We start from the raw sequence: 72,089 nt of genomic DNA on the forward strand, positions 1-72,089 counted from the left end.
AGGGGCTCTCCTCTTAAAGGGGCCAGTGTGGGAAAACCAAGGACAGCTCCAGGATGACGTCAGACGCTGCAGGGTATATTACCCTGCAGCTGGGACAGATCCTTGCCTTGCAATGAGGTTCTCAGGAGTTCCTGACTTGCTAGTTGCTGTCTGCTTTTGGTCTGCTTCTGTCTTCGACCCAGCTTGTTCCTGGACTGTTTGTAATGTGTGCTGGGTGTGGGCTTGGCCCTCAGAAAGCCAGGAACAAATAGAATTACCTTACAATATAGTAAACCTCCCACACCAAAACAATCCTAACAACCTTATCTATGAAAAGGCAACACTGCACTCCGTCTCCTGCCTCCGCCCCTTGGTTCTGGTTTCGACGTCCGACTTCTGGCTTCTGACCTGGCTCCGTCCCCGACTTCGTCTTCGGCTGCTGTTCCTGGCTTGGTACTGTCTCTGACCTCTGGCTCTGACCCGGCTCCGTCCACGGCTCCGTCTTCTGCCTCATCCTTGGCTTGGTTTCTTCTCCGACTCCCGGCTTCCGACTCAGCTGTCTTCCTGGTCTTCGCTGGCCCAGAAGATTCACCTAAGTCCCAGCGGCCGGGCCCCTACAAGCACCTCCTGGGGGGGCTCCGGCTTCCAGGGCGAATCTCCAAAGGTCCTAGCGGCTGGACTCCTACGGGCTCCTCCTGGGGGAGTACCGGCTTCCAGGGTGAAGACTCGTCAGTCACCGGGGCCCAACGTCGTCCGCAGCCTTCACCGAGTCCTTGGTCGCATAGGACTCCACCGTGTCTCTGTGTCGAAGCTTTCTCTGAGCCCTCCGAGCCGCCTTCCAGTTGGGACGCCTGCCGTGGTTCTCCACAGCGCGCCATCTTCTGTTCCAACCGGCCCAAGGGTCCACAACCCTAACAATTACGGAGGTACAACCTTTTGCTGCCCTGCGTTGGCAGACCTCCACCTTGATGTGCTGCTGCTAATGAAGATTGGTTGTGCAGTAATGATCCTGATACACTGCATCACCATGTCTAGGCAGCTTGAGTGCTGTCCTTTACAGATGGAGATGGACCTGGAGTCCAGCATCCTGCGTCTTCTCCACCTATACCCAGGCCCGGTGTGACCGGGTGTGCATACCGTGCAGTTGCATGGGGTGGCACACCCAGGGGGGCGGAGAGGCTGCTGGCTGCCGGTGCTAAACTGCTGGCGGCTGAAAGTGAGAGGCCCGGGCCTTCTGTTGTGTGCTCGTCCATGCACAGCTTCTCCCCCCCACCGCAAAGCAGGAAGGTCAGTGGGCCGTGGTGGAGCTCATCCCACCATGGCTCGAAGACAATAAGAGGCCCGGGGGGGGGGGGGCATGGTGGAGCTCATCCTGCCACGGCCTGAAGACAGCAAGAGGCCCATGGGGCTGTGATTGAGCTCATTCTGCCACGGCCCAATGACAACAGGAGGCCATGTGTGTATGTGTGTCAGCTGTTTGTGTGTGTGAGTAAGAGCCAGTGTGTGTCTGAGAGCCTGTGTTTGTGTGTATGTTTGTGTGACTATGTGAGAGCCTATGTGTGTGTGTGTGTGTGTGAGGGCCTGTGTGCTTCTGTGTTTGTGTATATTTGTGTGCTTGTGAGAACCCATGTGTCACACAGAGGGGTAGGTTTTCAATGAAGCGCGTGGGCGTACATGTGCGTGTGCTACCCGGCAGGTACACCCGTGTTATAAAATCGGGGGTCAGCGTGCGCAAAGGGGCGCACAATTGTGCACCCTGCATGCTGACGCCCGCGGCCTTCACCCATTCTCTCCCCCCTACTCTATCCTGCCCAACCCTTCCCCTAACCTTCCCACCCCCTAAGTCCTATTCTAACCCCCCCAACCTCTATCTTACCCTTTGCGCTTGTCTCTGGGCAGGCGCATGTTGCGTGTGCTGGAAGCCTGTTAGCACGCAATCCTCCAACACAGCGGCAAATGGCCGCTGTGCCAGAGGCCTCTGGCCCCACCCTGCCCTGCCCCGTCCCTGGATCGCCCCTTTTTTAAAGCCCCGGGACTTAGACGCGTCCTGGGGCTTTACGCACGTCACTGGGCCTTTATAAAATAGGCCCGGCACGCGTAACCCGATTTACGCACAGAGCTTTGAAAATCCGACCAATAGGCTCTCACAGGCTCTCTCTCTCACACACACTCACACACACACACACACACAGACATATATAATATATCTGTGAGTGAGAGGGAGCCGGTCTATGTGAGAGAAGATAACATTTGTGCAGCCCCACCTACCCCAATCCACATCAATCTCAGGGTGACTGGAAATCAGAAGATCCCAGGTATGGCAAGCAGAAGATTTTTTTAATCCTTATTCTAATTATTGGGTATAATTTGATGATTCTGCTCTTTCAAAAAACATTTTTTTTGGGAGGGGGGAATAGAACATTTTTTTTTAGTTATTGGACTTTTATCCATCAGATATTTTGTAATATTTTATTGGTGTTTGAGACATTTTGGATATTCTATTCATTAACTCTTTGAAATATTTATACTTTTTATGAATATGAATTTATTATGATTGTTTTATATTTCTTGATTTTATCATTTAATGTTTTTATGAAGATTGGTACTGTTTCTGTTTGTCCATTGTTGCTCTGCATGTAGAGGCTGGCTTGTTGTGGGTTCCAGTTCAGTTCTCAGCACGTTTCTGTTTATACTTTCTGATTTCTTTATTCTGTATTTGGTGAGGGGCTGCCTGCATTCTGCATATGTGTCCGAGGTGAGATATTTTGCTGGCATGTAATTTCTGTGTAGGGATCTATAGCTGAAAAAGCTGAAAAAGAAACAAAACCGTGCCGAGACACGCCGAGTCCCGCCCACCTAGCCAGCTGCAGCCTATCAGAATAGGCCCTACAGAACTTTAAATTCCAGATCCTCTCGGCGTCGCGCGCCGAGCGTCGCGCGCCGAAGGAGCGCGACAAAGGGGCCTGCCCCTTTGTGCGCCCCTTCGTGCAGCCCTGCAGAGCAGCCCCTTACAGTTCAAACTGACCCGGAATTTATTGAAACAAGCCTAAATGCACCTGTATCTCATTTCGCAGCACAGTTCAGAAACACATCCCAACACATTCTTATTCCTGGTCTTTCACCTATGCTGTTACCATTCATTCAGCATGTAAATTAGCAAGCAACCTCCACCTATCACTCAAACAGCAACTGACATCATTGTCCAAGCACTCTGCAGTTACCAGCATCCCAGCCTTTCAACATTCAATCCACTCTCAACCAACACCCAACACACAACATTCATCTCAGAACCTCAAAACATCTCTTCAAGAATCCTTCCCTCATCTCATGCATACATACAAGTCGCATCCAACTCACATCATACACTCCAAGCTGCATCCAACACGCATCATCTGGTTCAACACAGCAACTAAGACTTCATCCAGCACTCCTCAGCCCGACCTTCAATCAACCTCAATCAGCACCTAACACTCCTCATCCAGACCTCAGTCATCTTCAATCAGCATCCAGCACTCCTCAGCCTGAACGTCAATCAACCTCAATCAGCACCCAACACTCCTCATCCAGACCTCAGTCATCATCAATCAGCTTCCAGCACTCCTCATCCAGACCTCAGTCATCTTCAAACAGCACCCAACACTCCTCATCCAGATCTCAGTCATCTTCAATCTGCATCCAGTACTCCTCATCCAGACCTCAGTCATCCTCAACCAGCACCCAGCACTCCCCAGCCGGACTTCAGTCAACCTTATTCAACTTCCAACATTCAACACAGAGCCCACTAAACATTTAGCACAAGCAATCATAAGATGGAGAAACCACTTAACCCTCATCTCCACAATAGTCACAATAGTCACAAACACCTTATAAACATCCCACTTATGAAAAATAACAAAAACTTACTGTGCCTCACCTTTCTTCTCATTAATGCTCAATCATTAACCAAAAAATGCATGTTAATATCAGACATATTACAAGAAAAAAACCCTGACTTCATTGCCATTACAGAATCCTGGTTCAAAAACACCGATCAAGTCATTCTGAACCAACTTGACAACAATGCCTATGACACTTTCTCAATCCCTCGTAATTACCGAAGAGGAGGCGGTCTTCTCCTACTTATCAAAAAACATTTTTCATTGAAAATGATCCCACATAATCTCCCAAAACAATTCGAAGTTGCACTCTTCGACTCACCAAATTTACAAATCTGCCTTGTCTACTGCCCACCTAAGCTTCTTGATAGCAACATCTCTCCACTGCTCGAGTTCCTTTCTACCTATATTAATTTGAAAAAACCTACAATCATTCTTGGTGACTTCAACCTTCATATAGATGTCAACCCAAGATCTCTAAATTGCCAAACCCTTATTGACATGCTTTCAAGCTTAAACTGCTCCCTTCAAGTGCATAACCCCACTCACAAAGCAGGTCATACTTTAGACCTAATTTTTACTAATAACTTCTTCTCCAATACCACCATTTCCCATAGCCCAGTTCCATGGTCTGACCACCATCTTCTACTATGCAAGACTCAAATAAACTCCAACAATCCAACCTACTCAAAGGATACACAAAATTTCTTCAAATACCGACCTCCTTTTCAATCTGATCTTCTCCTGCAAGAACTGGGTTCTCAGCTTTCTAATCTCGACCTCTCTAACATAAATAACGCCATCCAATCCTGGTTTCAAATTACTGAAGAAACCGCTAACAACATTAACCCAGAGAAAATCAAACGTCTAAGGAACAAAAGAGAACAACAAAACCCCTGGTTTAACACCACTCTTAAAAATATGAAAACGGCTCTCAGGAAAATCGAAAAAGAGTGGCAAAAAAACAAACAGCCACTATTTCAGCAGAAATACCGCACACACCTAGCTGCCTACAAAAAAGCCATCCTGAACACGAAACGTGATTACTACAGTAAAAAAATAAATAACTCAGCCAACAAATCTAAATCATTGTTCAACATAGTAAACAACCTCATCGCCGAAAACAACAATCACAATACCACCACAACAAAAAATTTAAGCCAAGACTTAGCTATCTTCTTCAAGAACAAAATCTCAAAAATTACTGACACCTTCAACACCCCATCAATCATAGAAAAGCATCCTTCATTAAACTTAAGTCCTTGGCTTGAATTCAATCCCATCTCCAACTTGGAAACTGAGAAAATGCTGAAAAAAATAAACCCTGCACGTCATGATATGGACACCATCCCAACCCGAGCTCTAAAGGAAATCGCTCATCCCATAGCCCCAACTATAGCAGCAATCATCAACAAATCTCTTATTGAGGGTGAGCTTCCTACCAAACTAAAAATCGCTACTATCACACCACTACTTAAGAAAAAAAACCTCAACCCAGAAGATTTAAACAACTACCGCCCAATTTCAAACCTTCCCCTCTTTGCCAAATTGACAGAAAAGGCGGTTCTGAAACAACTAAACGAACACCTTGATGACCATAATATTCTATTTCCCACACAACACGGCTTTAGAAAAAACCTCAGTACAGAAACCCTTCTACTCAATCTTTCTGACACATTATTAAGAGGCCTCGATAACAAACTAGATCACCTTCTGATCCTCCTCGATTTGTCAGCAGCCTTTGACACAGTGGACCACAAAAGGCTTATTTTTAGTCTGGAATCCATTGGTCTCGCTGGAAAAACCCTTAACTGGTTTTCCTCTTTCCTTAAAAACAGATTTTTCAAAGTTTCCTACAACAGCTTTTCATCTGAGGCCATCCCTCTGGATACGGGAGTTCCTCAAGGGTCAGCTTTATCACCCATTCTCTTTAATATCTACCTTCTTCCTTTATGCCATCTCTTAACTAGCCTTAACATCATTTTCTACATGTATGCTGATGACATACAACTTCTCATTCCCATTACTTCGTCTTTAGAAGATTCAATGTCAAAAGCAGCCTCACACCTTGAAGCAATACGAAAACTACTAAACAACCTAAAATTATGCTTAAATATGAGCAAAACAGAATGTATACTAATCACAAGGAAAAACTCTGGTATAACATACACTCCTCCCTTCCAATTTGACAACATTCAAATTCAACTCAAAGACAACGTTAAAGATCTGGGTTTCTGGCTAGATAATGAGCTAAATCTTAAAAAACACATCGCAGCAAAAACAAAAGAAGGCTTCTTCAAAATTCAAATACTCAAACACCTTAAACCGCTGCTTCATCCCCGGGATTTCAGAACCGTTCTTCAAACCCTCATCTTCTCCAGTATTGACTTCTGCAACTCCCTTCTAATTGGCCTTCCCAATGCAACCTTAAGACCACTACAGTTACTCCAAAATGCAGCTGCCAGAGTCCTGACTGGTAAAAGAAAATCCGACCATATATCCCCAGTACTCCACAACCTACAGTGGCTCCCTGTTAAAAAAAGAATAGAGTACAAAGTCATCACAATTCTACATAAGACAATTCACAAAGCAGACTTCACTGCCCTGGACAATATTATACATCTGCATAAACCATCACGTACAACAAGATCTACATATAAAATTCAGCTGGATGTCCCTTCATTACCACAAGCCAAACTTTCCTCCACCAGAAATAGAGCCATTTCTATAGTCGGCCCAAAATTATGGAACTCTTTACCTCTACACCTCAATTCACAAGAAAATCTTAAATCCTTTAAAAAGGAACTTAAAGAATGGCTACCCTCACAGTCTTACAATGACTGTTCACCCAATGATAACAGAGCATAAATCCTTTTTCATATCCACCTCTCGCCCCCTTTTTATTCCAACAATCCTTCTGACTCTCGCCCGACTTGCAGAAACCTTCTTTCTCTTTAACGGCTTCAACCGTCAACTTCAAGAACTGCATACATTCTTATCTATTGTTCAATGTACTTATTAACTTTTACTAAGTTAATACTCTGTTTCTATCTGTTTTAATGTTATGAATTTAAATGTAACTGGTTCGTTGTAATGTAAACCGGAGTGAAGGCATTGTCAGCTGTACCTCGGTATATAAACAAATGCTAAATAAATAAATAAATATAGCAGTCTGGTTTCCTAATAAGAGTTTTATTGGTGTTCTAGGGCCTGGTGTAATATGGGCAGTGTTGCCTTTTCATAGATAAGGTTGTTAGGGTTGTTTTGGTGTGGGAGGTTTACTATATTGTAAGGTAATTCTATTTGTTCCTGGCTTTCTGAGGGCCAAGCCCACACCCAGCACACATTACAATAAGTCCAATTCCATAGGAGCTCCAAGTATCTTTTTTGCAGAGTTTTCTGGTTGGCACCACAGCAGTGCATGTAAATATAATCTGCATGTTAGAAGTGTTGTTATTGCCTCAGCAGACTGCACTTTTGAATGTTCTTTTTATGTTAAATTTGTTATAAATGCATAATTTAATTGTGTGCGTCTGTAAAGGATATGGGTGTGTGTGTGTAAGGCTGTAAAGTTTGCCTCATACCCTTCACTATCCATGGGTGTCAGTTTTTTAAAATACAGATTGCAGGACGGAGCTGCGCTTTATTTGATGGGCCCGGGACAGACACGGAGTGAATCGGGGGAGGGGTGTAGCACAGGGCAGCAGACGGCCCGGGAAGTAACTTCCAAAGGAGGGAATCCAGGACCAGCTTCCTGGAGCCCTTTAGCTGTTGCATAACTGCTCTGAGAAAAGAATACTTTTCCGCTAATTTATAAACTGTTACTGTGGAACCCCATGGCTCATTACGGACAGTTTTTTTGGGTTTTTTTAAGGCAGCTAACCACTGGAGTAAATTCTGCCTATATTTATTTATTTGGCACTTTTATATACCGATATTCTTGTAAACAAGTTACAATGTGTGTGTATGTGCGTATATGTATGTGTGTATGTGTATATGTGTCCGTGTATATATGTGTGTGTGGGTGTATTTGTGTATGTGTATATGTGTGTGTGTATATGTATATGTGTGTGTATTTGTGTATATGTGTGTGTGTGTGTATATATGGGGGGGACAAGAAAGAAGGAGGCCAGACGTCCTTCCTGCAAACACTGGGGATGATGCAATACAGAGCACTATTTAGGCCATGGTTGCACGGGCGTCTTAGAAGCTCGTCCACAACCATTTAATCTATAAAAGGATTAGGGCCTCTAAAATGCGTGTCCAACCCCACACAAAGCTAAAGCACTCCTCACATGCAAATTCATTATAATTCCCCTCTCAGTCTACAACAATGTCAAGTCCTATAGCCCACGGCTAGTCAAGGGTTCAGCTGGTGAATGAATGCCTTGCAGGGAAGGGAGAGATGGGGGGGATCAGGAGGTGATCGGCACGGAGACTTTATGTGATTACAGGACGGGGGGGGGGTGATGGAAACCTCCGTCACTGTGAGGGTAGGCGGATTCTCGTACAAGTCTTCGATTACTCTGCACTCAGTGGCGGCCCTAGAGAAGAGAGAGACACCGTCAGTGAAGAATGCACACTTCGCAAGGAGCGACTGCATGCAAAGATGACACAATCCACCCAGAGGCCTCCGTGCAATAAGATCATCTTTCACCCTGAAATGCTTAACAACTGCTGAACTGTTCCTGGAGGCCCAACTGCGTTTTCTGTGCACTGGAATAAACCCCAATGCCAGCCAGGCAAAAACCTTCAAATTCATCCTAATTCAAGTGGGTTCTGTGAACAGAAAAGGGAAGGCCAGGGGTGGGGAGATTTATCAAATCTTTTCCTCCTCCTTCCACTTCATGCCAGCCCCGGCAATCATGTCATCCGGCAAACAATATGCTGGAAGAAGGGAAAAGAAAAGGAAGGGAGTCCAGAAGGAGCACTTAAGCCCCGTTCCCTCGCGGCAGCGCCGTCTTCTTCTCCTGGGCAATTTGCGCAGCGGCGCCGGCGTGCTCTGCACTGGACTGTAATTATCATCGCAGAGACGTGGGAGCAGGCCCGCAAGACGGGGAGAGCTGTGAATAGAGAGTGGCGGGCGGAAGGCAGAGGGACGGATTGACTCAGCAGTGGGGAAATAGCAGGAAAGCGTTGATAATGGGACCAATTTATACACATTGTGTCCTAAAAAGAGAGAGAAAAACCTGTGCCTGCGGAAGACGCACGGGGATGTGTGGTTTTTTTTTTTTTCTCGCTTTAAATTGATTTCTTCTCTTTTCAGTTAAAGAAAAAAAAACAACAAACAAATCGAAAGGTGTTTTACGGTCTATAGCTGGGAAACTAAACTCCCCTAGTTTCATCTTCTAAGCTCATTTCTTGTTTTTACCTTAAATCAACAGCACAAAAAAATGGAGACACTTCTTTCACTTCTAATGAAAAATTATTTCCGTTTATAGACACAGGGCCGGATTTCAAAAACGTTACGCGCGCGTAAAACCCCGGGACGCGTGTAAGTCCTGGGGCTTTACTAAAGGGGCGAAGCAGGGGCGGGGCCAGAGGCCTCCGACAGAGCAGCCATTGCCGCTCTGTCGGAGGATTGTGTGCCAGCAGGCTGCCGGCAGGCGCAAAAGGTAAGATAAAAGTTTTGGTGGTTAGAGTAGGGCTAGGGGGGGAAAGGTTAGGGGAAGGGAAGTTCCCTTCCAGGCTGCTCCGATTTCAGAGCGGCCTAGGAGGGAACGGGGGAAGGCAGCGCGGCTCGGCGTGCGCAAGGTGCACAATTGTGCACCCCCTTGTGCGCGCTGGCCCCTGATTTTATAACTTGCACGTGCCTGCGCGCGCAAGTTATAAAATCGGGCGTACATGTGCGTTCGCCGGGTAGCGCGCGCACATGTATGCCGCGCACGCTCCTTTTAAAATCTACCCCATAATGTTTCATTTCCTCTTGATTTTAAGAGCATATTAACATACTTTAGGTTGCTTGCATTGTATTTTCTTGAAAACTGTTGGCAATATGTCCTGACTTATTTTATTTTTAACCTCCTTGTTTTCTTTCCTCTTGTTTCCTCTTCTTTCCCAGGTTGTCACGGGCTAGAGGGTACACCCTGAGGACGCTGGTTGACAGGCCAAAGGGCCGGACCAAATTGAGAGTAGGTCAGACTGGCAAGTAAAGTCAGGCGGAGTTCTTGCAGGGGCAGAGGTCAGGCAAGAGACAGAGAGCAGGTGGCAAGCAGAAGCAGAGTCGAGGTCAGGCAGGGTCAAAACCAGGAAACAGCAACTGCAGCAACTACTAGCACAGGAATAGGGGAAGGGAACTTGTTGCACAGGTGCCGGTCCAGAGGACTGGGCCTCCCTTTAGGTTGCAGCAGTGGTGACATCATCAGTCCATGGCACTGAGAGGTGGGACTGCTGAGTCTATAAAACCGCTGCGTTACCGCGGGGGCCTGTTCGGAGCAGCTGGATACGGGGGAGGGGCAGGACTCCGGGAGCCATGCCCGGCGACTCCGGCAGATCGTAGGACACCTTGCAGGGCCTGGGACCAAGAGGTACAGGATGCCGACCGCTGACCAGTGGCCAGTGGCATGATACACGGGGTAATTGCTCAGGTGTCTCAGCCCCCATGGTGGCCGTAGACCAGCAACAAACACCCTCCAATGGCCTGATGTGACAACAGCGTTGCCTCTTCAGTGGTAATCGGCCATCATCTACTTCACAAAGACCAAGCCAACTGGAGTGCCATGCATGGACAATTATGGCCCTCTAAGAATCAGTGCAGGATATTATGCTTTCCTTTTCAAGTGGCACCAAATGATTCTAGTTGTTTCATTTCCTGTCTGTATGAAAACAAAATTTCATTTTAATTTGCAAATAGCGAGCACTACATAGAAAATAAAACAAGATAGAAAAATACATGAGCCCCAGCCCCTGAAACGACAAGAAACGAAATGTTTGAGGTTGCACATCCAAACCGAATGTGCACTGAAGGATCTAGCTTTGTATTGCACATCACTACTTTCCATGGCTGTCCACATATTTGCAGTGATCTCCTGCCAATGACTGATGCTGATATACGTTGTAGTTATGATTTTTATTTTTGCGGGGGAGGCATCATTGTCTGTGAATAGAGTGGGAAATGGCCTGGACATTTGTCCCCTTAAGAAATTTGTTACTTTTAGGTCCATGAGTTTTCTTGCCTCCAAATCTGTCCCTGCTCACTTGGACACTCAGGCTGGAGCCTACTGCCTTCTTCCCTACTGCTAAGAACTGATTCTGTCCACAAGAACTATGTTTCCTGCTGTTGGAAGTCCCCTCCAGAATATCACTTGGTTCTGTGATGAACCTGTAGGTAACTGTGTCACCAGTGTCATTACCTTTCTCTAACCAGGAGACATGGTATTGGCAGGCAGAGATGTGGGATGGGAATCGTCCTTGCTTATTAAAAGAGTTCTATTAGATTTTAGCACTAGGACTGGTTACTTAGGAAAATATTCTCCCTGTCTCTGAGATGTGAAATGTGGTTCATAAGTTCCTGCAGGATCGCACAACATGGGAGACAATGTCCTTCCTTATATCTAATGCAGATCTCTGGGGGTTCCTGCAGGATCTCACAGCACAGGAGACAATGTCCTTCCTTATATCTAATGCAGATCTCTGGGGGTTCCTGCAGGATCTCACAGCGCAGGAGACAATGTTCTCCCCTGTATCTAATGCAGATCTCTGGGGGTTCCTGCAGGATCTCACAGCACAGGAGACAATGTCCTCCCCTGTATCTAATGCAGATCTCTGGGGGTTCCTGCAGGATCTCACATCACAGGAGACAATGTCCTTCCTTATATCTAATGCAGATCTCTGGGGGTTCCTGCAGGATCTCACAGCACAGGAGACAATGTCCTCCCCTGTATCTAATGCAGATCTCCGGGGGTTCCTGCAGGATCTAACAGCACAGGAGACAATGTCCTCCCCTGTATCTAATGCAGATCTCTGGGGGTTTCTGCAGATTTCACAGCTCAGGAGACAATGAACTCCCCAGTATCTAATGCAGATCTCTGGAGGTTCCTGCAGGATCTCACATCACAGGAGACAATGTCCTCCCCTGTATCTAATGCAGATCTCAGGGAGTTCCTGCAGGATCTCACAGTGCAGGAGACAATGTCTGCCCCTGTATCTAATGCAGATCTCTGGGGGTTCCTGCAGGACCTCACATCGCAGGAGACAATGTCCTCCCCTGTATCTAATGCAGATCTCTGGGGGTTTCTGCAGATTTCACAGCTCAGGAGACAATGTCTTCCCCTGTATCTAATGCAGATCTCTGGGAGTTCCTGCAGGATCTCACAGCACAGGCGACAATGTCCTCCCCTGTATCTAATGCAGATCTCTGGGGCTTCCTGCAGGATCTCACAGCACAGGAGACAATGTCCTCCCCTGTATCTAATGCAGATCTCTGGGGGTTCCTGCAGGATCTCACAGCTCAGGAGACAATGTCCTCCCCTGTATCTAATGCAGATCTCTGGGAGTTCCTGCAGGATCTCACAGTGCAGGAGACAATGTCCTCCCCTGTATCTAATGCAGATCTCTGGGGGTTTCTGCAGGATCTCACAGTGCAGGAGACAATGTCCTCCCCTGTATCTAATGCAGATCTCTGGGGCTTCCTGCAGGATCTCATAGCACTGGATACAATGTCCTCCCCCGTATCTAATGCAGATCTCTGGGGTTTCCTGCGGGATCTCACAGCGCAAGAGACAATGTCCTTCCCTGTATCTAATGCAGATCTCTGGGAGTTCCTGCAGGATCTCACAGCGCAGGAGACAATGTCCTCCCCTGTATCTAATGCAGATCTCTGGGGTTTCCTGCGGGATCTCACAGCGCAGGAGACAATGTCCTCCCCTGCATCTAATGCAGACCTCTGGGAGTTCCTGCAGGATCTCATGGTGCAGGAGCAGCCCTGAATTTCTCAATAAGCACCCCTTATGCCTGTGCCTATGCCAGCAAACATTTAGGAGCAGCAGGCTGGCTAAGATTTGCCACCTTCCAGATCTGCGAGTCTCATTCAGCAGTGAACAGCACTCTGCTACCCTGTAATAGACCCTTACAGGAGGTGGAGAATCAAAAACATGAAAAGTGCCTGGGGCAGAAAAATCCTAAAACTGTCCCTGTTCAGGAGACAATGTCCTCCATTGTATGTAATGCAATTTTTTGGGTGCTCCTGCAGTATCTCAAGGTGCAGGTGACAATGTTCTCCATTGTACCTAATGCAAGTTTCTGGGAGTTCCTGCACCACTGGACAGACAATATTCTACCACAGATTTGTGGAGGATCCTGCCTTGTGATGAGTTAATTTGCGCTGAAACTTAACATATAAATGATGAGTTTTCTGTCAAGTTAACTAAACATTCTGTATGAAAGAAAAACCTCATTATTGTCTGCGCATTTGATTATATAAAGGCCAAAAATTCATATCTTAGCTCAATTAATTATTGAAGATGGATTTGAATAAGGCGAGCTGCCTCCACAGAGTAGAAATAAGGTTCCATATTTAACTGAAACCATTATACAGTAAAGCTATTGCTTAATCTATTGTATATGCATTTAATAATGAAATAGCCCTACCATCCTGATTCAAGAGCATTTTCTGAAGCTAATGAATTAAAAATAAATGCACACCTTAACCACAGTCTCACCAGGAATAGTTATTCTGTCCTTCCAATGCTAGAAGTAAAATATTACAGCTCTGCTAAGCTGGTTAAAATGAGGCTTAATGGTGAGAAATGCAAGATTAAGTTTAAGATCCAAGCTAAGCAGTTTTTGAAATGAAAGGATTTTTGGGTGGATGCAGCTGTTTTGGGGAAGAGTTCCGCCAAGCCTGCTGTCAATCTGTGGAGAGCATCCTGCAATCACACCGGGGATTACTGAAGCCTAATGGATAATGTGGGTATGGCCCCTTTACGGGAAGTAGACTTGCGCAGTTATTAACAACACCGGCAGCCTGCCAATCTCACGGTTTGATTTATGAGCATTCATCTAAATTGTAATGTAAATTAGATCCCCCTGCAGAGAGGATTTACTGCCAGGCAGTGTTCCGGGGAAGGTGAAGACCAACTAAGGGTTAAGTGCTATCAACTGCTTTGTATAGATCAGGTTGTAGCCATTTTAAGCAATGAAACTAAAGAGCAGAGTGGCAGACACTTCCAAACAGTTAATGAAAGGTCTTAATGGCATGGAATTAATTATAGATGATGAGATCTAAAATGGTGCCTCTCAGTCTGCTATAAAGAGGTATATACTGTATAACAGAATTTCATATTTATGTTTCCACCTAGTGGTTGTATTGGGAACTGCATTTGCAGTTACTGCAATAGAGATTGTAACCTTTCCTCTGGTTGGTCAAATCCAGAGAAGGAAGCTGTGCATTCTGGGAGTTCAAATTTTACAACAGCTGCTGTCAGTCAGCCTGCAGCTCCTTGTTACCTCTGTCGCTCTGAGATCCCATAGAAAGCATTGCTTTTTCACCTGGTTCAGCTAAGTATTCAAAGAAGTCCTCTGTTCGTCTGTAACACATTTCAGAGACTGTTTCAAGTATTCTTGTCCCACTGCTATCCATCTGTAAGATGCATATTTTCTGGTTTGGCTCGCTTTATTACAAGAATATTAGTGACTCTGGGTGATCATTTTAGCATGATTGCAGATGCATTTATTTATTTGTGGCACCCCCATGGGTGGCCACTAGATGTCCCTAGTGGCCCACGTTTCACCTGCAAGAAATACCACTTTTCTGGTGGGTGGACCTTGTTAGTAACTAGGGGAAGAGAAGACAGCACGTGTGGATTTTGGTTGAGCTCTTGAAGAGAAAGGAGCTCTGTTTTGTTTCTCCCTAAGTTTCTACCCCAGCATTAGGTGTGCTTTTCGTTAAGGGACTTCCCTACCAGGCACTCCCTGTCAGTGTGAAGCAACCCTGAGAGTTATAATTGAAGATTTTTGAGACTGGAAGTGAGAACCTGGAATTTCCTGGGAAAAGGTCTCCTCCCCCGTCCCCTCCCTCCTCCGTTCCATCTCAGGCCTCCCCCCAGTGAGGGGGGTCTCGTAAAGGAGGCAGGAGAAAGAAGAATAATCTTGAAGACCCTCCACAGGATTGTTCCCCCGGGGCACAGGCCGGGTAACTGAAGCCTCCTGGAGCTCAGGGAGGACTAAGGGATACCGAAGGTCTCACGTTCAGGGGAGTCAGGGAACAGGACACTCGCTGGAAAAATTGCTCACGTCACTTGGACATTGTTTAGTTTGGAGAAATCAGTAAATGTTTATTATCTGAACACCCAGACCTGTGCCCTGAGGTTACAATGTCCTGCCAACCATCAGCATCACATTAAGCAACCACACAGTAAAAGGGATTTACCTCCCAGGCTGGGCCTCAAGCAATAGCTTCCCCCTGTGGAAAGCACTCAGCCCTGGGTACTGGCGTCAGGAGCGGCTACGGGGCAGGAGATGCCGCCCCGAGAGAGAGAGAGAGAAATTCTTTGGATTGCCCTGAAGGATAAAACCCTTATTTATTTATTTATTTATTTAGGGTTTTTATATACCGCCTTTCTTGATATATATATATCAAATCAAGTCGGTTTCCATATAACACAACTGTCGCCGGGGCGTTACATTGAACAATAAACATAGTATTGAACTGACGCCAGTGGCGTTACATTGAACAATAAACATAGTATTGAACAGGGAACGTGTATCTTTACATTAAACAGTCAACAGAATATTGAACAAAAAATGCAAATCAATTAATATTAAGTAATAATTGTGAAATAAAATATATAAAATATAGAATAGACGACAAAAAATGTTTTGATTAATAACTTAAATAAATGGTGCGAGTACTGCAGAATAGTTGACTTATAGTTAATTTTGACAAAATAGTTATAGTTAATAGTTGACAAAATAGTTAATTTTGTAACCCTTTTGAGAAAAGGGTTACAAAATTATTGAAACTATTTATAATCTGCTTATAACGGCACCCATTGCCAGGCGGATTACCACATATTAAAACAACTGACAATAAAACATAATTTAAATCCAACAATAAAATTACAAAAGAAAACAAAATAGAAACAAAAAGGGCTGCCTGATGCAGTAACAGCTTCAGCTGTTTACGGAAAACCTTTACGTCATCCATTGCTCGAAGAGAATCCGGCAAAGAGAACCATTGAGAAGGACAGAAACAAGCAAGGCTTTACGCTGAGTTTCTCTTCATCGCGCTTTCTTCATCAACGCACGCGTGCATGCATGGGCTGGCAATAGTATGGGAGGGCGGCGCCAGGAGGAGAATAAAACGATGAGCTGGAAAGACATAAGAAACTATGGGGTAGATTTTCAAAGGGGTATCGTACGCGCGTACCCCCTGAAAACCTACCCCAAACCCCCCCTGCGCACGCCGAGCCTATTTTGCATAGGCTCGGCGGCGCGCGTAAGCCCCGGAACGCACGTAAGTCCCGGGGCTTGCATGGGGGGGCGTGCCGCTAGTGATGCGGCGTTTTGGGGGTGGGCCCGGGGGCGTGGGGGCGTGGTCGAGACCTCCGGACCAGCCCCCAGGTCGGGTGATGGTGCGCCAGCAGCCCGCTGGCGCGCGCAGATTTACGCCTGCTTTCTGCAGGCGTAAATCTGCCAACAAAGGTGGGGAGGTTTAGATAGGGCTGGGGGGGTGGGTTAGGTAGGGGAAGGGAAGGGAGGCGGAAGGAAAGTTCCCTCCGAGGCTGCTCCGATTTCGGAGCGGCCTCGGAGGGAACAGGCAGTGCGAAATGTGCACCCCCTTGCGCGCGCCGACCCCGGATTTTATAAGATACGTGCGGCTACGCGCGTATCTTATAAAATCCAGCGTACTTTTGTTCACGCCTGGTGCACGAACAAAAGTACGCGCTCGCGTACATTTATAAAATCTGCCTCAAAGTGGGGTAGATTTTATAATTTTGCTCGAGCGCGTACTGTTCGCGCACCAGGCATGAAGAAAAGTACGCTGGATTTTATAAGATACGCGCGTAGCCGCACGTATCTTATAAAATCCGGGGTCGGCGCGAGCAAGGGGGTGCACATTTGTGCAACCTGCGCAAGCCGAGCCCAGCGCGCGTTGCCTGTTCCCTCCGAGGCCGCTCCGAAATCGGAGCGGCCTCGGAGGGAACTTTCCTTCGCCCTCCCCCCACCTTCCCTCCCCTACCTTTGTTGGCAGATTTACACCTGCTGAAAGCAGGTATAAATCTGCATGCGCCAGTGGACTGCTGGCGCACCATCACCCGACCCAGGGGCTGGTCCGGAGTCCTCGACCACGCCCCCGGGCCTGCGCCACGCCCCCGGTCCTGCCCCCTGACCCCAGACACGCCCCCTCCCCCGCCCCTTTTACGAAGCCCCGGGACTTACGTGCGTCCCGGGGCTCCGCGCGCGCCAGCGGCCTATGCAAAATAGGCGTGCTGGCGCGCGCAGGGCATTTAAAATCTGGCCCAGTGTGTGCGTGTGTGTGTGGGGAGAGAAGCATTCACTCACACACACATTCTCACACACACACACACACACTCCAGCTCCAGCATACCCTGTACCACCTGCACCACCCAATCCCCACACCCTATTCATGCGCTCCCACCACACACACCCCACTTCACTCTCACCCTCCTCTACCACTCCCAGTCCACCACCAGCCTAACATACACCCCCACCACAACCCCCCACACACACAAATGGGGGGAGGAGAGGGGAGCAGGGCAAAGAATGCAAGGGAGGAGACATTGCCTCCTTCAGGCACATATACATACCCCCCCACTCACACCCCCTCAATATGCATTCCCCACCTACCTACCCCTCACGCCCCATTCACTGAGCCGCCTCCACACACACACACACACACACACACCCCTCTGCAGCTTGTATAACATTTATTTATTTATTTAGCCATTTTATATACCGATTACCGTTTACACATTGTACCGGTTTACAAATAACATATGGAGGGCCACAGAAAGAAGGCACATCCATTACATGGAACGTATATCTGAAACAAATAACAGACTAAGGTAGGATAACGTGTAAAGAAAGCGAATAACAATTCGGTTGGATAACGTAAATAGACAGAAGGAGAGGGAGAAATATATAATCTCTGAAATGTACAATATATACTGTAACCTATTTACAAGGGTTATTAGAATGTAAGATCAAAATGGATGTATACTGTAACAAATGTACACGGTATTTATATGACAGTGAGGCAGGGATGAATCAAATGCTGGGTATGTGAATAACAGAGATTAGAGTAATTGAAAGAGAACACAGAAGGAAAGGGGGTGAGGGGGAAAGGTAGATGCAAGGCAGGGGAAGTTCACGAGAGTAAAGGTCGGAAGGGGAGTTGGGGGGCAGGGCATATTTTAATTAAACTGAATTTAATTAAATTTTAATTTAAACATGCCTTTTTTTGGGGGGGAGGGGGGGGTTCCCTTAAGGTACAGGAACGTTCGGCCTGGGGAAAGGAGGAGGGTGAGGGTCAGGAAATCCCGCGCTCTGCTCCCACCATGCTTTTCGGCCGCTCACCCTGCCCAGCCGTTCCTCGCATTTTATGGCTTGGCAGCTGCGCAGAGTCTGGGACGGGGGCCGAGCCCACCGGCGGTGCAGGGGAACAGCCCCTAGTGCGTTCCATTTTAGAGTTTAAGACTTGGCCTGTCCTTGTGTATGAAGCTGAAGAAGAGGTTAGACATCTGTACAGTCACATAGCAAGGAAGGAAGGAATATCTCCAGCTCCTGCTAATGCAGCCTGATTACAGGGTCACTCGACTTACACCTGGGCGTTTGGGAAGGGAACTCACTGAGCTTATAATGTTCATTATAAGGACGCTCTTATCATATCAATGTGTATCCATCTGCATCCTTTTCTGCCACCATTTTTTCTCATTTTCTTTTTTTTTTAAGTGTCACAGCCAGGATTATCTCTGGTGGCAAAATGTTCTGTAATTTCCCCACTCTTGAAATGGAAATGGCCTTTCTCTGAGCCTGAGAGGTTCATGCTATTTATTCCTTTATTTGTATTTGTACGCCGCTTGTACTAAGGGCTGAAGCACACCAGGCAATGCTGTACAAGTTATTTTCGAACTGCAGCTACTTAGAGCTTTCAGAGACTTTCACAGGAATAAACCTGCAGGCTCGCAGCAGCAAAGAACCTAAGAACTTGCCATGCTGGGTCAGACCAAGGGTCCAGCAAGCCCAGCATCCTGTTTCCAACAGAGGCCAAACCAGGCCACAAGAACCTGGCAATTACCCAAACACCAAGAAGATCCCAAGGTACTGATGCAATTAATAGCAGTGGCTATTCCCTAAGTATAATTGTTTAATAGCATTAATGGATTTCTCCTCCAAGAACTTATCCAAACCTTTTTTGAACCCAGCTACACTAACTGCACTAACCACATCCTCTGCCAACAAATTCCAGAGCTTTATTGTGCGTTGAGTGAAAAAGAATTTTCTCCGATTAGTCTTAAATGTGCTACTTGCTAACTTCATGGAATGCCCCCTAGTCCTTCTATTATTTGAAAGTGTAAATAACCGATTCACATCTACTCTTTCAAGACCTCTCATGATCTTAAAGACCTCTATCATATCCTCCCTCAGCCGTCTCTTCTCCAAGCTGAACAGCCCTAACCTCTTCAGTCTTTCCTCATAGGGGAGCTGACCCATCCCATTTATCATTTTGGTTGCCCTTCTCTGTACCTTCTCCATCGCAACTATATCTTTTTTTAGATGCGGCGACCAGAATTGTACACAGTATTCAAGGTGCGGTCTCACCATGGAGCGATACAGAGGCATTATGACATTTTCCGTTTTATTCACCATTCCCTTCCTAATAATTCCTAACATTCTGTTTGCTTTTTTGACTGCTGCAGCACACTGAGCCGACGATTTTAAAGTATTATCCACTATGATGCCTAGATCTTTTCCTGGGTGGTAGCTCCTAATATGGAACCTAACATCATGTAACTACAGCAAGGGTTATTTTTCCCTATATGCATCACCTTGCACTTGTCCACATTAAATTTCATCTGCCATTTGGATGCCCAGTCTTCCAGTCTTGCAAGGTCCTCCTGTAATGTATCACAGTCTGCTTGGGATTTAACTACTCTGAATAATTTTGTATCATCCGCAAATTTGATAACGTCACTCGTCGTATTCCTTTCCAGGTCATTTATATATATAGGGCCGGATTTTAAATGCCCTGCGCGCGTAAATCCGGCCAGATTTACGCGTGCAGGGCCCTCGCATCGGCGCGCCCCGGGACGCGCGTAAGTCCCGGGGCTTCGTTAAAGGAGCGTGTCGGGGGCATGCCGTAAATGACGCGGCGTTTTGGGGGCGTGACGCAGTGTTTTGGGGGCATGGCGCCAGCCCGGGGGCATGGTCGAGGCCTCCGGACCAGCCCCCGGGTCATGGCACGCCAGCAGCCCGCTGGCGCGCGCAGATTTACGTCTGCTTTCAGCAGGCGTAAATCTGCCAACAAAGGCAAGGGGGGGTTTAGATAGGGCCGGGGGGTGGGTTAGGGAAGGGAGGGGAAGGTGGGGGGAGGGCGAAGGAAAGTTCCCTCCGAGGCCGCTCCAAAATCGGAGCGGCCTCGGAGGGAACAGACAGCGCGCCCTGGGCTCGGCACGCGCAGGTTGCACAAATGTGCACCCCCTTGCGCGTGCCGACCCCGGATTTTATAAGATGCACGCAGCTACGTGCATATCTTATAAAATCCAGCATACTTTTGTTTGCGCTCGCGCAAAATTATAAAATCTACCCCATATTGAAAAGCACCGGTCCAAGTACAGAACCCTGAGGTACTCCACTGTTTACCTTTTTCCACTGAGAAAATTGACCATTTAATCCTACTCTCTGTTTCCTGTCTTTTAACCAGTTTGTAATCCACGAGAGGACATCGCTTCCTATCCCATGACTTTTTAGTTTTCGTAGAAGCCTCTCATGAGGGACTTTGTCAAACGCCTTCTGAAAATCCAAGTACACTACATCTACCGGTTCACCTTTATCCACATGTTTATTAACCCCTTCAAAAAAATGAAGCAGATTTGTCAGGCAAGACTTCCCTTGGGTAAATCCATGTTGACTGTGTTCCATTAAATCATGTCTTTCTATATGCTCTGTGATTTTGATCTTGAGAATAGTTTCCACTATTTTTCCAGGCATTGAAGTCAGGCTCACTGGTCTATAGTTACCTGGATTGCCCCTGGAGCCTTTTTTAAATATTGGGGTTACATTGGCCACTCTCCAGTCTTCAGGTACAATGGATGATTTTAATGATAGGTTACAAATTTTAACTAATAGATCAGAAATTTCATTTTTTAGTTCATTTTTGAGCTGTTTCAACGTGTCAGATAGGGACTGAAAACAAGGTATACTCACTTTAGAGTCATTCTGGCCCTGTTGCAGATTTATATATATATAAAAAAGTTACCCTGGGTGTGCTGCATAAGAGCCGTGACCAGGAACAAATGAAAGACTTTTTTACTCTGGGGCCACTTTTGAGATTTAAAACCAGTCTAGCAAAAGTGGCAATGTCACTTTTTAACAAAGCTACACCTTTGCTTCACAGGCTTTTTGAGTATCCGGTTTAATTAAGCGTACTCCTGGCGCCCTCACTCAGCCACCCTGTGTTCAGTGCTGCTGGGTTATTACGGCCTCGCGGATTCTGCACCGGTACCGAGTGCGCGCTCTCTCTACAGATCCAAGGAAATGCATCGCCGGGTTGTGCGGATTTTTAATTAAATTGGACAGTCTAAAAGCCCGAAAAGAATTAAACAAGCTTGGACAGGAAGAGGATGAGGATTGTGGCAGGATCAGAGGCAAGATGTGATTCTTGCTATATTTATTTTTTGTGATTTCCCAGGGACTGCATCACAGCTGCTTTTCTCCCAGCTTCCTGCTGCCCTTGCAATCCCTGGACAAGGACACGCACCTAGAAACCCGTTGATGTTTGAATTCCCCGAGGGAATGCAGAGGTAAGCAGGAGGTCAGTAAATGTCAGATACCCTCTCCCCCTTCAGATGCCTGACCGTACCCGAAAGAGACAGGAATGGACCAGAGCCAGGAGTGAACCCTTTGCCATTGGCACTGCTGCTCACGGTTCAGCCCTGTGCTAAGTCATCCCCCTTTTCTGTCGGCGTCCAATATATGCTCACCGAGAAATGTGCCCAGGACTGCACCCTGGTCTTCAAACGTGGCCCGACAAGGACCTTGCACGGCACAAGATGCCTGCCCCAGTGCACTCAGCTTTGGCTGCTCTGGTCCTCTGGCTTTGCGCATCACCCTCCCGGTTTCTTATCACTAATGCACCCAGATCTCTTTTTTCTGACTAGTGTTAGGAAGAATTGCTCGTTTCACGGTGTGTGGGCCCCTGTCTGCTCCCGTGGGCCCAGCTGCGGTGCTAGCACGACTGCTTATCATTTCTATAGCGCTGCTAGGCCTACCCTGCACTGATCTACGTTAAACACCGTCTTCCAGTTCTCTGCCCAGGTCCCCAGCGTATATTCAGATTGTTCTACACCATGACCGGGCCCGGCGTCATCTGAAAAATCAGCGGCATTGCCACTTATGCCCTTCTCCAGATAACGGGCAAGACTGTTAAACAGCAGCGGTCCCGTGTGGCCTTATTCCGATTACGGCCTTCAGTCAGTTCCTCCCCCTACTCACAAAACGGAAGGGTGAGGGGTGGAGGTTAGGGGGTGGGGAAGCTTCTCCCACTGACCTGCGTTGTGACCTTAAGTACATCACTTTCTTTTTGTAAGGTTATTGTGACCGTGTAAGGTTTCTTAAAAGGAGTCTTGGTGCACAGGGTAATAAATCTCATACGAAGCACTCTGGCACGGTATCGCACCGGCTACTCATATTCTTATTCTCTAGCACCCTGACAGGCCTGGTTTGGCTGGGCCAGCACTGGTATTTGCTAATTATGACAACATTTGGCGTGGCCTCTGATACTTTACCTCATGCTAAGTGTGCCCAACACTTATTTCCTACTTATTCACCCCACTCCCCTCCTTATTGATTGCTCTACCAGTGCAGCAAGAGCCGTCCAGCAAACCCTTTGCCTCAAATGGTCGGCAGCTCATGCAGTGACAGAGGGGGGCACTTTTGGAGAGGAAGTCGAGGAAAAAGGCAATCAGTGCAGACAAGCGCTCATCTCATTTGCACGTTCCAGGTTTCTGGCACCAGTCGTCAGATTACTGGGATGCCAGAAAGCTGTGTAAAGCCGTACCGAAACCATGTGCCTGCTCTTCCCTGCGCCCCAGCTCTTACAAACAAGGAATGTAAAAGCCCATTCTCATTCTTAGCTGCAATACAGAGTTTGCTGTTATATCACGAGAGCAATGCCCACCTCCTGGCTATTTATTTAGTTTGACTTCGGGATATTGTAGCACAGATTTCATATCGGTATGGGATCCTGCCTCGAAGAGCTTACAATCTAACTGGATGCCTGAGAAAAGTGAGTTACCCGAGGTCTGAGGAAGCAGGATTTAAGACCTGGTCTTACGGAGCCCACCTTCCTCCCATCCAGCAATGCAACATTTCAGGAGTTCTCACTGCTAAGAGTATCACCAATGTCAGACCACGTTCAGCCGTCACTGCCTGAGTGATGGACTTTGAATTGCTTTGCACTGCTTCTTGCAATGATCCTTCCCCTCCCCCTTGATGGGAGAGAGCTTCCACTGCACAATCCTCACAAAAGCTATTTCAAAGCTTGCTAAAATCACCCTTAATTCAAAATGGATAAAATTAGAGCTGGTTACACTGGCAGGCCTGGAGTTATGAAAAAATAGCAAACAGGAAAAGAACACATTCTGTATTTATATAATCACAGCTTTATTATTATTTTTCAAATCAATTTTTGTGAGCTATGAGAAATTGGTTCTGACAAGAGTGCCTCAGACACGCCCACAATATCCTGAATCTTAAAAGAAGAATAGCAATACCAGTAAGAGTCCCACAACATAGCACACGTACCACATACACACACGCACACCTCACATGCCACCCACATTCCCCATGCTTGTCTAAGAGAACGGGAAAAAACTCCATGTAAATCTCCTCCTTAAGAGCTTTTAAATGCTGATGTGTGCATGTGTGTGTGCGTGTGATTGCAGTAGCAGGACTGGCTTGCTTCAGTTTGTGTTGAGTTTGCAAAGAGATGTTCATTGGAAAGGGCAATCTTCTTCTGACTGACCGGTGGATCCGATCTGGAGGCAGCATATACGCTCCGTAAATACCTGGAAGCTGCGATGAGAGCCCGACAATGAAACCAATGAAAAAGAGCCGCTGCCTTTCCCACCTGGGTCTGGTTGCTGAAGCTGCTGCTTTATGTATTTATTTATTTTAAAATGTTTATATACCGCCTTTACAAACAGAGTTTAGTCAAAATGGTGTACAATATCATTGAAAAAAAAAACATAGAAAGTATAAAATAATAAATAAATATAAACAATATTAAAAATTACAAAAAATATATAATACAAAGTAAAAAAAATTGAGGAGAAAAATAAACAATAATTATAAATAGTGATTCATCAAGAAAAGAAACAATGTGCCATATGGGTAATTGTTTGATTATTTAGAGGGTGTGTCTTTAAATGCGATTTGAAAGAAATGTGTTTTTAGAGATTTTAACCTGGGTCTGGCTGCCGTCTCATTAGGAGAAGAGCTGGGAGGCCCTCCAGCAGTGGGAGGGCACGGCGAGCGCCGCGGCCCCTTGGAAAACCAGGCCTTATCGTGCAAACTGATTGCTGCGCAGGCTGCGAGGCCTTTAATTGGACCAATAGATTAATAATTACCCGCAGATAAGGGAGTACAAGGGCTTTTAGGCGCACACGCAGCTAAATGCTAGAACATGGCAAATAAATGCTGGGGTTTTGCGGTTTGGCCAACCGGAAGCTCGTCCTCCTAAATCTGCTTAAAGCACACGCTGGAAAGTGAGAGCAGCGCCATGAAAGGGGACGCTGGCATGGGACGCTAATCCTGCGGAAGGATGACGGCGGCAGCAGTGGCAGCGTCAGGAGCGGGAGGTCACTGGGCAGCCCGCCAGCACTCACTTCTTCCTCCTGATGCCGCCTCTGCTTCCCTAAGGCAGAAGGGCAGGGCAGGAGGGCTGATAGGTCTGAGGAATGGGGCAGTAAAGAATGAGCTAGCAAGCTGGAAAAACTCCTCTTGCATGCTGGGGGGGGGGGGGTGGGTTGCTGACCCCTGCTCTATAGACTGAATGGCCTCTAATAACTCTAGCTTGTCTTTCTTCCAGTGGATTTGGCACCCTCCCCCCCCCCCCCCCCAAAAAAAATCCCATTTACGACCTATGGAAATCTTATGAAAGAAAATTGGAAACCAACTTGTGCTTTCATTTTCTGATTACAGTAACTCAGAGGTCTAATCATTTATTTATTTATATTTATTTATTTATTGGGTTCCATCGAAACGGTTTACAACAATAAATAATATACATCAAAAACAATAAAACAGCTTAATAAACTAAAACATTTGAAGAACCTAGATTTAAAATTTAACAAACACATTTCATAAAATGATCGTAAAACACATCCAACTGTTACTCATTCATCCTGCAGTCTCCTAAAATGCACTGCTATGTAAAACCCTAAACATAGCTAAAACAATAAAATCAGAGCCTAAGTACATAAAGCAGTGAAGATAAGGCATACAACAGACTTTCAGACTGGCTGGAATGCGCCTCCTTAAAAAGCCACGCTTTCAATACTTTCTTCAACTGTTTAAAATTGACCTCCACTCTGATTTCTGCCGGGAGCACGCTCCATAGTTTCGGACCTGCCAGTGCGAGCGCTCCATCTCTCACTTGATTTAACCGAGCTGATTGAACTGAGGGCATCGTGAGTGACCCTTTATTAGCGGAGTGCGGGCTTCTCGGAGGTCGAGCTTTAAAAATCCCAGAATCTCGTGATCTCGGTAACAGAGCAGGCGCGCTTAAGGTAGCACTGTTGTTAACTCGAATGGCAAAAATATCAACTTTGCCTGTGCTTTTGGTTTTATTTCACCGTCCCCTTTCCATCCTATGCCAGGATATTTTGTTTCCCATATTTCACACCATTTTACTGAATGAACTATTCAACAGACTTGAGTGGCTCTGAGGGAGTGGAGAAGTGATGATGATGCTGTCCCTCTTCATAAAAGTGGCAATAGAGAGGACATTTATAAATTACAGGACCATTAGGCAGACTTCTCGGGTGGGGGATTAATGGAGATTCTTCTGAAGGGAAGTACAACGAAGCCCCTTGAATCCAGCGGTTTTACCAGAGGGGGATTTTATCACATGGCTCGGATTGATTTCTTCCATTGGGTGAGCAGAGAACTGGATCGGGAGGGGGGTGGGCGCTGAGTATGGTCTACAGGGATGGATTTCAGCAAAGCTTTTGATGCAGTCCAGCCCAGAAGACGCCTAAATAAACTGAACAGCCTAGGAGTGGGACCTAGGGCGGTGGCCTGGATTAGAAACTGTTTGAATCACAGAGGACAGGGTGGTGTAAAAGGTGAGGCGTGAAGTGCCTCAAGGATTAGAGGGGTTAGGAGGAAAAGTTTGCCTTTCTGCGTGTGGCGCCCCATTGGGTCGGCCACTAGATGGTCCTCAGGTGCCTGCTTAGAAAGTCCACTTCTCTGTGAGCTTTCCATCCTCTTCAGCCCCTCCCAACCTGGAGGGCTGGGATCGTTTGCTTCAGCCTGCTCAGTGAAGCCAGTTTAATATTCGGGGTAGCAGAGGAGTAAGGATGCTGGGTTTTGTTTTTTTTCTTATCCCTGATGAAGCCTCCTTGCCTCATCGTGAAATTTATTTTGAAGGAGGTTTCTCGCAGTGCACTCCCTGCCAGAGGATCGTCCTCATATTTTTTGCAGTGAGATAGATTTTTGCCGGATCCCCTTTCAGGACTCCCGTGAAGGGTCTGGAGACCCGTGAGCCTCGACCCCTCAGGTGAAGCAAGCACCAGTGACAGTACCCAACGGTGTGAGATTTCTGCTGGCTAAAATCTATCCTGTTTTACAGGAGGCTGCTGTTTAAAACTTGCCCCTTTGGGGAAGGTTCCCTCGGGACACAAAGGACAAGGGCTGAAGACCCGTGAGTCCTAATCTACTCCCTAGATGGGACAAGCACCAGTGACAGTAGAGCAGCAGTCACTGAGGGGCCGATGAGGCATCGTGCGCTCAGGCTAGCGCACAGGTTAGCCCGTGATTGGACGTGTGTTTTGCATGCGCTAGGCTAGCAGCCGATGCAAAAAGGGGATTAATGCATCCAAAATGCACTCCCAATCACTCTCGTAGCTAATAGCACTCATCACGTGTAGATGATGCTATTACCTATTGCCCCACTGCAAAAACTCACCGTGTGCCTGACGCACATGTTTTTTACACGCAAGAATTAACGCCAGCCCCAGAGCTGGTGTCGACGCATGTCAAGGGCTCAAAAAAAAAAAAAAAAAAGCAGATACTAAGTTGGAGGAAACACAGGAAGCAGCATGAACAAAAAAATCTGGATGGCGAAGTTTATTACAGGTACTGTAGGTGTGATTACAAGGTAACGAAACAGTGCGACAAGGGCTGGTGGGATGCTGGGCTGCCTAGGGAGAGGCCTAAATATTAGAAAAAAAGAAGTGATTATGTCATGATACAGGTCATTGGTGAAATCTCACGTAGAGGGAGGGCTCACCCAATTGAGGAGTTTGAAGCAGTGAGCCTTGTGCGGGACATCGAGTCAGCTGTTGGTCCCTTCCCCCCTCCCTCCGGAGCGTCTCTCCACGTCATCGGGGCGAGAGAGGCAGGCCCATAAATCCAGCGTCCTGTGGCGCGCTGCCGAGGGCGTGCCCCTGGGGGTCGAGAAATCGCTGACCGACTCTTCTGAAAACCTTATGGGGAAAAAATGCAAGGGTAAGGTCTATTCCTCCTGTCCTCTCCTCTTGTTACCCAAGGCGCTATGGATCTCCATGTCCATCGTTCGAGGAATTTAACCATGAGAGGTGCAGAAGTAGAGGCTTCATTTATTTCGGGAGCCTCTCTTAGCCCTGGCATTAATATATACCACCATCACAACCTGAGCTACTCTCCCTGGGATAAGAGGGTCTCTGCCTGTGATGGTCTCCGTGAAATGCGGAGCTGCTCTGTAAGAGGAGTGGAAATCCAAAAGGTAACTTTGACTGGGTTTATGGAAGGTGATGACCAGCAGAGATTACAATCACCTGAAAATTCACCATCGATGAAACCAAGGGAACTAATTATTAGTGGTGTTCAATCTATGGCTGGAGCTTTGCCTGTTGGTATTACTCCAGCTACAGATTTACCCCTTCCATCTCCCAAAAGCTCGATAGCTGAGATATCTGAACTGTCTGTGGAACATAGTGGACGTTTGGAGAATCGTCAGTAGAATGGAGAAGAACATGACACTCTCTCTCAGATCAGTAAATTATTGGAAGATATGGTGACTAAATTACAAGAGCATGATGTTGGCTTGAAGGGACTGACAAAAGATGTTAATGTTATGAAAGGTCAAATGAATGCTGCACAGGTTTCCCAGGCAGCCTCTGTTAAGGATAGTTTAATAATACACACACACTTAGAAAATACTGAAAATTCACTGAGGGCTAAGAATCTTCGGTTCTTAAATTTTCCTATGACCAGATTATTATCTGCAGTGGAATTATTTAAGAAATATCTCCCAGATATACTATATTCCTAGTAAGCGAAGGTTGTAAGTAGGGAGGAAGGGAGGATGGATGGATAGACTGACTCCTAATGGTCCAGATTTGTCTCTCGTTCTTGAATCCTCTGTAGTTGAAACTTCCTCTAGAGCCACTCTTCTAGAGTCCTTCTGTGCCGAGAAGGGTAAAGAAATGGTTCTCCAGAAAAATTTCCTAAATAAGAATTCTCAATTTTGTGGTCAGAAAATGCAAGCATTTCTGGATGTGTCTTCCTGTACGTGGTGTTGAAGGAGACAGTGTCTCCTGTTGAGGCAAAGTGTATCAGCACTGGGAGCCATTTTTTTTTCCTCAGGTTCTCATGCAAGTGTTTAATTTCCTACCAAACTAACAAATTTGTGTTTACTGTTCCTACTCATTTGGAAATGTTTCTGAGGGATAAAGAGGAGAGTAGATACATTTGGGTTCCTACAGCTTCCAGGTTGTTAGTGAGGGGTACTTTATAATTGTTGTGGATCTCCTTTTTCTTTTAGTTTAGATTTGCTGCCCCTCCCCCGGTAATGCGGACTGAATTATACCTATGCTTGATGTTAGTTTTCTTTGTCTAGCAAATATTTGCTTTCCTTTCTTTTTTTTTTTATGAGAAGCAGGGTGTATGATTTTCTTCATCTATTGGTTACAGATGTAAAATTAAAAAGAAAAAAAAAAAGAAATCTCACCAAGAGAACAGATAGAGTGCAGGTAGGCCAGGGAAGGCATGGGATAAGCACAGAGGATTCTTGGCTGAAAATATATGAAGGGGTCGATATTCAAAAGCCATTTACGCAGAGGGCTTAAAAATAATCCATCTAAATGGCAAAACTGGCATAGTCAGCCATTTACTTGGTTAAATCATATCCGGGTATGTCAGCCAGATAACTTTAGACCTGCTTCAGAGCGGGCTACAAGTTTTCTGGCCTTGTGTGATCAGATATCAGTCAGTGTCACCCAATGATGTTGAGCCCAGCTCAAACATTACGAGCCCCAACAGAGAGAGGAGTGAAAGCTGGCTTCTCTAGAAAACAAGAAATAAGATGGCAGTTCAACGCCCCTCAAGTCTGCAAGATGGCGGCCATACTTCACAGCTTCCCCTGTCTTGGGTAGCCAGGAGAGGGGGAGCAGGAACCCTAGGACCGACCGGGAGGAGATATCCAGGAACCTTCAGGAGTAATGTTGCACTGGAAGAGAGGAGAACTTGCCATAATGATCAGCGAATGGAGGGGAACCAGTCATCTTCTTGATTTAACTGAATGGGTTGGAGCCAATTGGAAATTGCTTAGTTCTAGAAACAGATTTCTGACCAGCAGATTTTATTTGAGGACTCCGGGCTGCCAACACTGCTTGCTTATTCCCTTCTGCTCTCAGTAGCTTGAAGCCCTTGTTGGACCCTTGTTTGAGTCTTGAAATATAATAATCTCCGAAGAATAAGACCTAAATAAAAGGAATTCACCTTTTATCAGGGCCACATCTTTTGTTTAAAAGAAATCTCCTCTTAAGTCCACTTTTTACTTGTTTGTGTTATGTTCATACCTATATTTCAGTGTCTTGCTGTGCTGCATGCGTGGGTTCTGGATGGATCAGCATCGCAGTGCCCTGTTTTACGTAGAAACTCTCATCACTTATTCAGGAATTACAAACTAGAAGAAAAAGGGAGATATTACAGACGGTTTATTATAATGCAGGGCCCACATGACCTTGTGCCTGCAGTGAAAAGCTTGGGCTAATCCTGGACTTTGCATCATCAGTCCAGTGCATTGTGGGGTTGGTAGGCCTGCTTCTTCCATTTGGAAGTCCACACTACAGGTACCACAATGCACCAGGTGAGGTATTAAACAATGAGGTCTAACATCTCCCTCCAATCACTGGGGCTCACCAGTTACAGAAAGTAGGCTGGTACTGCTGCTTCCGCTCTGTCTTCCTCATATCGTTTCACTGCCCATCTTCCAGATTCAGTGACTTAGTCCCTTCTGATAGTGCAACTAGTGAGCGTTGCGTGATCCCTGCCCGGGTTCACCAGGAAGGGGCCATTCAGTAACTCGCAGAGGTTTCCAGTGCTGGGAGGGTCACCGAGGCGGCCTTCTAGTGTGAGGTGATGGTGGGACTGGGTTTGAGGTAAAGGCCCTGAAGGAACTTCCGCATGAATGGGGTGGAGCTGTGAGCTGGATTTCTCAGGCTGAGGATCTTACAGTCCAGGACGTTCGCCCCTGAGGCCCTCAGGGCTAGAGGTAGGTGCTGAGGCAGTTTGCTGGAGGAACAGTAGAGAAGCTCCCGCTCTAAGACCAATGGGGACACTGGCTCTGCCCGGGAATTGTCATAAGAAGAGAAGGTTTCCTGATTGTGTTCTCAAGGTAGAGAGAGACCTGAGAGGGGGGGGGGGGGGGAGTTGGAGAGGGGAAAATATCTGGAAGATTATGTGCCGCGGTGATTGAGACTAAACTGCGAGTAACATCTGTGAAGGTTTTTCTGAGAGGACTGAGCAGCTGCTTTGGTTATTAAGCGATGGATTGTGCATCTTAACTTTTTCCAGCTATTTTCCTAACTTTCTGGACTTTGGATTTTAATGTCTAAAATCGTTTCTGTTCTCTCCTTTGGAACACCACCCGGCTGTGGTCAGTGGTTGCTTTTTTTTTTTGTGTGTGTGCAAATCTTCCCTTGGGCCTGCCAGCTTTTGCTGGTCTCCCAAATGGTGTAAACTCCAGCGTTCGTTCTGGTGCTGCGGAAGGGTCACTCATCACCCCTGCAGCTGCCAAACATGACTCCTGATGAAAGGGGGGGGGGTTTGTTACAGTTATAACAAGGAAGGCAGTAAATCTTGCGGGGTCCCACAGGGATCTCTACTATTGCCTGTTCTTTCCAACATATTATTGGAGAGGAGGAAAGAAGGTGGAAATACCCCTATAGCCTGAAGAGACGGGAAACACGTTTTCAATGCTGAGGGCAGGGCAATATGTTAAATGAAAGTCAAAATATTAAAAAACCATCAAACAAAAGAATAATGTACCATGTTAAATGGAACAGCATCAAAAAAAGGGGGCAGGGATTGCCCAAAGGGATTGCTATTAATGTCCCTTATGTGGGTGGTGGTGGTGGTGGTGCTGTACTAAAAACCAAAAGTAATTAATAAAGAAAATTAAAATCAAACAGTAAAAAATATAGATTTAAAAAGAAAAATGAAACAAAATAAAAATAAATAAATAAAAAAGCATAACATAGAAAATGGAAAGTAAAAATTCAGGGGAGAAAGGGAAAAGAGGGACTGGCAGCAGGAGAGCAGAAAAGGGAGAGGAAGCAGGAGGAAGAAAGGAAGGTGCAAGGGAAAAAGAAGAAAGAGAGAGCAAAGAAGATGGAAAAAGAGGAAAAAAGGTGGCTTACGGCCCGGAGAAATCTGATGAATTGCAGACTAGAAAGTCCAGTAATACAGCGAGAGGCTGCGCCCCGTGGATGCGCTCTCCCCCTTAGCTAATGCAGGTCGCGCCCCGCCTGCTTCCCAGTTCTCTCCTGGGCCGCATAAGAGGAGACGCAGCAGGTTACCTGAAGAGCAGGCTCTCCTTCTCTGCACCCGCAAAGGGAAACAAAGCAAAGGGTCCTGATTGCCCCTCAGCCGGTCTTCTTGGGAGCATCGCGTCCCAAACCCAGGACTACTTCCAATTCTGGAAGCAACGGGAAGGCTGACTTTGCGGTCAAGCCTTTAAGGGCTGCTACGTCAGGCTGCCTCGGTGTCTTCCTTGGCTACGATGTTTAAATGTCTCTGTCCTTATGTCTTACTCTCCACCTGTTCTCTGCCACTCAGTTCTCCCCCCTCCCTTGTTACTCCCCCGCCGCACTCACAGCTTGCACAACATGCAGCAATATCCAGGTCTGTGCAGTACTTATTCTCTGTATTATAATATTTATCCAATATATTACATACAAGCAATTATGTCTGAGGGTCATTTCTGCTATGCCCTCTCTGTAAGGCCCTGACTACCTGGGCTTTCCTGCTTATTTGAGTTGTTGTGCTCTGCCTGGGGTGAATTCTCTTTCGAAAAGGTGGGCAATACATTATAATCAATCAATCAATACATGACACTTGCTTATGCTTGGAGTTTGCAGTGCTTTTCAGATTTAACCACATTAAAAGTGCCCTCACTCGTGTCCCAGTTACCTCGTCGCCTGTTGAATCTTGATATACAGGGAGTGAAAGTATATTAATTGTTAGGTGGCTGGTTAAACAAAATCTTTGGTTTTTCTTTCCTTTCTAGATTTCTTCTAAAACCCAAAAGAGCTTTGTTTAATTTGTTATCTTAAAAATTGATTTAATAAGTTATTTTCTATTTTCCAACTATAAAGGTGCATAAGTTTATATTATAAGAATGAAACTGTTGTTCAATAGTTGGAATTTATCAAATTGCTAAACATTGAATAATGTATTTTGAATATTTCATATTATGTAAATATGAAAATTATAAATAAATTAAAAAAAAAAAAAAGTGCCCTCAGCCTTATCAGATCGAGACCCTTTTCAATAGCGAAGGTGCAAACCCCCATCAAGGTTTGAGCCGATCAGTGAATTTTTGCAGACGTTATTGTGCCTCGAGATGGACTGAACCAGCCCCTATGCATGTCTGCAGCTTTAATTTCATTTTTAATTTATATAAGCACACGTTTAGAAACCAGGTGCTCGTACAAGGCAGTACGTAAAATAAAAAGGATTGATAATACTCTTTAACGTAAGCAGTCAAACAAATAGATACACTTCCAGTAAATTAAACATGAGCTGAAAAATGCTAAAATGCAGACTCATTAGCAGCTCAGTGGATTATGAGGTGTGTAGTACTTTTCCCTTGTTCATTTAAAAAATCTGGAGCAGCCAACTCCTCTCTCTCTGTTCTCACTCCAATTAAAACCCTGCCTTTCTAGCGTTTGATTCTTCTCCATAACCTTGATCAAAATCTTCGCAAAGACGCAGGGCAATACCATGCCGGTCCCGGCTCTGTGACGGCCCTGGCACCTGGAATGCTCATTTCACGTGGAGGGAGCAGAACCACAGATACCAGAATGCACTGGGATGTGAGCCGACTTGACAGAGCCCGGGCAGAGGTGGAATCCAGTATTCAGGCAGCTCCTCGCCCTCACTGCCCTCCTGTCTCTTGCTCCAGGCCCTGCATGTATCGCCTCGCGGTGTTGCATCCTTAAGACACTGGTTTTGCACTTTGACTAAACCTTTGTGGGGCACTCTAGCAGCAGGGGTGTCAGACTCCAGTTCTGGAGGGCCATGAGCAGCTCCAGTTTTCAAGACGTCCACCAGGAACATCCACGAGCGTTACCTGCACTCAGTGACTCTAGCTCACGCTACAAATTTGGGTTGTCCTGAAAACCAGGCCCGATGGTGGCTCTTGATGGCCTCCTCGCCCTGTTACCGTGCAGTGACGGGAATACTGCTGGTTGTGTGTTTTCCCTTGCCCTGTGAGTGTGACACGGAGGTAAGTGAGGTGGGGCAGACAATCCTACATCATCCAGGGGGGAATAGAGAAGGCAGCGGTCCCACCAGAGTTAAGTCAGGAGCCGGCCTCCTCCCTGCTTTCACTTTCTCAGGTTCACGGTACAGGCTGGTGGCGCTGAAACTATAATTCACTGCGCCTGACACTTTCAATCTCCAAATTAATTTTTAATTTGCAATGAATTAACAGCTGCTGAGTAATCAGGGGTAGGGAGAGAATAATGAAAGGTTTTCATCAGTGCGGCTCCTCTCTGGGTCTCCTTCCATTCCCTTGCTCCTGCCTTGAGCGAGAATTTATTAATACTCCTGCCAAGTCTGCTCCCCGGTGACCGTCCAAAGCAGTTTGGAACAACCTCTGATTGTATTACTGAAGCCAAACAGAGATGAGAAGCACAGTGTCTGCTGTCTGATTTGTATTTCAATTATATTGGCTAAAATATTTATGAAGGGCATACATTAAAAAAAAATAGACACATTCTTCCAAATTTGAAGTAAAAATAGAACCGTGGGTTTTTGAGGATGGCCGTGCCCTCTGGTTTTTCAGTTTCCTGACAAGTTTACGGGTTGTAGAGTATCTGTCAGAAGAGGTAAAACGTCAGCACATCTTTATCCTTTCACCTCAGGTCACTGGTTCAAATCTTGCATCATTGATACTCCCATGCTATGTTCTGTGATCAGGCTGAGTGTGTGTTTGTGTGTGTGTGTGTGTGTGAAGCTTGCTTTGCTGCTGCCTGTGCTGTTCCTGTTTTGTGGTTGAATAGTGTGTGAGAGTGTGTGTGTATGTGTGTATATGAACATAAGAACATGCCATACTGGGTCAGACCAAGGGTCCATCAAGGCCAGCATCCTGTTTCCAACAGTGGCCAATCCAGGCCATAAGAACCTGACAATTACCCCAAAACTAAGTCTATTCCATGTTACCATTGCTAGTAATAGCAGTGGATATTTTCTAAGTCAACTTAATTAATAGCAGCTAATGGACTTCTCCTCCAAGAACTTATCCAATCCTTTTTTAAACACAGCTATACTAACTGCACTAACCATATCCTCTGGCAACAAATTCCAGAGTTTAATTGTGCGTTGAGTAAAAAAGAACTTTCTCCGATTAGTTTTAAATGTGCCCCATGCTAACTTCATGGAGTGCCCCCTAGTCTTTCTATTATCCGAAAGAGTAAATAACCGATTCACATCTACCCGTTCTAGACCTCTCATGATTTTAAACACCTCTATCATATCCCCCCTCAGCTGTCTCTTCTCCAAGCTGAAAAGTCCTAACTTCTTTAGTCTTTCCTCATAGGGGAGCTGTTCCATTCCCCTTATCATTTTGGTTGCCCTTATATGTACCTTCTCCATCGCAATTATATCTTTTTTGAGATGCGGCGACCAGAATTGTGCACTCCTGGCGCGGTCTCACCATGGCGCGGTCTCACCATGGAGCGATACAGAGGCATTATGACATTTTCCGTTTTATTAACCATTCCCTGTCTAATAATTCCCAACATTCTGTTTGCTTTTTTGACTGCCGCAGCACACTGAGCCGACGATTTCAATGTAATATCCACTATGATGCCTAGATCTCTTTCTTGGGTTGTAGCACCTAATATGGAACCCAACATTGTGTAATTATAGCATGGGTTATTTTTCCCTATATGCATCACCTTGCACTTATCCACATTCATCTGCCATTTCGATGCCCAATTTTCCAGTCTCACAAGGTCTTTCTGCAATTTATCACAATCTGCTTGTGATTTAACTACTCTGAACAATTTTGTATCAGCTGCAAATTTGATTATCTCACTCGTCGTATTTCTTTCCAGATCATTTATAAATATATTGAAAAGTAAGGGTCCCAAAACAGATCCCTGAGGCACTCCACTGTCCACTCCATTCCACTGAGAAAATTGCCCATTTAATCCTACTCTCTGTTTCCTGTCTTTTAGCCAGTTTGCAATCCACGAAAGGACATCGCCACCTATCCCATGACTTTTTACTTTTCCTAGAAGCCTCTCATGAGGAACTTTGTCAAATGCCTTCTGAAAATCCAAGTACACTACATCTACCGGTTCACCTTTATCCACATGTTTATTAACTCCTTCAAAAAAGTGAAGCAGATTTGTGAGGCAAGACTTGCCCTGGGTAAAGCCATGCTGACTTTGTTCCATTAAACCATGTCTTTCTATATGTTCTGTGATTTTGATGTTTAGAACACTTTCCACTATTTTTCCTGGCACTGAAGTCAGGCTAACCGGTCTGTAGTTTCCCGGATTGCCCCTGGAGCCCTTTTTTAAATATTGGGGTTACATTAGCTATCCTCCAGTCTTCAGGTACAATGGATTTTAATGATAGGTTACAAATTTTTACTAATAGGTCTGAAATTTCATTTTTGAGTTCCTTCAAAACCCTGGGGTGTATACCATCCGGTCCAGGTGATTTACTAATCTTCAGTTTATCAAACAGGCCTACCACATCTTCTAGGTTCACCGTGATTTGGTTCAGTCCATCTGAATCATTGCCCATGAAAACCTTCTTTGGAATGGGTATCTCCCCAACATACTCTTTAGTAAAAACCGAAGCAAAGAAATCATTTAATCTTTCTGTGATGACCTTATTGACTGTAAGTGCCCTTTTAATCTCTCGATCAACTAACAGTCTAACTGACTCCCTCAAAGGCTTTCTGCTTGAAGCTTGCTTTACTGCTGCTTGTGCTGTTCCTGTTTTGTGGTTGAATAGTGTGTGTGTGTGTGTGTGAAGCTTGCTTTTCTGCTGCCTGTACTGTTCCTGTTTTGTGGTTGAGTAGTATGTGTGTGTGTCTGTATGTGTGTATGTGTGTGTGTGTGTGAAGCTTGCTTTACTGCTGCCTGTGCTATTCTTGTTTTCTGGTTGAGTAGTGTGTGTGTGTGTGTGAAGCTTGCTTTTCTGCTGCCTGTACTGTTCCTGTTTTGTGGTTGAGTAGTGTGTGTGTGTGTGTGTGAAGCTTTCTTTGCTGCTACCTGTGCTGTTCCTGTTCTGTAGTTGGGGTGTGTGTGTGTGTGTGTGTGAAGCTGTGCTGTTCTTGTTTTGTGGTTGGTGTGTGTGTGTGAAGCTGTGCTGTTCTTGTTTTGTGGTTGAGGTGTGTGTGTGTATGTGTGTGTCTGTGTGTGTGAAGCTGTGCTATTCTTGTTTTGTGGTTGATATGTGTGTGTGTGTGTGTGTGCTGCTGCCTGTGCTATTCTTGTTTTGTGGTTGAGATGTGTGTGTGTGTGTGTGTTTGTGTGTGTGAGGGATACTTGCATTAATATTATTTATGCAGTACCATTCTGTCATGTAATGCAGAGGTTCCCAAACCTGTCCTGGAGAACCCCCGAATCCACAATGAATATGCATGATCTAAATCTGCATGCACTGCCTGTATAGCATGCACATGTTGTCTCATGCATATTCACTGTGGATATCCTGATAACCTGACCGGCTGGGAGTCCCCCAGGACAGGTTTGGGAACCTCTGATGGACTGAAATGCACTCTCTTGCACTCTGGTTGTGTGCTGGAATCTGCTGCCTGCTCTCCTCAGTGTCACCGCTCAAGCCTTCGGTGACTTTGCAGAGAGGATGGAAGCCAGTGGCCTGGTTGGCTTTCGTTGCTGTCTTTACTGCCTCTGGGAGGAGATGGAGGTTGCTGATGCTGAAATGGGTAATTAATTATTCACAACGTGATATGTTGTGGGAAAGCCGCTGAACTGAATCTCCAGGGGCTCAGGTTGCAATTCATTCTCTCTCCTGCTGCCATTATTTACAATCAAGATAACCTGAAATATGAATCCTGCTACCGCTCTCCATCCCCAGGTGCGTCGCATCCCCCCAGACCTGGACCCTCGCTCCAGGGCTGGCCCCGTGTGTTATAGAGATGTCGGGGAAGCGCTGCACGAAATATTTCACTGATAGTATAAACGGGAGGGACCGAGCAGCTGACTGACTGGGGGACGATACGGAACATCAGTTATTTTCCACTTACTGTGAACCTGACAGGCAGTCTCTGTGGGAAATACACGTTTACTGCCAGGGTCGCCTTTTCTTCCTTGTAATGCTTCTGCCGGAATCCCATGGTGGCAAAAAGAAAGAAAGAAAAAAAAAATCAGCTGCTTAAAAATGTCCCAATGGATCTTTTTCTGCCAGGGCTCATTGGATTCTGATCCAGCAGTTGCATTTTTTTTAGTTTTTTTTTTTTTTTTTAAATAATTTTCCAAATTTACAATAAGCACATAATGCCCAATCAGGGCTACTTTCTCATAATATACAGTAAACATAATAATACAGCATACAAGGATATCATTAGACAGAGCCCCAAAACTCAAAGACCTCAAAGAGAAGAGGTGGAATAAGAGGCACGAAGTTTAAGAATATGATACTGATGATAACCCATTGTCCATAGGAGCCATTATTAATTATCGCCTACACTCACCGAGGATCAGGGGTTGAAGAAAAAAAACCCCAGGAGACCTGTTCTCAAGAAAAAGTTTGAGTTGAGAGGGCTCAAAGTAAACATCTGTATTCCCAGACATGTTAATTTCACATTTGGCAGGACATCTTAAGGAAAAAAGAACCCCCAATCCCCAGAGCAGCACCTCTGAGTCGGACAAAAGCCTTTCTCCGCCCTTGAGTCTGCTTACAGACATCTGGAAAAACCGAAATCTTACTGGAGAAAAAAAATCAAAAAACCAAAATATTCCCCCGATTCAGCTGAACATATGACAAGTAAGGTAGTACGCTCATCAATAACTTCAGTTGACTGTTCCGAAAGGTTTGTCAAATTTAAACCATCAGATGCAACTGGGCCATCAGATTCCCCACTCGCACCCTATTATCTAAAGGGCAAATAGTTTATTTTATTTATTTATTTATTTAAGTTTTTTTATATACCAACATTCAGGACGATAGTCCCATCATGCTGGTTCACAAGAAACAGGGGTGTAATAATAATAAAACTTTACAATTTGAACAATAGTGCAGAAAAAGCAGTTACATATAACAAGGAAATCAATAACTTGGAGTGAGAAGGAAAATGAAGATCAGATAATTATATATAAGTATAGATAGCATTGAATAAATAACATTTATTAACGTTATTACTAGCGAAGCGTGTTGATTGATGGGAGATTAAATAATGTTGGAGTTAGGAAATGCCTGCGTGAACAGCCACGTCTTGAGTTTTTTCTTGAATGTTGAGATGCTGGGTTCCATTCTAAGATCCGGGGGAATGGAGTTCCATAAAGTTGGACCGGCTGTGGAGAATGCCCGATCTCTAAGCGTGATGTGTCTGGTAGTTTTGGCTGGAGGTACTTGAAGTGAACCTTTGTAAGCATCTCTTGTCGGTCTTGTAGAGTGGTGTAATCGGAGGGGGATATGGAGATCGATTGGAGCTAATTGATGGATGTTTTTGAAAATGGTGAGAATGGCCTTGTAGATTATTCTGAAGTGTATGGGCAGCCAATGAAGGTCCATCAGGATAGGGGTTATGTGTTCTCTTCTCCTGGTGTTAGTGAGTATACGGGCGGAGGCATTTTGGACCATTTGCAATGGTTTGGTGTGTGATGAGGGGAGACCTAGCATGATGGTGTTACAATAGTCCAGCTTTGCGAAAATGATTGATTGTAGAATCGTTCTAAAGTCATGTGTGTGGAAGAGAGGTCGTATTCTTTTCAACACTTGGAGCTTATAAAAGCAGTCTCTGGAGGTTTTGTTGATGTTGGCTTTCAGGTTTAGGTGATTGTCAATTAGAACTCCTAGGTCTCTTACTTGTGTAGTATTTGGTACGGTAGGATGGGTGAGTGTGAGGGAGCTGTTTTCTGGTGTGATGAGTAGAAGTTCCGTTTTTGATGAATTTAGTATCAGGTTGAGACTTGTGAGAAGCTGTTTGATATTTTGGAGGCAGGTTTCCCAGTGAGACAGAGTTTTTGCGAGTGACTCTTCGATGGGGATCAAGACCTGGATATCGTCTGCATAGAGGAAGTGTTTGAGATTGAGGTCGGTGAGAAGTTTACATAAGGGTAACAGATAAATGTTGAACAAGGTAGGAGACAGGGATGAGCCCTGAGGGACTCCTACTGACGCGGGGTGAAGAGAGGATTCTTTATTATGAATCTTAACCTTATATCCTCTGTTGCTGAGGAAGGTTCTGAACCATGATAGGGCAGTGCCTGAGATACCTATGGCTGTTAGTTGGTTGACGAGAAGGGAGTGATTAACCGTATCAAATGCAGACGAAAGGTCGAGTAGTATCAGAAGGAAGGCTTGTCCTTTGTCTAAGCCTAGGATGATGTGGTCAGTCATAGAGATGAGGAGGGCTTCTGTGCTTAAAGTTTTACGGAATCCGTATTGTGATGGGAATAGAAGGTTATTATCTTCAATGTAGTTTTGAGAGTCGTGAGTTTACCAATTTTTCCATTATCTTGGCTATGAATGGGAGGTTGGCTATCGGTCTAAAGTTGTTAGAATCGTTTGGGTCGAGATTTGGTTTTTTGAGCAGGGGTTTGAGTGAGGCAAGTTTGAGGTTGTCAGGGTAGAATCCTTGTGTAAGGGAGCAATTTATGATATCTGCCAAGGTTTTGGAGATAGATTCTGGAATTGATAGTAGTAGTTTGGCTGGGATGTGATCTGAAGGGTGAGAGGAAGGTTTCATTTTCCTAAGAATTCCTTGGATCTCAATGGATGAAGTTGTGTCAAGTTCTTCTAACTGAGTGTAGTTGATTGAGGGTTGAGGAGTGGTTAGTGGAACAGTGGGGTTCGTGGGGAGCTGTGATAGAAGAGTATTGATTTTGTTGCTGAAGAATAGAGCTAATTCTTCCGCTTTCGATTGAGCTTGGTCATGAGCAATCTCTGGTTGGTTTAATTGTGTGAGGTTGGCTACATAGTTGAAGAGGGCTTTGGCATCGAATACAAGGTTGTGTATCTTCGAGGCGTAGTAGTCCCTCTTGGATCTTAAGGTGCTTGATTTGTATTGCTGCAGAGATGATTTGTAGATTGAAAGGGTGTTGGTTCCTGGGTTTTTGCGCCATTTAGCCTCATTTTGTCTTAGTTGGAGTTTGAGCTTTCTTAGTTCTGAAGAGAACCATGGCTGTCTTTTGGAGGAATTCTGGTGTGGTTTTTTTGTAATAGGGGGGCATAGCTTGTTAGCTATAGTTTCGGTGATTGTATTCCATGATCGAAGCGCTGCGTTGGGATCTGTAAGGTCCAGTTGGTGGAGTAGTGGTGAAAGGTGATTGTTAAGGTCTTCTGGGGAGCAAGTTTTCCTGTAATTGAAGGAGGGCGAAGGAGTGCAAGCTGGGTTGGTATCTTTTATAGAGAATGAAGTTGTTATGAGGTAGTGATCTGACCACGGGACCTTAGTGCAATTTGGGATAGATGCGGGCTTGATTGCAGCGTTAACGAAGATCAGGTCTAGCGTGTGGCCAGCTTTGTGGGTAGGTTTGTTAACTAATTGAGTGAAGCCTAGTGCTGTGAAGGCTGTGAGAAGAGTTTCACAGTTAGGTGATAGGGTAGGGTTATCAACGTGCATGTTGAAATCACCTAGAATGATAGCTGGTAAGTCAAAGTTGATGAGGGAGGAGGTTAGTTCGACCAGTGGTGAAGCATCTGATTCCAAGAGTCCTGGGGGAGCATATACGAGAAGGATTTGGAGCTTGTCTGAGGTGAAGAAGCCGAATTCAAGTTTTGAATTGGAATTGGATTGATGTAGAGAGAATCTGAGGTCCTTTTTAGTTGCTAGAAGAATACCTCCTCCCTTTTTTTTTTGACGAGGAAGCGAGAAGAAGTCGTAAGCCTCTGTAGGTAGTTGATTAATTATTGCTGTGTCTGATGGTTTTAACCAAGTTTCAGTGATTGCACATATCTCCGGTTTCACATCGGTGAGGTAGTCATTTAAGATTACAGACTTCTTCGTTAGAGATTGGGCATTGAAAAGGCTTAAAGAGAAAAGGGTGAGGCCTAGAAGTTGCGTGGAAGGAGTGATCAAAGTTGAAGAGAGGGATTTAAGGTTGTGTTGTTGGGCATGTCGGAAAGAAATTCTTTTAGGTGGTGTATAATGTTGAAGAATTGGAATTGTGAAAAATGGGGCCATTTGTAGGGACTATGTTGCGAGGTTAGAATGATTAAGAAGGAGGGGCTATGTGGAAGTTGGAGGCTTGTATGTGCAGGTTTGATGAAAGCTAGAGGCTTGCAGGGGATGGTGTATGAGTACTTGAAGCTTGCAGGTGGGTCATGAAGAGTGCTAGAAGCTTGTAGGTGAGGCTGGATGACTGCTGTAAATTTGCAGGTAAGGCTGTATGAATGCTGGAAGCTAGCAGGTGAGGCTGGCTGGATGCTGGGAGCTTGCCGGTGAGGCTGGCTGGATGCTGGATGCTTGCCGGTGAGAATGGATGAGTGTTTGTAGCTTGCATGTGAGGATGGAGGAGTGTTTGTAGCTTGCAGGTGAGGCTGGAAGAATGCTGGAAGCTTGTAGAGGAGGCTGGAAGAATGCTGGAAGCTTGCAGGTGAGTCTGGATGAATGCTGGAAGCTTGCAGAAGAGGCTGGATGAATGCTGGAAGCTTGCAGGTGAGTCTGGATGAATGCTGGAAGCTTGCAGAAGAGGCTGGATGAATGCTGGAAGCTTGCAGGTGAGGCTGCAGGTGAGAAGGGTGAATGGATCGAGGTTCGGGTGCGGAGGTAGCGAGGTTGTACGACTGGCGTTCTGACAGGGTGAGAGTCTTATTGTAGGTGTCTGTTACGACGCTGTAGAGATTGGGATGGATGAGGTTGGTTGAGAGGGGCTTATTCCATACGGCTGAATCGGTAGGCTCCGTACCTTTGCTAGCTGCTACCTTTGTTGTAGATTTAGGTTATTCCGCGGGTATGGCTCGGGGCCTACTCGGGGCTCTACGAAGGGGCGAGACAAAGGGGCAGGCCCCTTTGTCGCGCTCCTTAGGCGCGACAAAGGGGCCTGCCATCCTTTAACGACAAAGGGGCCTGCCATCCTGTCCTGCCATCCTTTAACGATGGCAGGACAGGACTCTTCCGCAACAGAGAGCCCCTCTTTCATATAACACTTAAGTAAATCCGAAGGAGATATGAGTGGGGATCTGGGAACATTAAGAAGACGGAGATGTAGTATTCTAGATCGATTGTCAAAAATCTCAAGTTTTCTATGACTAGACAAACTTGTCGTTGATAGAAGCAACCTTAAATTCTTGAAATACAATATTTTGGGATTCCACAGTTCCAGTTCTCTGATCATGCTTGATTGAAACAGACTGAACAACATCCAGTTGTCCTCTTGTAACTCCAAGTAAAGAGGACAAATCTGTAAGTTGTTTACGCACAGTTTTCTCGAGGCCAACTATGGCTTTCCAGACATCTTCCAGAATCAAGGAGGCAGGTTTACTCAGGGTGGATTGCCAAGAATCACCAGAAGGAAAATCAGAAGATGTCATCCCAAGACACTAGTACCATCACTAGTAGCCTGAAATCAATTATTACCAGACCCCAGAGCCAAAGGAAGTGGAAGGCGATAGTCAGGGCTCAACGATGTTTATAACTCAACGATGAGTTATAACTCAACGATGTTTATAACTGCTGTCTCTTTCTAGCAGAGTCTACAATGAGCACTGGTCCTGACAAAGATTGCTCCTTGAAGAAGAAGAGGGAAGAGAAGGACGCAGCCTACCTTTCCTCTTAACCAAAACAGAAAAAAGAAAGGATCCAGGAGAGTTCCTCGAACAAACGATGCAGCAAACCTGCTATGGAGAATTTCCTCGCCTCGGGGCGCATCCCTTGGCGAGTGGCCTAGGCACGCCGCAGGGCGCCTCCTTGTACCAGCAGCTTCGTCCCCCTCCCATGACGTCAGACGAGGCGGCAAGGGAACTTCAAGCCAGGCAGATGATCTGGGGCGACAGAGCAGGAACAGATGGTGGCTCCCCTCTCCTCCGAGCTGTTGCGTTTTTGAGACACGGTTAGGTGAGGGAGAGACTTTGTGATCTTCACGTTTTTACGGAATTCCAGTCGTTTTTTTATCAGGAATGTAGTAAAAAAGGGTTCACTGCCCTAGTGTAAGACCCCACCCCAGGGCAGGATTTACCTTCGCAAAAGAGGTCTGCACTAGATCATTCACATTATTATGTGGGGGTCTTAAACACCCTTTTGAAGGAATAAGTGCACAAGTCAGCCTCATGCCGTTAAGATGCCATTGTACTCACGTTCACATGGAATATTAGCAAATGATAAACACATGGAATAGTCAAAGAATAAACACTGCACAAAAGCAAGAGTTTTTCCATGGAAAGAAAGTTCTAGAACAAAGTGTACAGGGCTGAGAATGGGAGACCCATGAGCGACATTAGACACTGAATAGTCTCCCAGGGGAGGCCAAAACAGTAACAAGAACTCAAGGATACACCTGGGATAAGTGCAACGGCTCCTGCATGGAGGGAGGTGAAGGTGACACTGATGCTCAAGGTGGCTGTTTGGATAACAGGCAGACGTCATATTCTTTTATATCCCCTCTCCTTGGAAGAGGGGAAGGGCATGCGGATCACTGAACCACAGGTTCTGGTAAAGGGGGGCAGGATTCACCCTGCAGGGCCACTAAGGGAGTCAGTCCAGAAGAATGAAAGAATCCACTGCAAAAATTGTGCTCCAAAACAGAGCTAAAAAAAAAAGGTCAATTTCAGTATTAAAAAAAAAAAAAGGAAAAACAAAATCCCACAATGTGTGGAAATCAGAAACGGCTCACTTCTCAGTGAAATCTTTATTTAGTTAGTTAGTTAGTTAGCACTTTTATATACCGATTTTCCAGTAACAGAATTACTAATCAAGTCGGTTTACATTCTAAACAATAACCATGACAAGAGGATGTCTTACAATAAACAGGTAAAGTGAACTTGGATAAAAATAAAGGGGTTAACAACATAAAGTAACAGATATGGGGCCTAATGTAGGCTGGAGTTACGAACGGGTGTTGGGCATCTTCCACTTTACTTGTTCAGGCTTGGTTCTTACGCGGCTTAAGTCTTCCCAGATCACAGGAAAGCAGCATTAACGCTCCTTCCCCTAAGGAAAGGTTAGAGAGTACCCCTTATTAGAGATGTGAATCGTGTGCCAGATCGTCTTAACGATCAGATTCGGCTGGGGGGGGGGGGGAATCTGATCGTTAAGATATGTGAATTGGAATCGTTTCCAATTCCAATTCACATCGCTAATTTTTTTTTTAGGGAGGCTCGCGCTGCTAAAAAAACCAACCCACCCGACCCTTTAAATCGACCCCACCCTCCCGACCCCCCCAAAACCTTTTAAAATTACCTGGTGGACCAGAGGGGCCTTGGGAGGCCTCGGGGAGAGATCCAGGGGGGCCTCGGGGAGAGGAGAGATCCAGGGGGGCCTTGGGGCGAGATTTCCCGTTCCCAGGCATCAGCTGTTCTAAAAAAAAATGGCACCGATGCCCCTTTGCCCTTACCATGTGACAGGGTATCCTGTCACATGGTAGGAGCACTGGATGGCCGGCGCCATCTTTAAAGATGGCGCCGGCCATCTTTAAAGATGCCTGGGAACGGGAAATCTCTCCCCGAGGCCCCCCTGGATTTCTCCTCTCCCCGAAGCCCCCCTGGATCTCTCCCAGAGGCCACCCTGGACCACCAGGTAATTTTAAAAGGTTTTGGGGGGGTGGGGTCGATTTAAAGGGTCGGGTAGGTTGATTTTTTTTAGCGGTGCGGGCCTCTCTAAAAAAAAAAAGGGTCGGGAGGGTGGGGGAGGCTAAGGGGGGGTCGATTTAAAGGGTCGGGTTGGGTTTTTTTTTTATCGGGCCTTCGGCGCCATTTTAATTAGTGGCAGCTAAAATGGCACCGATGGCCCGAGAGCGGGAGATCGCGCCAGGACCCCCCCCCCCCCCCCCCCACTGGACCACCAGGTAATTTAACATTTTGGGGGGGGTTCGGGAGGGTAAGGAATTGGTTTTAAAGGGTCGGGGTGGGTTTAGGGGTTGTTTTGGTGTGCCGGTTTTCCCGCCCTCCCCCAAATAATTCCCGTGCCCTATTTAACGATACAATACACATGCCCCTGACGATAAATCGGGGGCATTTGTATTGTATCGTGCACTCTAACGATTTAGGACGATTTTAAAATTATCTGACGATAATTTTAATCGTTCAAAAATGATTCACATCCCTACCCCTTATAATTTCTCCATGCACTCACAGACTGGCTGCCTGGCCCAAGCCAAACGTTCCCATCGGCTTCTTGAGTTGACTCTTGCCACTTGTAGATTGAAATCCTTTCTCTTGTAGGGTACAAAAAAACAGGAAACCCAAGCTAGGGTACAGCTCCTTGCTGCCCTTCTCTGCTCCCAGGAACCCCCCCCACACACACACACAACACTCCAGCTGTTAATTGGACCCCAATGCCTTGTGGGGGTGACCTTTACACTGCCATTTGCCCATCCCCTTTGGGATGCTGACCATCACCTTCCGCTGAGCCTCCCATTGCTTACACATCCTACCTATGTTAAAAATCTCAGGGGTTGCCGCAGAAGTGCACTAGCGACTGCCACCAGCAGATGTCGTTCTTTCCGTGGTTGTAGCTGGGGGTTATGTTATTTGGGGCGGGTCCGATGGGAGGCTCAGCAGTGGCAGTCTGCGTGCTGCTGCCGCTGCTGGAAACTCTGGCAGCACAGTGGTTTCCAATCTTCAGTCACAAACGTAAAAAAACCAAACCCAACCCAGTATTCAAACCGGAGTCACTGTGCTTCCAGCGCTGCCAGTAGCAAGGGCAAGAAGACTGGTGCTGCTGGCAGCTCAGGGGGGATCCAGGATCCCCCGTCAGGTTCTGAGGTTTGGCAAATTAAAATCCCCCCGACAGCATAAGCCCCGGATAATAACCCCGCAATCAAGAGGAATGGACAGCAGAATGCACGCGTACAGCCTCGTGGTCTCGGCTTTCTGCACCTCTCACGCTGGAAGAGACAGCCTTGCTACTCCGCATAAACAAGGAACCTTAGCCCAAAGAAAACTCGCTTAGTTTGCTCTTTGCAAAAGAAAGAAATTATTCATCTCTCTTTTTTTTTTTCTGTTTCTCCTTGTCATTTTCTCGTCTCCATAGGAAGCGCATTAAGACGTGTTTTTCACACCACGATCACTCACACCGACTGCACATCAAAGCCCCAGAGTGGCCATAATTGCGAGGAAATGGCCATCTCACTGGATAATGGCGTTTTGGACGATTTGCTGATCTCGATCATAGCTTTGTAGCATGGAGGTTTCTGACAGCTCCGGCCGTAATGCATTGCAGGAGGGAAACGGAACGAGAGTCTCGGATCTCACGTGCACAGGACAAGCAAGCCTGGCGGACAGGGGCACGTGGGCCCTGGACCTTTGGTTATTCATTATTATTTATTAAGTTGCACTGGATTGCTTTGCAGCACATAAGTTGTTCAAAGACTTTCGGAAGGTGAAAGTAACCTGCTTGCAACTCTTCATTAAAAATTGTCCTTCCAGAATGCCCTGGGAAGCTACAGGAAGTCTCACTGTGTCCACATCCCCACAATATTACAGCCTTGAATAAAGGGGGAGCTAGGAGGGAAGGGATTTGGAGAGTGGATGAAGGGGGAAGGGGCCATTTCTGAATCGTCAGTTTGCCCATCTGTGCTGAGGACATCGGGTAATTAGCATTTAATTGTCTGATGCCATTCCTCAGTTCCTCTTGCAGTGCAAGTTAATTTGTTACATATACACTGGCATGGGATGATGTGTACAGTAATTAATTGGCTTTAATTTGGCATGGCTGTGCACTGTACTACGGTAGCTATCACTTTCTCCTCCCTTTTAAAATTCTTGGGAGGTTTTTAGCTCTAATAGCCCTGTCACCGCTTGTATTGTCAGATAACAAAGCAGAAAATCCTGGCCTACCAAGCGTGCCCAGTCGTGCCTGTCTAGCTCAGGATGCATTCCCACTGCCATCCATACAATAGGGAGGTGAATTCATTTCAATTCAGTTTTAAAACAAAAGAAATGAAATGCTTTTGCTTTGTTTTTTTTCAGTTCATTTTAAAATGCCACCACAAATAAAATAAAAAAATCCTTCAGGGTTTCCCCTCCAATCAGGGCCTGCACTAGCTTTTTTGCTGCCCTGTGCGAACAATTACTGTGCTGCCCCCGCCTCCCGCATCATTCAGTCTCTGTCTCACACCCATCAAAGAAAGCCCAGCTCCCTCCAGCAATCTATATTATTTTAAAAGTTACACCCCCCACCCCCAAACAGATCCCATGGTCATGGGAAGGGTATTAGGTACCTTAAGCAAACCTTACAGCCTTGCACACACACGCACACACACACACAGAAATACACACACACACACCCTCCCCAGATGCGCACACACAATTCAATTATGCATTTCTAAAAGATTTTGCATGAAAAAGCATTCAAGAGTACAATCTTCTGAGGCAAAATATCACTTACAATATGCAGATTATATTTACATGCACTCCTGTGGTGCCAACCAGAAAACTGCAGAAAAGACACTTGGAGCACCTATGGAATTAGACTTTTTGTAATGCATGCTGGGTGTGGGTTTGGCCCTCAGAAAGCCATGAATAAACTGAATTACTATTACAATATACAGGTCGATACAGTAAGGCCGCGGTAAAAACAGTGCGGCAGTGTCAGGCGCACACTTCCTCCCCGCACGCACAGTTCTCTTCACTAACTCCCCGATACTCTCCTCTAATTGCACGTCTTCAGCGGCCAATTGCACGCTTTCCCCCGTGCAGGCGGCCATCTTTTCTTTTTTTGCCACCTACCTGCCCGCCCGATCGAACACGCCGCCTCCTACTCGCCCCCCGGATCTCGCTGCCGCCCCCGGATCCCGCTGCCCCCCGCTGCCGCTGCTGCCCCCGGATCCCGCTGCCCCCCCGCTGCCACTGCTGCCCCCGGATCCCGCTGCCCCCGGATCCCGGATGCCGCTTTTTTTGCTTCTCGCTGCTGCCGCCCCTAGATCCTGCTGCCGCTGCCAGACCCCCCGGATCCCGCTGCCGCTGCTACCTACCCGCCGCTCCCGGATCCCGCTGCCCCCCCGCTGCCGCTGCTGCCCCCGGATCCCGGATGCCGCTTTTTTTGCTTCTCGCCGCCGCCTGCCCGGCCGCCTGGACCCACGGCCCTCCGACAGGTATTTAAAAATTTTTTTATTTTTTATATAACACACAGGTTTTTGGTTTTTTGTTTTTTTACACTTTTTACACTTCCTGGTGGGAGGAAGGGAGAAGGGACTGCCGTAGCAGGCCCGAGCCTTGCTACTTTTTTGTTTTTAGTTTTTTTTGCTTCGGGAGGAGGGGACCGGACGGGGCTGCAGGAGACCGGGCTGGACCGGAGACCGGACCGGACCAGGGCGGGTAAGCAATGTTTTTTACAGTATACTAACTCCTACTAGGGGGAGGCGGTAAACTAACACGTTAAGGCCGCGGCAGAACAGCGGGTTACTGAGGAGATAATATCAGCGCCCGTTACAGTATCGCAGGGGAATAGCTAATTCCTTCATTATACAGCTTTTTCGTTCATTTACATGCTGGGTGCGGAAAGGGTTATGCATCTGTTTTAGGAAGCGCTAGGGACGCGTGAAACTGGAGACTGTATCGCTGGATGGCCTTACTCGTCTGTATTGTGCGCTCCCAGCACGTTACAGACGGGGAATCTTTAACTCAACGTTACTGGATCGACCTGATAGTAAACCTCCCAGCACTCAAACAGTTACAACCTTATCTATGAAAAGGCAACACTGTACATATTACACCAGGCCCTAGAACACTAATACACTTCCTATTAGGAAAACAGAACAAATCAGACTGCTATAGATCCTTACACAGAAACTACATGCCAGCAAAATACCTCATCTCGGTCACACATGCAGAAAACAGACAGACACGATGTTAGGTTCCATATTAGGCGCTACTACCCAGGAAAAGGATCTAGGCATCATAGTGGATAATATTTTAAAATCGTCGGCTCAGTGTGCTGCAGCAGTCAAAAAAGCAAACAGAATGTTAGGAATTATTAGGAAGGGAATGGTTATTAAAACAGAAAATGTCATAATGCCTCTGTATCGCTCCATGGTGAGACCACACCTTGAATACTGTGTACAATTCTGGTCGCCAGAATTGTACACAGTATTCAAGGTACAACACAGTACAGTATTCAAGTACAACACAGTACAGAATTGTACACAGTACAGTTGTACACAATACACAGTACAGTATCTCAAAAAAGATATAGTTGCGATGGAGAAGGTACAGAGAAGGGCAACCAAAATGATGGAACAGCTCCCCTATGAGGTTAGGGCTGTTCAGCTTGGAGAAGAGAAGGCTGAGGGGGGATATGATAGGGGTCTTTAAGATCATGAGAGGACTTGAACGAGTAGATGTGAATTGGTTATTTACACTTTCAGATAATAGAAGGACTAGGGGGCATTCCATGAAGTTAGCAAGTAGCACATTTAAGACTAATTGTAGAAAATTCTTTTTCACTCAATGCACAATTAAGCTCTGGAACTTGTTGCCAGAGGAAGTGGTTAGTGCAGTTAGTATAGCTGGGATCAAAAAAAGTTTGGATAAGTTCTTGGAGGAGAAGTCCATTAACAGCTATCAAGTTTACTTAGGGAACAGCCAGCCACTGCTATTAATTGCATCAAAAGCATGGGATCTTCTTGGTGTTTGGGTGATTACCAGGTTCTTGTGGCCTGGTTTGGCCTCAGTTGGAAACAGGATGCTGGGCTTGATGGACCCTTGGTCTGACCCAGCATGGCAATTTTTTATGTTCTTGTGTTCTTATGACCCTGACCAAATACAGAATAAAGAGATCAGAAAATATAAACAGAAACGTGCTGAGAAGAACTGAACTGGCCCCACATCAAGCCAGCCTCTACATGCAGAGCAACAATGGAAAAACAGAAACATTACCATTCTTCATAAACATTAAATAATAAAATCAAGAAATATAAAACATCACTCTTAATTGTAATATCATAGTCATAAAAAGAATAAATATTTCAAACCAGCTAATGAATAGAATATCCAAAATTTCCCAAACACCAATAAAATATTTCAAAATATCTGATGAATAAAAAGTCCAATAATTAAATTATGTTCTAATATTTCTCCAAAACAAAATATTTCAAAACTGTAGAAATATCAAATTTCACCCAATAATTAAAACGAAGAAGGATTAAAAAATCTCCTGCTCTCCATACCTGGGATCTTTTGATTTCCAGTCACCTTGAGACTGTCGTGGATTGGGGAGGTAGGGTCACACAAACTTTATCATCACACACACACACACACATTCACTCTCTTAGACATTCCATCTCTTATATACATGCCTTTGCTCTCTCATACACTTGGTCTCTTTGCCTCACTGTCACATTATGGGGTACATTTTCAAAAACAGCACGCGCGCGAACAAAAGTACGCTGGATTTTATAAGATAAGCGCGTAGCCTATAAAATCCGGGGTCGGCGCGCGCAAGGGGCCTGTTCCCTCCGAAATCGGAGCGGCCTCGGAGGGAACTTTCCTTCTGCCTCCCCTCACCTTCCCCTCCTTAACCCCCCCTCCCCCCGGCCCTATCTAAACCTGTGCCCTCCTGTGGTTCCGTTCATACCTCACCAACAGACGCTTCTCTGTAAAACTTGGCCCCTCTGAATCCTCCCCCCTCCCCCTTTTGCAAGGAGTACCACAAGGCTCCTCCCTCTCCTCCACCCTCTTTAACATATACCTCCTCCCTCTCTGCCAACATCTATCCAATCTCGGACTTAAATTCTACATCTATGCAGATGATGTCCAGATCATCATCCCCATCCCCGAATCCCTCTCTGCCACCCTTTCCTTCTGGGAGAAATGCCTCGCCTCTATCAACACCCTGCTCACCTCCCTTCAACTCGCCCTTAACTCTACTAAAACTGAGCTCCTCCTCCTCCACAACCAACAGACCCTCCCTGTGTCCTCCCCTCTCAGCCCACAACCCTCTATATGAAACCTGGGTGTCCTCATTGACCCTCATCTGAACCTCAAGAGCCACATAAACTCCGTCATAAAAGAAGGTTTTTACAAGCTCATGGTCATAAAAAAGCTCAAGCCCCTTCTCCACACCCACGATCTCAAAACTGTTATCCAAGCTACTCTAACATCTAAATTAGATTACTGAAATTCATTGTATCTGGGCCTCCCCTCCTCCACCATCAGACCCCTCCAGATTCTTCAAAATGCGACAGCAAGGATAATCAGTAACACACGTAAATCAGACCACATAACCCCCATCCTCAAAGCCCTATATTGGCTCCCCGTCCCCTCCCGTATCCTTTTCAAGACCCTCACCATCCTACATAAAGCCATCTACACTCATAACTCCCTTTGGCTCAATCTGCCCGCCCCACCAGAACGAGCCTTAAAGGCACCCTACAAGTACCTACACTCAAAAAAGCCCGCCTTTCAGTAACTAGGACCCGTGCCCTCTCCATTGCGGGCCCCACCCTCTGGAATTCTCTTCCGCCTGACCTCCGTCTGGAGCAATGACCTTCTAAATTCCGTAAATTTATAAAAACCGGGCTTTTTCACCAGGCCTTCCCGGATTAACATCCTTTCACGCTCCTTCTGCCCTCCCCTCGCCCTTTCAATCTAAATACACAGTAACCCCGCTAAACCCTTATATAAACTACCATACAGCCCTGTTATCCCACCCAGCCCATTTGTAAATATGTAAATCAAGCCATTTTATTTAAACTAGTTATTCTTGTTACCTCTATCCCATTTCTCTCCTTTCTCTTAGCTTTCTCAGTTTCCGCTGTTGGACTTCTTTCAGTTGTCCCTCCCCCATTCCCCTGTCAATTGTAATTTCCACCTTTTTGTTATTATGTAAACCGATATGATGTGTACTTTAATGACGGTATAGAAAAGCTGCTAAATAAGTAAATAAATAAATAAATAACACCCCCCCCCACTACCTTTGTTGGCAGATGTACGCCTGCCACCCGACCCTGCCTGACCTGACCCGGAGGCCTCGACCATGCCCCCGGGCCGGCGTCACGCCCCCGACACGCCTCCCGCCCCGCCCCGAAATTCGCACCATCCACCCGACACGCCCCCGACACGCCCCCTTTGTAAAGCCCCGGGACTTACTCATGTCCCGGGGCTTGCGCGCGCCGCCGAGCCTATGCAAATAGGCTCGGCGCGCGCAGGGGCCCTTTAAGAGGGTTACGCACATAACTTAAGCACGTAACCCTTTTAAAATCCGGCCCTATGTGTGTGTGTGAGCATGCACACAGACTCTCACACAGACACACACAAGCACACAGGTTCTCACACACACATACACACATAAACATAAGCTCTGACAAATATACCTAAGCTCTGACACAGAAACAATATATACATATGCACTTAAGCTCTCACATACACACAAGAGCATACACATGAACACAAGCTCTCACACAGACACTCAAGATCTCACACAAACACACACACATATGCACACAAGTGCTGACACAGACACACACACCTATGAACACAAGCTCTCACACAGACACTCACTCAAACTCTCCCACAGACACAAACACACACACACATGTGGTATGGACTCCATCGCGACCCTTTCCGTCCTCTTCATTTCAGGCCACAGTGGAATGAACTCCAGTGACCAGTGATGTAGCCAGAAGCCCAAGGATAACAAGGGTGGGCAGTAAGCATACCGGTCTGAACCCTACTAACTGAACTCCTATTGATAAATAATGCCTTAGCGTGCATCTTACACTCGGTTCCTAAGTAGTCTACAACAGCTCTTATGCATCATGAGTGAAACGTTTTAGAATATTTTAACTCTGTTATTTCAAGCACTTACCAATATTAAAAATTCCTTATTAATCTGCATTAAGTTATTTTATATTTATTACAATTAATTAAATAAACAAGAATATCAGGTAAAAAGCAAAGAACACAAACCTCATATCCAATCAATTATGTCATAAAATAAATTTCAATGTATTCTTTCACGAATTCTCTTTCCAGAAAGGCAGAGATCAAGATTACTACAATAAAAGAGCAATAATTATATGAAAGGGTGCAGAGCAAAACTACGACAGTTCATATTACAGCCCAACATGAAAATAGGCTATATTCAAGTTCTGGGGTCACCTCAGGGAAAAAAAGTCCCCCTCCACTGCTAAACATTTTGTGAAGTAACACAAACCCCTGCAAAAAAAAAAAAAGATGCCTAGAACCTTGCTATACCATATAACTGTACGGACTCTGCGGACTCAAATAACAGCAACATGAAAAAGAAGCAATGCAAATACTACACCAGGCCCTAGAACATTAATACACCACCTACTGGAATAAGAGAACAGAGAAACCACACGCTAGCAGCTACACGCTAGATACACGCTAGCACCTCATGCACACACAGGCCGAACACAGACTGACCCTCAGCTTATATGAATACTGTAACTGCAAACCGTCGTGATCTTCTTTTGGAACGATGGTATATAAAACATCTAAATAAATACTACAGAATAAGGGACTTCAATTTCAAAATAAAAACATGCAAACAAAACCGAAATAGAAAGCCTAAGAAACCAGATTCTGAACAGTGGAAAGCTAAACATCAAAATTCAAAATTATAAGAAATGCACATACCCAAAGAGGGCATATTCTATTTGCTAAAATCTCAAAATATTTTTTTTTTATCTTTGTTGTCTGATTTTTTTATTTTCCTAATCAGTTGGTCCAGGTCTCTTTTTTCTACTTTCCCCTTGTCAGTCTTTTCCTAATTCTTTCTCCAGGGTCTCTCTTCTCTTTCTGTTTCTTCTCTCTCCTATTTTCTTCCCTTCCTCTCTCTCTCACACACACAAAGTCTCATGCTTTCTCTCACAGACTCCCTTACACACACAAGCTCTCACTGTCACATGTTCTACCACACACACAAGCTCTCACTCACACATCCAGACTCCCATCCTCACATCCAGACTCCCATCCTCACATCCAGACTCCCATCCTCCACCACCGCCACTGGCGAGTTGAGCTCCGTCTGTGGCTCAGTGGCCTCTCCTGTTACCACTGCCTTCCCAGGTGTAGTGCCCCGTGCTAATGCCCAGTGTGCGCACCCGGTCATGCCGGGCCTGCTTTCAATAGCCTTCCACTTCCTCGAACCCTCTTACCACAGTTGTGCATGGGGTAGGAGCAATCCCCGGCAGGAGGTGCAGTTAGAAATGGTGCCGGCAGACCCAGGCCGATGGCAGTGTTCATGTCCTCCTTACTAGGGCAGCGGACAGGCCCAGATCCAGGCTGCTGCCATTTTATACACTGCTCAGCATCCTTTTTGTTTCATTTGCTTTTCCTTTTGGTTTTTTTTAATTCAGCTTTTTATTGCCGGTTTTATTTCATTTTAATGAAAGGAAACAAACCAAAGCTTGTGCTCCCCCCTGACCCGCAGGGTATCGCTCTTTAGCCAAGGCAGTTTTGTGGTCTCCCCTCTTTAGTGGGTGGAGGGAAATCTCCGTTTCCATGTCTCAACCGACACTCGGGCCCGTTGTTTATTTTACCCAACCTCGCCCTACTCCTGTTTTTATCATTGCCCTCTGTCTCACGCATGCCAGAGCACTTTTTGTCAGTTCTTGTTTCCATCATCGCTGCTGGTAAATTATTCCAGGCACCTAATTCCCTCCCCTCTCACGCCCAGCCTCTCCTCCTTTAAAGATGGGTTTTCTCTGACACTTGCTCACCCCAGCTTCATATCATGAACCCTTCTCAGTTTCTCTTTCTATGGAAAATTCCATTTTCTTGTGCTTTATTGAAGCCTGATAAGTATTTACACGTTCCACAGTAACATAGTAATGATGGCAGAAAAAGACCAAAAGGTCCATTCAGTCTGCCCAGCAAATTTCTTATGATAGTAACTGCCGCTCTGTGCGGGTTACCCCCATGTTTCTTTTAAGGGTAGTAACTGCCGCTCCGTGCAGGTTACCCCCATGTTTCTTTTAAGGGTAGTAACCCCTGCTCCCTGCAAGTTACCCCCATGTTTCTGTTAAGGGAATTAGCTGCCTCTCCTTGCAGGTTATCCACACGTTTCTGTTGAGGGAAGTAACTGCCCCTCCGTGAGGTTACCCCCATGCTTCTGCTAAGGAGATTAACTGCTGTTCCGTGCCGGTTACACCCATGCATTCTGTTAAGGGTAGTAACTGCCTCTCTGTGCAGCTTACCCCCATCCCTTCTGTTAAGGTTAGAAACTTGTGCTCCATGCAGGTTACTCCCATACCTTCTGTTAAGGATAGTAACTGCCGCTCCATGCACGTTTACCCCCATGCGTTCTGTTAAGGATAGTATCTGCCTGTCCCTGCAGGCTACCTTCATGTTTCTGTTAAGGATGGTAACTGCTGCTCTGTACAGGTTGTCCTCATGCGTTCTGTTAAGTGTAGTGGCTGCCGCTCCGTGCTGGTTATGCCCCATTCACTCTTTTCTTAAATTCCAACTCTAGTCTTTAGGTATCTACAGTGTTTATCCCATGCCTTTTTGAATTTGTTTACTGTTTTCGACTTCGCCATTTCTTCCGGAAGGGCATTCCAAGCATCCACCATCATCTATGTGAAGAAATATTTCCGGACTTTATTTATTTATTTATTTAGGAGCGCTTATTAGTTGCCTTACAGATTAAGTACATCTCTCAAAGTGATGTACAATAAACAGAACCATTGGTTCTGAGTCGTTCCCCCTGAAGTTTCATATTGTGTCTTCTAGTTCTACTGGTTTCTTTCCTATGGAACAGTTTTGGGGAACATGCATCATTGTATCCCTTTTTCCTCCTTTTTCTCTGGTGAGTACACTTTGAGTTTCTTAGGCCTGACTGGAGAAAGGTTCTGTTACAGGTTCTGTACCATGTCGGTACCCCTCCTCTGAACTTGCTTTCCTTCCCAGAAGGAGTGAGCCAATCATTCTGGGGAGCTGCAAGAGATTAAGAGTAGAGATTGGGTTTGGGCTTGTGGGAGAAGTAGATGGTGTGCGTTTGAGCTGGATTGGCCACTGTTGGAAACAGGATGCTGGGCTTGATGGACCCTTGGTCTGACCCAGTATGGCATGTTCTTATGTTCTATAAACCTCTGCCACCATCTTAGTGTGTGGATTTCTTCAGTTGTTCTGCTGTGGGACAGCCCTGTCTGTGCATTCACACTTTTTGTTTCTGTTTTTGGGGAAAGAGCTCTGAGGGTAATGAAGTGGAAACACAGTGCCAACCCTACTTTCAGTCCAGAGTTATGGAGCCTTTTTTGTTTCTGGAGAAGGAAGATTTTTCCACCCTTCCTTTTTCTGTTTTGATTCCCCATTTTCATTAAGAGTAGGGACCAGGGACTCAGACATTTTACTTAGAAAGGATCTGAGAAGGAGCTGTGTCACCACCGAGGAATGGATTCACATCCATTGTCGGAGAGATGTCTTTCAAGAGTGTTTTCTCACTGTTGACCCAGGCGTGCTACATTTGGGAGAAGGAGATCTAGGAGAATAAAGAAGACGTCAGAAGAGGTAGAAACATTGGGACTTTTCATTCTGTTAAGAAACTGGGACTACTAATCTGACCATTACTCAATGGGAAGAATCTGCTTTAAAATTTGGGAAATGGGATAAATGCTTACACTTTCTTCAGTCTGATTAATTGGAAAAGGGAAGGAGCTAAATCAGTAAGAAATTGTTTATTACAAATTCTGAAGGCTTTTACTGGAAGAGTAAAGTCGCAAATTTGTTAATTTCAGCCTGTAACTCAATTGGCTATAACATTAAAGAGTTGTAAGGAAGTTTTCTCTCCAGTTTATCAACTATCAGTAAAGTTAAACTGGAAACCACTTCACTTCCAGCGTGATTATTACTGTTATAGACTGTTGGAGATCGTCAGTACTGTTTACAGAGAGAATTCTTCAACAACACAGAAGGACCTTGAAGTTCAGTTTCTCCCCACAGGGAACCCTGGCCAGTGAACCTTGAAGAGCTTTGCAAATAGAGTCTGACATTTTATTGTGTGCCTCTGGGTCTATTATCCAGGTTTTCCCTCCCTGGGGTAACAAACGTCTTTATGAAGATGTGGACTCCAAAACGATACACAGTCATCAAGGTGAGGGTCTCACCAGTGACCCTATTCAAAGTTAAAGCAAACTCTGTCACTATGTGATCGTTACTAAACTGTCAGCTAAACTGACTCAACTGGCAGCCCTTGAACATGAGAGCAATGCATAAACTCATTATTCCTTCTGATAAAGATGTCCATACAAGATAGGTCATTTATAGAACTTTCAGACATATTCCATGCAAAACAGGATCCACTGGCAAGAGGTAAGCAAGACTTTTTTTTCTCTGTTGCTACACGTGTATTGACTTGGGTCCTGGTAAATGTAGGGCTTGAAGGCATGAAATTCCTTAATAGTTTGACCCTAGAGCTTATTGGTGTATTTTCTTGAAAGCAGTTTAGACATCCATTTATGTATTTATCTGCCTATATCCTAAACTGCTTTCCTATAATGCACCTGTAACCCCTAGGCTAGATAGTCCTGGATAGTGGTTCCAGCGGGTGGCACCCATCCCCCTTCTTATTACATTCCTTTAATATCCAGGACTCCCTGAGCAGGGGTAAAGATAATTTTCAAGGCCTTTAGGATTGCAAACCTTTATGTCTCAGTTCAGAGTTCTTGTACACAGCAGGGTTGATAACAGCCCTGATGAGCATCAAAGTCAATAGGCAGGCAGCCAGAAGCACGCTGGAAGCTGAAGTTTGGTTTCAAACATTACTTTTACTGAGATATGATGAAGTATTGAAATAATCTTTACAGCTCTGTCTTCTTTTAAGGATGTTGCTATTAGGGGTAGATTTTCCACTTTGCTCGTGTGCATCCATGAGCGCGCGCTTCCCAGTGCGCACACATGGACGCACCGATTTTCTACCATGTGCATGCCGGCGCGCGCATGGTAGAAAATCTGTGATCCGGTGTGTATTATTTGATGTCTGCTGTTTTGAAATATTTTATGAATATTTCAAAACATTTTTACATTTGTACAGGAGTTTCTAGTTATTGAATATTATTCCATTCATCGGCTGTTTTGAAATGTATATTTTTTAGTATGGTTTTATTATTCTGATTGATTTATATTTCTTGATTGTATTCTTTTAAAGAATAGTGATGTTCTACTTTTCCATTGTTGCACTGCATACAGAATCTGGCTTGTGGTTTCCAGTTCAGTTTTTATCTGCATGTGTTCATGTGAGAGCGAGAGGAAGTGTGTGTGTGTGTGTGTGTGTGTGTGTGTGTGTGTGTTGGTGTGTGAGAGACAGAGGAAGCATGTGTGTGTGTGTGAGAGAGACACAGAGGAAGTGTGTGTGTTTGTGTGTGTGAGAAGTATAGAGAATGTGTGTGTGTGTGTGTATGTGTGTGTCTCACACACATACATAGAAATGAAACATACATACATACACACACACACACATGCTCCCTCTGTCCCTCACCAAGCCTGTTTGTGTGTGTATGAGAGAGAGGGAGCATATTGTGTGTGTGTGCATGCATGCGTGCCCCCAGGCTACAGCAATCTTTGGATGACAGATATGGAGAGCAGGAGATTTTTAAAATCCTTATTAGTTTTAGTTATTGGATGTTGTTTGATGTGTCTGCTGTTTTGAAATATTTTATCTATGTTTAGGAAATTTTAAAATTATATATTTGGGGAGAGGGGGGTGCCAAAGACATATCCATCCCAGGTGCCAAAAAGTCTAGGTACGCCTCTGACTGACTGTTAAAACTAAGGCAAGAAGGGAGGACTTACAGCTGGTGACCTCTCGTTGGAGAGGCAGGCAGAGGAGGGTCGAGTCAGGAGCGCCGTTTACACCTGGTGAGCTGATCTCGCGGATTACCCCGAAGCCACGCCCCCGAAGTGACGACATCAAGGAGGGCCCAAACGCCGGGATAAAAGAGAAAGAGCAGCGGCGCGCAGCCACCGGCGCGCAGCCGAAGCCGCGCGCCGAAGGGGCGCGCCCCTGGTAAAAAATTTTCTTCGTGACTGTAGAGTGACTTTTTCCTACTATATGGGTAGGAAGAGGAAACCTAAAGTTTGGTCATCGTCTCCGGCGTCTACAGAGGTGAAGGGTCCGATGGATCAGCATATAAGGCGGGTAAGTCAAACTGCCCGCAATATAATACCGGACATTTCTTTTTCATCGGGTGCTTCAGACAGCCCGGGCCAGCAACTAGTATCTCAATCACTCTCGGAGTTAAATGTACCTATTGAATCGCAACTAGAGGAGATAAATACAAATAATGTAAATATACAGCCCTCAATGCAGGGGAATGAGAATTTGGGGAGAATTGTTGAAATGACTGGCCTACAGGGTGCAAGCCCATCAATAATAGACCCCCAAACAGTGACTCTAGTTGATGTCTGGAAGGCTATCAATGACCTCCAGAAAGCAATGACTGGTCTCATGGAACAAACGAATAAAGGCAATGTGGAAATGAAAAATGTATTGCAGATATATGAAAATCGGTTAAAACAGGTGGAAGAAGTGGGAAAGGCTAATTCTGTACAGATAACTTCTCTACAGACTGTAAACGCTTCTTTTATTAAAGATAGTCTGGTAAACTCAAGGCAGATAGAGAGCCTAGAAAATGAGAATAGGATCAAAAACCTTCGGTTTTTGAACTTTCCCATGACTAGGCGCCTGTCTGCTACTGAATTGTTAAAAAAATATTTAATTGAAAATTTATCTATATTAAATATTGACGATCAATCTATATCAAAAATTTATTATGTCCTGAGTTCAAGAATTAAAAGACAGGAAGGAGAGGAAGGTATGGACAGTGTCCAACAAGCGTCCCCTAATTTAACCTCCTTCCTGGAATCATCAGTGGATGATATTCCGCAGAGAGAAAGATAAAATAAATATTCTTCAGAAATTTTTCAAAAATAGGGAACATTTATTTTGTGGTTATAAGGTCCAAGTGTTTCCAGATGTCTCCAGATCCACTCAATACAGGAGGAAACAATTCCTTTTATTAAAGCCTAGAGTACTGTCCTTAGGGGCAACATATTTTTTGCGTTTCCCCTGTAAATGCCTTATTGTTTACCAAAAGAATAGGTTTATTTTCAGGAACCGAGTCATCTGGAAACGTTCTTGGCAGATAAGGAAGCTGGTTGAGATTTCAGTAGTTGTATAAAATATATAGATCCAGCAATAGTAATAATTTAATTACAATTTTCCTGTTTATTTAATTATTCCTTGGTGGACTCCTCCCAAATTGTGGACTATAATTTTGACATATAGAAGTTTGAATGTTCTTGTAAAATTAGTTCTTGACTTAATTGTGATATATGCAATTGTATTTCTTGATTTTTGCATTTTTCATAATTTGTAAAACTCTAATAAACTTAAAAAAAAAAAAAAAAAAACTAAGGCAAGAAGCTGCACAGTTTATTTTTGGCCCATTTGACTCATGTTAGAGCATTCAAACAGTCTTTCTCGCTTCTGCAATCCAGCTATGATAATTGTTTTAACCATCCTTTCTCCTACCTCTCCAAAGAAGCACTAAAGCACAGTCACACTGGTGCATCTGCAGTTGCTCCTTCAAAATCTGTAATGTTTTCACTGTATTTCTGCATTTAAAGCAAAACTCAGCTGCCTGATTTCTAACAAGCACAGAAGAAAACGTTTTTCTCCAGAACAACTCTTAAACTAGCCGAGATTTCCCCTTGCGGAAATGTCCTCCTCTCCTGATCTCTAGAGAAAGTAGTGCTTGTGTGATACTTTAAATGCCATTTAGGGTATCCTGTACCCTCTGGCAACCCCCTCTGCCACAGATGGTGTTAAAGAGTCTGAATTTTTGATATCGTTAATTTCAGGTAATGTGCCCCTCAAAAATCCCAGGAGAGGCAGCCACAGCACCGCCGCGGTGTCCTTACGCCGGCCGGCCGCCTCACTCTGTTGTTTTTCCAGCTCGGTTGCTATGGCGACAGTTCCTGTAGCAAGTTTGAAACAGCATGGAGTCTCTCCAAGCCAAAAACCTGCACCGGACTGCTTAAAACTTGTACGCATCGGAGTTCATTTGTACAATAAATTTACTCTATGGAGTTTTCCTTCTTACTAAAAATGTTGTTTAAGTCTTAATAAAGTGAGTGATATGTGTTCAAGTCATCCCTACATTGTCTCTTATTTTATCCCAATTTATTACCAATATCCAGCGATGCTATTCTCTGCCAATCCTGTCTTTCTTTTACACCAGTAAAGGTTTCATCTGCGATCCCTCACCTCTCAACATGCGCTTTCTGGTGAATTCTTATTTTATTCATTTAGGGTGATTTTATGCACTTTATGCAAACACTGCAAATCGCTTTCATTTCCTCCCTCTTCTTACCTTTACCCCTTCCCTTTAAAGTTTAATTATATTCCCCAGGCCTGCATTCAAGCATCTTTTACTTTAATTTTAATTTTTTTGTTATTTTAATCCCTTTATGCTGCTGTGGAAATTGCTATAATTTCATAGCTCTTTATGTCTTGGAAATCTCATCCAGGGTTTGATTAGATCCCCCTCATCTGTGATCAGGTGTTCTTTTGTTTCATTTTTATCTATTTTGCCTTTATTTAAACTTATTTATTTTTCATCGAGACCTTCCGCGGTCCCAGAAGTGATGACGTCAGTCAGAACGTGGCCTTCTCTTTCTTTCAGCGCCGGGAGCTCAGGGCCTGCCAGCACCTCCTTTCGTTCAGCCTCAGCGAGAGAGGCTTGTTTTGCCTGCTGCCACAGTCAGGAAACTCAGCAGCAGTAGCCTGGCTTTCTCCCGCAGGCGTTCCTTAACTCTGCCCCCGCTTTCAGACTGAAGAGGCCCCTGCAGGGCCACGGGAGGGAGGGAAACACTCCTGCAGCTGCAAGCAGCAGTACAGCCCTGCTCAGCTTCCAGCTTCTTCAGTAGACCACTGCCTGCCCCTCAGCTGTGCCAGGAAGGTAGAATAAATGCTGTTTAACTTCAATTTGCCCTGGGAATAGCAGTTTAAAGCTCAAAGTCACCTCTTTCAGTGCCCCAAGATTTAAATAAAAATAATATAAAAAAAAAAACAAACCCTCCAAGAAGCATTGACCTGCCTTGCCTATGCATCGGACCACCAGCCAGCTATGCCAGTCTCATTAACCTAGGGATGCCCCTCTTTTGATAAGGTCATTTTAATTATGTTTAATTTTAAACTTTGGGTCTCTCCATATTATATGCAGAACACTGGAAGACTCACTTACATAATTTTCCTAGCAGCCCCAGCAGAGGACTCCAGAGGAGACTGCAAGCTATCTAGGTTTCACCCTTCACAGCCACGGCACTCTTTCTAGCACCAAGGGACCGGAAGGCTCATTTGTGTACTTCTCCCAGCAGAGAACTTCAGAGGTCACTGAGCTATATAGGCTTCAACTTCTACAGCTCCCACACTGTTTCCAGTTGCATAAAACTAGAAAATTCATTTGCATACTTTTCCCCGCATCCCCAACAGAAGACTTCAGAGAATACTGCAAGCTGTCTAGGTTTCAGCACTTACAGCCTCCACATTGTTTTAAGCTGCAGAAAAGTGGAAGGCTCATTTGCATGCTTTCCCCCAGCAGAGGACTACAGAGAATACTGCAAGCCTTCTAGATTTCAGCTTTCACAGCCCTGGCACCTGCAAGCGTTCTAGATTTCAGCTTTCACAGCCCTGGCACACTTTCTAGTACCAGAGGACTTGAGGGTTTATTTGCATACTTCTTCCATTATCCCCAGTATAGGATTCCAGAGGACACCGTGATCTGTCTAGGCTTCAGCTCCCACAGCTCACTTTCCACAACCCATGACTTTCCAGCAGCAGAGGATCGGAAGGCATCCATCAAATCACTACTTCCTATAAATTTTCAATAACAAATTTATTTATTTGATACCAGGGCCGCCATCAGGAATTTTGAGGCCCCATACTGTCTGACGCGGCGGTGACGTCACAGCCGCGTCAGACAGTGAACGCTGGCAGGACAGAGCGCGCGGACGAGTCTCTGTCTGCGGTGCTCTGTAAATCAATGCTATGCGTGTCTAAAAGACACGCATAGCATTGATTCTCTCCCTTCTCTGGGGCCCGCACCCAGGGCCTGCTCCAGGTTTCAGTAGGCCCCTGGGCGACAGACTGTCGGAGAGAGCCTCAGTGGGCCTCTTTGCCATGAACTAATACATCCCCCAAGCGCACCTGCCGCCTGGCGGCTGCGGGCCCCCATATGTGGCAGTAGATCCTGGGGCCCCATACTGCAGGCCCAAGAATACTGCCCTGATGGCGGCCCTGTTTGATACAATAACAGGGAACTACTTAAAAACAAGGGTTGATAAGATATGTATTTAGGTAGTTACAAGTAGATTAATTGTGGTCTCTGGAGGATCACTGACAGACAAATATAAAATAAAGCTATAGATTAAAAGATCTTTAGATTAGTTTGAACATCCCTACTCCCTTAGAAATTTTAAATTGCTGACAACTGAACAAAATTAAGATGAGGACATTAGTCCAGCAGTGTGGGGGGGGGGGGGGGGGGGGGCTTTCCAGTGTAGAAATCTGTGAGACTGGCTCAATAGGAGTCTGAGCTGCTTGAACTGTGACAGGGCCTGGCCAGCACTGACACTTAATGAGGCAGTAAGAGCACAAACACCAGGACCAGGTATTAGCAGTTGCTAGAGGGCAGGAAGAGAATCTGGAGGACATACATGCGCTGGGATACCGGCCTGTATAGGTATTTCTGGGTTGACCCTCTGGTAGAAAGAGAATGGGGAAAATGAAACTAAAACCATACCATTTCTAGAAAATTGAATCGTAAGAGTCAAGAGTTTAAGAAGGATGTAGTCAGCAAACCAGAATGTACTGGTTTGGACTAGTTGGAGGGGTATAGGACAGACTTGATATGTGCAGTCAGTCACGTACACAGATAGTATATAAAGAAGGAAGATAAAAATAGAAACTTGTAGAACTGGTTCCAGACACCTAAAGGTGGTGTCTGGAACGGTGCACTTGGACGGTGCGCTCGTCCAAGTGCACCGTTTTCAACGCGTATCTATTACCCCTTACACTATAAGGGGTTTAGCGGGTCGAAAACACACAGCCAACCCCCCGAAAACTAATAGTGCTCATCTCATGTAAATGCATGTTGATGAGGCTATTAGTTAGTCGCCTGGGATACTGAAAGTAAAATGTGCGGTCAAGCGTTAAATTCTGAGCAACATAGAAAAGTATACAGAAAAGCAGGAAACAATGCTTTTCTGTAACCCTCTGACTTAATATCCTAGCGATATTAAGTCGGAGGAACCCAAAATAAAAAAAATCTGACCGCCGGTCAGCGGGTTAGAAAAACAGATGCTCAATTTACTGGCGTCCATTTTCCTAACCCGTGGCTGTCAGTGGGTTCGGAAACTGACGCTGGTAAAATAGTGTGGGTTGTCAGGACCTGCTGACAGCTACCTCTTCGCTAATAAGGAGGTGATAGGGGCGTGCTATTGTCTCTAGTAAGAAAAGGGAAGTGATTATTCCCTTGTACAGGTCCTTGGTGAGGCCTCACCTGGAGTACTGTGTTCAGTTCTGGAGACCGTATCTTCAAAAAGACAAAGACAAGATGGAGGCGGTACAGAGAAGGGCGACCAGGAAGGTGGAGGATCTTCATCGGATGACATACGAGGAGAGATTGAACAATCTAAATATGTACACCCTGGAGGAAAGGAGGAGCAGAGGTGACGTCATCGAGCAGCGCGGGGCCTTAAGACGCTGACCAGGTCGGTGGTTTTTGAGAAGCCCAAGGGAGTGAATTTTTGAACCTTGCCTCGCTGTTACCTCCTGAGGCAAAGACTACTTCGGGATTACTATCACGTTGGATTACAGCCTTGTCGCTACCGCGACGCCTCCCCGAGACCTGGTCCCTCCCTCCGCTAGACGCCGACGCCGACCCCTCCCCCGGGTGACGTCATCGAGCAGCGCGGGGCCTTAAGACGCTGACCAAGTCGGCGGCGCGAGCCGACGGCGCGAGTTGAAGGGGCGAGCTAAAGGGGATTTCCCCTTATTGCTCCCCTTGGTGCTTCCCGGTGCTTTTGGAATTAGTGATCCTGTGAGCTATCTGTTGTCCCGGTTACGCCTATAACCGTAAGTACAGTAGCCTAGGATGGCGGGATATTCGATCCCTTCTAGGATTACCTACAATAGAATATCTGCCCATCATGACCAGCAAAGATCTAAGACTTATCATCGGACTCTTGTACAAATACCGATTGTCCCCAGTTCAAAACTGTTTACTCTAACTATGCTAACTCTATCATTAGTGAACATTCAGTCCATTAGTAAAAAGATACCTGTTGTTATTGACCATCTTAAAGAAGCCAGTCCGGATATTTGCGGGATTACCGAGACGTGGCTAAGATCAACAGATACGGTCCTTATTAATCAATTACCTCACGAGGAGTATGATATCTTTTCTTGCCCACGGTTAGATAAAAAAGGAGGGGGTGTATTATTGTTAGCTAAGAAAAAGTTTCATATGACTCAGCATAAGGTGGACATAGCAGCACGATATGAAGTAGCCTTTTTTAAATCATGTTTATTACAAATATTTCTGATTTATACTCCCCCCGGGCTATTAGACCATAACTGTTCCCCATTGCTAGAATTGTTTTCTTCCACGATTGATTTTAACATTCCTACTATCATTATGGGGGATTTTAATCTGCATGTTGATATTCTTCCACGATCAGCGAGTTGTGATTCCTTTTTAAATTCATTGGATGCTTTAGGTTTTATTCAACTAGTTAATACTCCCACCCAAAAAGCAGGACATACGTTGGACTTGGTATTTGTTAATGATTTTTTTAGGACCAACTCTAACCCATTTAGTCGTCCAGTTCCCTGGTCAGATCATTATCTAATTTCTACGATTCTTTCTCTTAATAGACCCCAGATCAAAACTTGCTCAACCAATAGAATAGAAATTGAAATCACGAAGTCTTGCACGAGCGAGGAGCTAATCGCTAACTTTCCCGAAGCAATTCAGTTGCTCGATAACTCTAACATCGTGGATGCAGTTAAATCTTGGGACAAAGCCATGATGGAACTAGCTAACAGGTTATGCCCTACTTCAAAAAAATGGATTTCTTCCCAAGGCAAACATAAAGTTCCCTGGTTCACTCTTCACCTAACAGAGCTCAAGAGAGGGCTTAGAAAATTAGAACGTTCTTGGCGGAAATGCCGGAGCAACACCTCATTAGATAAATATAGATCAGCCTTGCACAACTATAGAGAATCTATTAACACTGCCAAACGGGATTTTTATGCGGAAAAAATCCATAAATACCAATTTAACCCTAGGGTTCTCTTTACCTATGTATCTGAGCTGGTCAATGTGAAAGGAAACTCCTCAGTTGGGTCTAATAACCTTCAGGAGAAAAGTAATGAGTTTGCGCTTTTTTTTAAAGAAAAAATTTTAGCTGTTCAAAAAAACCTTACCATTCAGACCCCACAAAAGATCATTTTACCTACCAATCCCTCAGTCCATTGGGCTTCATTTGATTTAGTTTCTTCCTTAGAAATCGTTAATTTAATCAGAAAGATGAAACCAGCCAAACACTCGTTAGACAAGATGCCCATTAACTACCTTAAGATGGTTCAAGACATTATTGCCAAACCATTGGCCGATATTGTTAATCTGTCTTTAGAAGAAGGTAGATTCCCCGATGATTTAAAATGTGCCACAGTTAAACCTATTTTGAAAAAAGCCCATTTAGACCCGGAAACTTTAGCTAACTATAGACCAATTTCAATTCTTCCGTTTTTGGCCAAATTAATCGAAAAAGTGGTAAATCGTCAGCTTATGGACCATCTAGAAGATCATCACCTTCTTTTTCCTTCTCAATACGGTTTTAGGAAGGCTCATAATACAGAGACTCTTTTACTGTCTTTGTGTGATACTATTCAAAAAGGTTTTGACCAAAATACTTCCTACTTGCTAATCCTTTTAGATATAACAGCAGCATTCGACACTGTTAGTCATGAAGCTCTAATTTTAAGATTGCAGGAAGTTGGGCTCTCAGACAAAACATTGAGCTGGTTTGAATCTTTTTTTTCCAATAGATCCTATTTAGTAAAATTGGGTATAGCTCAATCAGAGAAGGTGGAACTCCATGCGGGAGTCCCACAGGGGTCCTCCCTTTCTCCAACCCTGTTTAATATTTACATGGCACCACTTTGTAGATTTTTAGCAGGGCTAGGATTAGTACACTATCTGTTTGCCGATGATATTCAGATCTTGTTACCCATTAAAGATTCTCTATCCGATACATTGAAATTATGGGACATGTACTTTATGTCTATAAAACAACTTCTTATGCACATGTCACTTTCACTAAATGATGCAAAAACGGAAATTCTATTCATCAGTAACAAGATCACTGAGAAAATAGAGACTGATCTACTAGCCCATACCCAGTCTCATAAGATTGTAAGAGAAGTAAGAGATTTGGGTTTGATCCTCGACTCCGAGTTAACCATGAAGCCATCAATTAAGTCTATTATAAAAGATGGCTTCTATAAGTTGAGAGTCTTAAGAAAATTGAAGCCCCTATTGCATCTAAGCGATTTTCGAATTGTTTTGCAGGCTCTGATTTTACCAAAATTAGATTATTGCAATGCGCTCCTGTTAGGAGTATCCTTGTCATCTATTCGTCCTCTGCAACTTCTCCAGAATGCGGCTGCTCGTTTGCTATCCAACATAAAGAAATATGATCATATTTCTCCAGTGTTGATGAAGCTGCATTGGCTGCCGGTTCAGTCTCGCATTCACTTTAAGTGCCTTACTTTAATTCACAAAGCTATATATGGAAACAATTCTGAATGGCTTAATGCATCCCTGCATATTCACGTCCCAGTACGAAATTTGAGATCACTTGGGCAAGCTCTACTTTCAATCCCGTCACCCAAACTAGCCCACTTAGGCTCTGTTAGAGAAAGAGCATTGTCCCTGGCTGGTCCTGGGTTGTGGAACTCCCTTCCGGTTGATATTCGATTGGAGGAGAATATCAATAGCTTTAAAAAGCAGATTAAGACCTGGCTTTTTCAACGAGCTTTTAATGAGGTCAATTGATTCCTTCTTTCTCTTACTTTGCTAATGGATGACAAGAGGAGATAAGGGTTCACTGGGATAATAAGCCATAAAACAGGACAAGAACTGCCATGGTTTAGGCCTGGTTAATGATAGAGGGGTAGTTAGAAGGGCTTAAATGGGAAAATGTAGGTTTTAAGACTTTTATTTTGTCTTTATGTTTTAAGTTTTTAATCTAATGGATTTTATTTATTTTTAGCTTATTACTATATTGGAATCAACTATGTTATTTTTAGTGAGTTTTTAGTAAGTTACCTGTTTTACGAGTTCTTGGTTTTTATGAATTTTGCTACTGCAAGTTCTAATCATTGTTAACCGCCTTGATATTATTTTGAAAGTCGGTATATAAAGTTAAATAAATAAATAAATAAATAAATAGACAGAGCCAGTCAAATTGCACCTTTTCTTCCTTAAATGGTCTCCCAGCATTCCTTTGGCTTCCTCCTCTACTGGCTAGGTAGTGCTGTTCTCTGGGCAGGTTAAACAGTACAGCCCTTTTCCCACCTTGTTAACACTATGAGTGGTGGATGCTGGTTCTTGCAGAACATTTGTCATTAACAGGAGAGCACACAAGGGTTTTGATATATTTTTATATTCTTTAACCTTGGCTGCGGTAGCTTGCAGTTTCTGCATGGTTGAAAACCCTTTTTGGCAGGTCCAAAACACATTACTCAGATCCAGATGCAGCTCAGCCCACATTCTAAGGCTCCAACACATGATAAACTCGTTGGGGAAGGAACCTGGTTTATAGTAGCTTACTACATATCAGTGGCGTAGCCACGGGTGGGCCTGGGTGGGCAGGTGCCCACCCAACTTAGACCCAGGCCCACCCAACTGGCACCAGAACTGCAAGGCTGTCGCGGGATCCATCCCCGCGACAGCGAACAAGAGAACCCACGCCTCGCGCGCCATCACGGCACACATGGGGAAGCGCTGCTGCGGCCGTATGGCCAACCGGTCTTCCTGTTGAGGGGGGGGGAGCGGAAGTGCCGCGCGCAGCTTCCGCTTCCTCCCCCCCAATGCAGGAAGATCAGCTGGCCTCTCCTGCTGCCACCCGTTCTCCTGCTATCTTCGGGCCAAACGGCCCGCCGAACTTCCTGTTTGGAGGTGGGGGAGCGGAAGCGCCGCGCACAGCTTCCGCTTTCTCCCCCAAAACAGGAAGATCAGCTGCCTCTCCTGCTGCCACCGGCCTCCTGCTATCTTCGGGTGTCGGGCGGTATGGCCCGCCGATCTTCCTGCTTGGGGGGGGGAAGCGGATGTTGTGCGCTGCGCTTCCGCTCCCCCCCCCCCGACAGGAAGTTCGGCGGGCAGTACGGCCCGACGCCCGAAGATAGCAGGAGTCCGGTGGCAGCAGGAGAGGCAGCTGATCTTCCTGCTTTGGGGGGAGGAAGCGGAAGCTGTGCACGTGCTTGAATGTGTATGTGTGGATGAGAATGGGAGTGTGTGTGGGTGAAAACTGGAGCCTGGGTGTGTATGTGGGTGAGAATGGAAGCTTGAATATGTGGGTGAATGGGAGCTCAAATGTGTGTATGTGTGGTTGAGAATGGGAGCCTGGGTTTGTGTGTGGGTGAGAATGGGAGCTTGAATGTGTGTATGTGTGGGTGAGAATGGAAGCTTGAATATGTGGGTGAATGGGAGCTCAAATGTGTGTATGTGTGGTTGAGAATGGGAGCCTGGGTTTGTGTGTGGGTGAGAATGGGAGCTTGAATGTGTGTATGTGTGGGTGAGAATGGAAGCTTGAATATGTGGGTGAATGGGAGCTTGAATGTGTGTATGTGTGGGTGAGAATGGGAGCCTGGGTTTGTGGGTGGGTGAGAATGGGAGCTTGAATGTGTGTATATATGGGTGAGAATGAGAGCCTGGGTTTGTGTGGGTGGGTGAGAATGGAAGCTTGAATATGTGGATAAGAATGGGTGCTTGAATGTGTGTATGTGTGGGTGAGAATAGGACCTTAAATGTGTATATGTATGGATGAGAATGGGAGCTTGAATATGTGTCGGTGAGACTGGGAGCATGGGTTTGTGGGTGAGAATGGGAGTCTGGGTTTATGTGTGTGGGTGAGAATGGGTGCCTGGATGTGCGTCTGTGTGTGCATAAGAATATAAGCCTGGGGAGGGGTGAGAAGTGAGAACTTGTATGTGTGTCTGCAGAGAATGTGAGCTTGGGGGGGGGGGGGGGGGGGTGGGGGAGAGCATATGAGAGTGAGAGCTTGAGTGTGTGAGAGGGAGTCTGTTAGAGAAAGTGTGTGTGTGTGTGTGTGTGTGTGTGTAAGGGAAGAAGACAGTAATAGAAGAAAGACACTGAAAAGGAATTAGGAAATGAGCTATAAGGGAAAAAATGGGAAAAAGAGACCAGGACCAACTGATTAGAGAAATACAAAGATCAGACAACAAAGGTAAAAATATATATCTATATTTTGAGATGTTAGCAATTTAAATATAAGCAACACAACCGCTCTCTCAAAATTTATGGACAGGTAGGAGCCGTGTATAAAATCGTAATAATAAGAAGGCTAAAGTACCACAAATCACCGTGAATTATGTTTGTATCATTAAGTAAACCTCATACTTAGGCGTAGATGTGAATGCTATGCTGCATAATTTGGCATTATTTATCAGTAAAAAAACAACTAGTAGACCTGCATGCCTACAGCCCACCCATGTTAACCTTGTGCCCACCCAAAAAATCAATTCTAGCTACGCCACTGCTACATATTTATTTGCTTTGATTGCAGCAGCATTTTGGTGCTATCCCGAAGCTGCCACCCTAGATGTTTCAGTACAATCATGGTGCTCAGTTGAAAACCTGTGGAATGGGTCTGTATTTGCACTAATTACAACACTGAGCCTTATATACTGTACAGCTTACAACAAGC

This window comes from Rhinatrema bivittatum, chromosome 4 (assembly GCF_901001135.1).
Source record: "Rhinatrema bivittatum chromosome 4, aRhiBiv1.1, whole genome shotgun sequence".
Classification (NCBI taxonomy): domain Eukaryota; kingdom Metazoa; phylum Chordata; class Amphibia; order Gymnophiona; family Rhinatrematidae; genus Rhinatrema; species Rhinatrema bivittatum.